The sequence below is a fragment of the Phascolarctos cinereus genome, unplaced genomic scaffold (genome assembly GCF_003287225.1).
Source record: "Phascolarctos cinereus isolate Bilbo 61053 unplaced genomic scaffold, phaCin_HiC Scaffold_5;HRSCAF=322, whole genome shotgun sequence".
Taxonomy (NCBI): domain Eukaryota; kingdom Metazoa; phylum Chordata; class Mammalia; order Diprotodontia; family Phascolarctidae; genus Phascolarctos; species Phascolarctos cinereus.
Genome location: NW_027555958.1, coordinates 78,528,574 through 78,589,325, shown reverse-complemented (window position 1 = coordinate 78,589,325; position 60,752 = coordinate 78,528,574). Strand labels below are relative to the sequence as shown.

Here is a 60,752-nt window from a genome sequence, read left to right as displayed (position 1 = left end):
TTGGAGGGAAATAATTATATGTGTGTATATAGATATATATATAGATAGATAGAGGGCACAGGGTGAGTTGAAGATGGAGTGATACCTGAAGAATAAAATTAAGGGGTGAAAGAGGCAGACAGAAGGAAAAAGGGAGAGGCAGAATGGGGTAAATTATCTCATGTAAAACAGAAAAGAAAAGGCTTTTACAATGGAGAGGAAATGGGGGAAGGTGAGAGGAAGCGAGTTAATCTTATTCTCATAGGATCTGGCTTACTACTCAGTAGGGTATGGAAATCTATCTTACCCTACAGGAAAATAAGGGGGGAAGGGGGCAGAGCAGGGGGATGATACAGGGGAGGGCAGACTTGGGGAGGGGGTAATCAGAAGCAAACACTTCTGAGGAGGGACAGGATCAAAGGAGAAAACAGAATAATGGAGGGCAGGACAGGATGAAGGGAAATATACTTAGTTTTTCACAACATGATTACTATGGAAGTGTTTTGCATGACTACACATATATAACCCGTATTGAGTTGCTTGCCTTTTCAATAGGGGTGGGTGGGGAGGTAGGCAGGGAGAAAATTTGGAACCCAAAGTTTTAAAAACACATGTTAAAAAAATTTTCACATACAACTGGGAAATAAGAAATACAGGAAATGGGGTGCAGAAATCTATCCTGCCATACAGGAAAACAGAAAGAAGGGGAAGGGGATAAGAGGAGGGGAGAGAGAGAAGGCAGGACAGATTAGAGGAAGGAGTATACAGAATGTATGCTATCTTGGGGTGGGGAGAGGGATGAGATGGGGAGAAAATATGGAACTCAAAATGTTATGAAAGTGAATGTTGAAAACTAAAAATAAATTTAAAAAAATGACTATGATGTATATATACAGAAAAGCATGGACTTACATGAGATGATGCAAAGCAGAGCTAAGAAAAAATAACAAAGTAATTTTAACAACATAAACGGAAAGAACTACAAAATAATAAATGTTGCAAAATAATAAGCTTGGCTCCAAAGAACAGTGCCTCGAGGTAGGGGTGGGGGAGAGTTCCATAGATTTAGAACACTGTATAATATCAGATTTCCAATATATTGGTAATGTTTTTCTCTTCCTTTTTCTTTCTAAAAATTCTTTTTATATGGAATGGTTCTGAAACGGGAGGAGAAAGGAACACAGGAGAAATTTTAGCCTATATAAAAATTAAAATTTGCAAAACAGTACAATTTGTAGTGGTCAAGCAGTCTTCCAAACTACAGCTTTGAGTAGTCTAAATTAAAATTCAACTTTAGCAATTACTTTGTAGCTTTCCATTATGGAGATTGTTAAACCTCTAATTATTTTGATAAAAGATATTCTTGAAGATGAAATATCAGTATTTTCCACAATGCTCCAATTAGTCAACAAGTATAATCTTGCCCAGAGTCACAGAGCTAGTAAATAATGTGTCTGAGGCCATATCTGAACTCAGGTCTTCCTGACTCCAGGGCCAGTGTTCTATCTACTGTGCCACCTAGCTGCCCCTCAAGGATAATCTTAAAATTGATACTACTCAGTTCCCTCAGAGTGTAGCTCAGGAGTTCTTTAAGGCTAGATCAGGTGACCTTTCCTAGAAAAATAAATGAAACATGCTTCCCTATTCTCAGGTGAAGAGGATGATGACCAATGTTACATACATTGTTAGACTTTGTTGCTTTTTGCTTAACTTTTTGTTACAAGGAAGGGTTCAACTGGAGGGAATTGGCATGGTAGGCAGTTAAAAAATAAAAGCATAGGGGCAGCTAGGTGGCACAGTGCACAGAGCTCCAGGCCTTGGAGTTAGGAAGACCTAAGTTCAAATCTGCCCTCGAACACTTAACACTAGCTGTGTTAAGCAAGTCACTTAACACCAATTGCCTCACCGAAAGAAATAAAAGCATCAATAATTTGGGGGAAGAGGGGAAAGGGGCTATCAAAGGAGTCTAGTTCTGGTGAAATCTCATGCCCACAATGGAACCATTCAGAGGTTTGGCAAGGCTAATATAGCAATCATTAGACCAAGCAACTCAAGTACCAGGGGGGCTCACCAACAGTTAATCAGTACTGACTTTGGCCACAGCAAATTATGAATATCTTTAAAAGTATGGAAGATGTATGATGTGTTACACTGGACAATGTACCCCCAATCTTTAAAATATTGAAACAATGTACTCCTAACTCTTCTACTATTGGGAATTGCAAATACAACTTTCCCCCAATAACTGCCTCCCTTTATGCCAAGTACAAAACTTTTCAACATGTTGAGACATTGTAATCTTGTACACATATAAGATGATGTACTGATGAACAATGAATTGGGGAACCCAGAAATGGAGTAGGTCAAGATGAACCGCACTTAGGAAACTCTTTACTTTTAAGGTTTTGAAAATCTCTGCTAGTGAAAAAGTTTATTTCTTTAAAACAACATTTTGGTGATGCTATGTTGTTATTGTTCAGTCCTGATCTACTCTTCGTGACCCCATGGACTTGGAGTGGATTAAGGCAAACAAAAGTTGTCTGAGGCCTGATCTGAATGCAAGTCTTCTTCACTGCAAGACCAGTGCAATCTAGCTGCTGTATGGCTTGTGAATTATGGAACACCATGATGTTGGAAGAATTAAAATTACAAATAATCCACAGGGCAATAGAAGCATGGTAGACAAAGTCATACAGCATGTTTACCAATGACAATTTCTGCCCAAGTAGAGTGAGATACATCAAAATACATCATCTTATCTGTTTGATCATAAAAGGAAGTAGACTCTTCATATAGTGGGACATTAATCCTGACAGCAAAAATTAGAGCTCCTTTTAGTACTCAGCATAATGTGCTTTGTTCTTTTTGCCTCCAGCAACAGTGAGTTCCTCTGGAATTATGAGAAACAAGGTTAAAATCAACCAGGATAAGAAGGTGTAGGGGAATGGAGAGAGGGTTTGATCCTTATTGGAGGTAAAACCCATACTGTTAAAATTGCTATTCCAAAAACACACAAGAAAACCCATTTTTGTGAACAGTGACAAAAGAAGCAAGATATAGCTGAAACTTGCCACTATGCAAAATGTGGGGCCATAATCTCAGTTTGTGAGTAATTTATTATTCAAGGGAAAAGAAATCTAGATCTAGATATATGTTAATTTTGCACAATGGCCCTGATCATAGGATTAGACCCTTAGGGGCTCCACGATTCAATCAATTCATTTTACAGAGGAGAAAAACGAAGCCTGGAGAGGTTAAGCAATTTGCTCAGTCAGGGAACTTACCTAGGGTAGAGCCAGAGTTTAAACCCAAGTCCCTCTGACTCCAAATCCGGCACTTTCTCCCCTGTACAATGCTCATGACTGAGGTTGGAAGGGGAAAAAAGCTAAGTTAGGATATTTTAAAATTTATGATTATAGCCCTGCTACTTTCAGAAACAGTTTGAGACAATGTATACAGTTAACCAAAAGACAGGAAATTTTTATTTTTTAAGCAATCAAAAGGAGCAAATATGATAAGTTTGTTATTCCAGATGAGCACTGAACCTAGCTCTTAACTTCCTGGCAGTTAAGGCAAAAAAGAATGGTTTAAGGAGGTGTTAGTGTCTAAGAGGTATACAGATCAGGAGGAGATAAGACAAAAAGGAAGAGACAGGAAAAAAAAGATTGATAGAAGGCAAAGGGGAACATAAAACAAAACATCCAACCTTAAACTTAAGGAATAAAGTGATTAGCAGCCTCATATGCAAAAGGCAGCTCAACTATTCCTGTCATGCCCCACCAGAAATAGGCTGGGCTAACAGCTGAGGAGTTCTAGTCATTAGAAAGATAAAGGTATGGCTCTGTATTATCATATCATGTCAGCATACTGAGTGTGTAAAAAGTAGTACTTCAAGGCTCTGGGTGAAAGATTCTGTTAATTATGAAAACAAGAAACTACCATCAATAAACTGATACTTGATTATGTGATTACGAACTGAACTTAAGTCCTTTGATATCTGACTTTGCAGTTCACTAAAATAAAATCCTTCCTCCCATGGTGTAGCAGGCACAGCAGCATGTGCATTAAACTAAATGTCCATCACAATCAGCCCGTCAGCAGACACTGGGGCTGTTGTGATGAGTTTTCTCTAGATTACTATAACATTAGCTTTTCTCCTCATTACACTAATACATACAAGGCCTGAAGACTGCTTAGGTATTAAAATGTTAAGAGTATAAAATAACCAGACCAGAGATTTGTTTTTCATGATTTTAAGTTGCATCTGTAAAGTCTTGTTTCCAAATGAACTCCTCTTTATACTCGGTGCCCAAGTTGCAGCTCTCCACACAGGTAAAGACAGCCAGAGTCCCCCAGTCAATACTTCTGCCCAGTCTGTCAGCCTTCAGGTAATTTAGAAGCTGTGGCATAACCTGAGAAAAGACAGCATGGAATTACAGAGCAGCACACCCCTGTTCTTGTTTAGATTAAGGATAATTATAAGCTCGGCTTTCATACTTTTGTCTTAAATTATTAAACTCTTTAAGACAGATCAGAATTATTGCGTAACTGACATTTCCAGCAAATTCCCTGGCCCCCTCTATGGCTCCAGTTGCATGTGGCCTTCAGTTTAACATATGCCTGTTTGTTGGGAAAGAGCAGCCAAGTTAAGTAAATAGGCACAAGTGTCACTTCACAATCTACAGGTCCCCTATTCTGGTTGGTTTTTTAATTAAAATAGCTCTAACAGTTATGGTGACTAAAAATGTTAGAATACTAATGTTACCCCAATTTATAATTGGTCAAAGGACAAAAACAGGCAGTTTTCTAAAGAAGAAATCCAAACTACCAAAAGCCATATGAAAAAATGCTCCAAATTATTGAGAAATGCAAATTAAAACAACTCTTGAGATTCCAACTCACATCTATCAGACTGGCAAGGCTGACAAAAAAGGATAATGATAAAATATTGGAGGGGCTATAGGAAAATAGGTAAATTGATGCACTGTTGGTGAAGTTGTGAATTAGCCCAGTCATTGTGTAAAAAAATTTGGAACTATAACCTAAAAGTTACTGAACCACACATTCTCTTTTATTCAGTGATACCACTATTAGGACTAAAACCTAAAGAGATCAGAGCAAGAGGAAAAGGACCCATATGTACAAAAATATTTATAGGAGCTTTCTGTGGAAGCCAAGAACTGGAAACTAAAAGAGATCATTTGGGGAACAGCTAAAGAAATAATAATAGATAAATGTAAGAAATTAAAGGTAAAAACCAGAGAAAGTTGTAAAAACATATATGAACTGATAAAAGTTAAGTAAGCAGAACCTAGAGGACTATGTACACAATAACAACAAAACTAAAGAAAAACTACTTTGAAAGATTTAGGAACTCTGAACAACACAATGACCAACTATGATTAAAGAGGACCCATGAGGAAACATGTCACCCACCTCCTGACTCAGGGTACAGAATGAGACATTTTTAGACATGGCCAATGCAAAAATTAAGTTTTGAACGTGCATATTTGTTACAAAGGTTCTGATCCCTCCACCTCCCCTCCCTTGAAAAATATAAATTTTTGTTAATTTTATTAAAAATTTTTAAATTTAAAATATTCTAATGTTAACAAAGAGTACTATTAATAACAATGTATAAAGAAACCATAACCTATTGAGTTATTTTGAGAAAAGAGTAAAAGGGTAGAATTGGGCCAATATAGTTCTACTTGAAATTGTATTCTATAATACAGCACATACTGGTTAATCTAAAAATCACTGCAATTCCAAAATAACCAACTAGGGAGACACACTTCAACTTGATAAGATATCAAGTGCTTTAAAAATCAGTCTCAAGTTGATTTATGGGAAAAGTGAAATTCCTACTTAAAATCCTCTCACAAAATGTAACGTGACTAGTCCTTATTCACCACCAAATAATGAAACTATGTTTTCAGGGCATTTCTACTAATTATGTATTTATTGCAATATGCATATTAATTGCATAATTTCTATTAAATGCATATAGATTTCAATGTTAATTATTAATCCATATGACATAAAAATATCTACATTTTTTAAGCTCTAGTTCTCTCTCTCCCAATTCCCTCTACCCAGTGAAAAAAAAAACAAAACAAAATCCTTGTAACAACTATGCATAGCTGAACAAAACTAATTTCTGCATTGGCTATTTCTAAAAAAATATATATCATTCTGTACTTTGAGTCAAGAAGTGTAAGTCACGTTGCTTCGTGGGTCCTCTGGAATCCTGGCTGGGCACTGTGTTGCTCACAATTCTAAAGTCTAAGGGCAGCTAGGTGGTGCAGTGGGTAGAGCTCCGGCCTTGGAGTCAGGAAGATGTGAGTTCAAATCCGGCCTCAGACCAAACACTTGACACTTACTAGCTGTGTGACCCTGGCCAAGTCACTCAACCTCAACTGCCTCACCAAAAACAAAAAAGTAAGAGCTCTAAAGTCTACAAAAGATGTATTTTTATAATACTATTGTTACTGTGTAAGTTATTCTCTTACTTATGCTCACTTCACTCTCCATCAGTTCATACAAGTCTTTCCAAGTTTTTCTGAAATCTTCCCTTTCATCATTTCTTCCAGCACAAGAGCATTCCATTACATTCATATACTATAACTGGTTCTCAGTTTCCAGTTCTTTGCTCCCACAAAAAAAGAACTATTATAAATATTTTTGTACATATGGGTCCTTTTGCTTGAAAAGGGACCCTGTTTACAGATAACTACTACAGAGTAAACACTCCTTATAGTCTGATCCATCTTCATCACTGAGAACTTCCCCTGATGCAGATCACCTTTCCCCAATGTTTTTTCATCCCATGTGATTCCAATTTATGACTTTTCACAAATGTTCCACAGAGGATGCATTTCTTTTATGTGTCAAGGGCAGATACACATATAAAAAAAATAATTCAGAAAATAGTATAATTTTTAACCATGATCATCCCTTATTTCAGAACTCATACCTGGAATTCAAATATCCTCCTGGCACCACATGGACAATTTGGAATATCTTGTTCTTGAGGAATATTTTCACCAGAAATCCAGATGGGGTCGATTCTTCTGCCATATCTAAGAATCTAAAATCAAACAGGAAAGTTCTTAACACATTATCACTCACAAATCTTACAAAAATAGTTATAGGGAAAAGATTTTTCTTCAATAATGTGGTTTTACAGATAGCTTTAGAAAGTTTACAGAGTGGGGCAGCTAAGTGGCGCAGTGGATGAGCACCATTCCTGGATTCAGGAGGACCTGAGTTCAAATCCAGCCTCAGACACATAACACCACTTACTAGCTGTGTGACCCTGGGCAAGTCCCTTAACCCCATTGCCTAGCCCGAAAGAAAGGAAAGTTCACAGAGCTTTGGAAAGTTCCCCTAAATATGGCAGAAATATTTATCTAAAATAGTCTGATATATAACATACATAACATGTCCCAGAAAATGCCTGTGTTATTATGCACTAGTAATACTTTCTCAAAACACACACTGATATTAAAACTGATAAATCAACTCAGCTCATCAGTAATGAAGGCACTATGACTCAAGAGAAAGATCTCAAAACTATTCTACGCTTATTCCATTTAACACAATCCTTGCATTCCACTTAGTGCAGCTGGCAGCAGAGTAATCAGGCAAAGTGTCCAGTTTAAATCTAGCCTATGGTCCAGCAGAATACATCTCCAGTCTTTAGCATCCTATACTTAAGATACATGTTTAAGGTTGGCCAGATGAAACAAACTAAATTAGAAAAACTGAACAAATGCCAGAAGAAACACTCTCTGATCAAGGTAAAATCCATTAATGAATCAACTCTACCAAATATTAGTTCTGCTCTAACAGGATGCTGTGAAAATTAATACACAGCTAGAAACCATACACTTCACTCCCAGGATCCAAACACCAGAGATAACTGTTTGGCACCTTTCATATGAAGTAATACTCTGAACTTCTTTTCATTTATGCCCTTGATCTCCTCTGAGCTTACTGCTTGGATTTCATTATATTTTAGGGACAGGACTTACACAAACTTAAATGTGCTTTTTTCAGGTAGCTGGCATGTTTAAGGTGAAGAGAAATGAGGTAAATTGCAGAGTAGAGTCCCATGAATGACAAAGCAAAAAAGGAAAGCAAATCATCTTCTTTTCGAAAGGGCAAACTGCAGAGACCTCATCATACAATGATGCAAAGTCATCATAAAAAGAAAAAAATTTTTATAAAGATTATCAATCATAAAGAATTAATATAATCACATTATCAGGGCATTGTTTTTATAGGCTGCCCATCAAGGCACAGTCCTTTGTAAAAAATACTTGTTGTGGTGGATTTTACCTTCTATGATAATGACCCAAAAAATATTTTTCTAAGGTAAAAGATGTACAATTACTCTTCGTCTACTTTACCTGGTCTGGCTCAAGGGCTACGTGAGTTTTAAATTTCTGGAAGATTTTATCTTCCTCAGATTCATGTTTTGCTATGGAATCCAATTCTGCCTCAAGTGCTTCATCTGAAAGAAACAAACAAATGCTGTAAACAAACTCTAATGGCAGAAGATATGCAACAATATCAATAACTCACTTATTTAGCACTTCATAGCTCATAGAGAGCTTTCTTAACAACTATGAGGTAACTATTAACAATATTATCCCTATTTTACAGATCAGAGCACTGAGGATCACAGATGTCAGTAACTTGTCAGGGGGGCCTTCCTGTATACCATATCATGGTAAGTCTACTCAAAGTAGTTTTCATGCACTTACATCTTCTAAACATTTAAGTGAGGCATGTAGATAGTGCAGGCTCTGGAGTCAGGAAAATCTATCTGAGTTCAAATCAGATAATAACTGCGTGACCTTGGGCAAGTCACTTAACTTCTTCTGTCTTCCTCAGTTTCTTCATCTGCAAAATGAGGAATATAATAGTACCTACCTCCCAGGGTTGTTGTGAGGATCAAATATGATCTCTGCAAAGCTTTTAAGCGTGTCAGACACATAGGAAGCACTTAATAAATGTTTCCTTCCCTCCATCATAAATGCTTTTTCATTCAATCATTGATTCAAATATTCCTACCTCTCCTCTACCCAGCAAGCCATCCTTAGTAAACAAAGAATAAAAAAGAGAGAGTCTAACAGGACATAAAACATTCTATACCCATAATCTACCTCTCCAAAGAAGACAGAGAGGCGTCATGCATTTATTTTCCTTTTAGTATGTTACAAATTAAAGGCCAGCTATTTTTATTGGCTTCCTCAGGATCTGAATCATATCCACGCTTCAAATTCTATCTCCTTCTTTAAGCTATCCCTATTTCCTTCTTTGTATAGTAATGGCTGGATTGAAAACATAGTAGCAGTGCAATATAACAGTTAATTGTTCTGTTTCTTTGTGTTATGAGACAGTCTCTAGCCTCAAAGAGTTTATAGTCTCATGTGGGAAATTACAATACTATTTAACATTTATATAGCACTTTAAGGTTTACAGAGCACTGTACAGATATTACTTCATCTGAAACCCTATAAGGGACTGGCTATTATTATCTCCATTTTACAGAGGAGGAAACAAGAGAGGTAAAGTGGTTTCCTCAGACAAAACGATCACAACAGAAGACAAGGGCCAGAATCAATACCTTACAAAGGAGATAGCCTTCTCTTGGGGGGGGGGGGGCACACTACACGGAGGAAACATGTAAGCTGGGACTTGTGAAACAGAAAAATGATGACAAGCAGAGAAGACAATAAGGAGTCTAACAGGCACTTCAGGTAGAGGTGATGGCACAAGGAGAAGCTTAGACGAAGGCCAAGACAAAGATGAGTTCAGGAAAACTGAGAAGACGAGTCAGCTAAAGCATAAAGTTCACACAGGAGAGCAGTGATAAAGTTGAGGTCAGTTTAAGAGAAGACTTGAATGACAAAGCAAAGAAGTCAAGACTATTTGGCAGGCAATGGGATGTCACTAGAGGTTTTCAGACAAGAGGATAACAAGATTAGAGTTTGATACAACAACCTTGCAAAGAAGGTGCTGTTATTATCACCGTTTTACAGATGAGGAAACAGAGACAGAGAGAAATTAAGTGACTTGCCCAGGATCACACAGCTAGAAAATGTCTGAGACTGGATCAGAACTCAGCTTTTCCTGACTTCCAGCCCAGCACTCTATCCACTGAACCACCAAGGTGCCAAAGAAACTGGCAAAGGAAAACGATCTAACAAGCTATTGTAATAACCCAACCAGGAGCTACTGCAGTGCAATGAGAAAGTAGAGGTAACAGATATATACTAATTTGTTCAAAAAATCTGACTATAAACAGAAGAATTACAGAGCGAGAGCAAGGAGAAATAAAATTTTCCTTCCAAGACAGGAGAGATTTGGACACAGCTGTATACTCAGGGCAAGAAGTTAATGATTTACCAATACATAAAGTTGTTAAAGGACATGATATTTTAAATGAAAAAAAATGGAAACTATCAATAGTCATATGAAAGAATACTCCAAAATACAAATAAGATAACTAAAACAAAGTGAGGTGTCTTCTCACATCTATCACATTAGCAAAAATGACAAAAAATTAAAATGATTAATACTGGAAGGCCTTTAGGAAGACAAGCACACTAATCCTCCTATTGTAGCTGCAAGTTAGTCCAACTACTCTGGAAAACAATTTGGAAGTATGCTAGAAAAGCTGATACACTGTATATACCCTATGATCCTGTGATACTACTACTGAACATATACCCCTAGGAGGACAAAGACAAATGGAAGGACTTACACAAAAGCATTCAGAGGCCCACTTTTTTGTGGTAGCAAAAAAATAAGGGATAAAAGAGATTGGTGAGGGGAGGAATATTAAGCTAAAGAAGATAGAAGATGAGTAAACTCATGCCCAATGACTTTCATTTTCTTAGTAAAGGAATGGGAGGGAAAACTCTTAAAAATTCAAAATTCACAAGTCCAACAGAACTTAAATGCAATCTGATATTATGAGAGGTAAAAATCAAAACCAAATCAGCTTTCTAGTTTGCGTATTTATAATTCAAATTACACGTAGTTAAAAACTTTTCATATCATACTAGCTTAAAAATACTTATAAAAATGTACTTTCTATGTAATTTTCAAATACTTTATACATAATTTTGTTGAATATGTTATTCTATTGTATAGCTAGAAACCAGACTTTTTCTCAACTTTCACATAACCCTAGAATTGGATTTAAAACTGAACTCTCAACACAAACTTGATACTATTCAAACTGCCCTGAAATGGCTTATTCTTTCAAATTATTAGGAAATATATACAAGGTATTAACTTAGGTGGTATGAATGTGCTAAATTAGGGTACATTACTTAAGACAAAACATCTAATTTCTCTGGGTGAGCATAACTCTCTAACCACTTCAGTGGCCTCTATTAATTAGAAAATGCCTCCCATGACAGAGGGATTAAAATTTTCTTGATGAATTAATAAACTTTCTCCTAACACTTCTCTGCCTGATGTTAACAACTACATTTATGTAGAGTATCATGGATTACATTCTTTTGCTTTGATGAAGCTACAAAAGACTACAGCTGAACTACAGCTAAGTAAGCTAAGAGGGAGAAGATAGATATTTTCCATCTGCAACATTATTTGTTATTTAAAGGCTAGTAAAAGCTAGCTGGTAAAGTGACTAGATTAGTGACATTTGGCTTGGACCAGAGTCAACTGGAATAACTGTATCTGGAATACTAGCATTTTCCTTACTAGGGAGGAATGGAATCCTAGATGTTTAATGAGAAGGGCTTATTGATATCTAGTGGTGAAAAGCATTACTGAGAGCCAGGAATCCAAATAATTTATTGCAAATTATTGTCTAAAAAACGAAGTCATTTCTGATATTTTGTGGATCTGTGCTTTTATCCTGTTTTTTATTTTTATTTTGACTGTGATTTCAATGATGCTCTGGGTGAAGAATTTCCCTCTAAAAAATGCAAGCTGGCTAGGTCATTGAGAAGTTAAATGACGTTCTCAGGATCACATCTCCAGTATATGCCAGAAACAGGCCTAGAACCCAAGGGCAGTTCTCTATCCACTATTCCACAATGTCTCTGTTTTCATCCTATTACATAATTAAATCAGAATGGAAAAGCACAGGTTAGCCTTCTTTTCCCTTCACTTACAGTTTGCACACCTGTCTAGCTAATAATAATGAGGTTATCTTTGCAATAATGGTCTATTTATCTGTGAATGAACTGTCCTCTTAAAATTTACTTCTTACCCATACTGCCTTTGAGCTCTGAGTTTTCACACTTTTCCAGGTCTTCAGGAATGCAGTCAGGAACAGGAACACTGTCAGGCTCCATCTCTTCTGTTTCTATTACAATTTCATATTCCGGAAAAAGGAACTCGTGGCCTAGGATTGCACTATTCAAATTATCTAAAAGAATATGTTTGTATCAGTTACCATGTAAGGTAATAATCAACTCAAGGACAACAGAAAAATGACTCTGTGGGCCTCTTAAGAAGTTCACAATCTATATACTGCAGCCCTTCAAATACAACTATTTGTGGGGTTCAGCAATGATGGATGCTGAGGAAAGGCTTACTTGGAGGGAAGGCATATGGCAGAACTGTACCTGACTCCCTCTTCAATCCTCTGATCTATATCAGATTCTCATGATTTTGAAGAGACCCACATATTTTTAAACATCAAGATTCTTAGGGAATATTATCCGAAGTTTTAACACATGCTTTTTGATAATTCCATTCATGATTGTTGTTTTTTTTTTAATTTTTAATTTTTTTATTTTTAGGCAATTAGGGTTAAGTGACTTGCCCGGGGTCACACAGCTAGTAAGTGTCATGTGTTTGGTCTGAGGTCACATTTGAACTCAGGTCCTTCTGACTCCAGGGCTGGTACTCTATCCACTGCGCCACCTAGTTGCCCCGCCATTCATGTTTTAATATTGCAATTAATGACATCCATCCATAAAATACTTAATTTCCAGGAAGATACCAAACCACATCATATGATGTAATATAACAAACTTCACAGAAAGCAATCACCTCTCCCAGCTTTAGCAGTCAAAGTGTTACTGTACAGGGAAGTGTGTCCTCTTCCCTCTTCTTTGCAAAAGAAAGGGGACCATAGATGTGGAATACTGAGCACAACGTCAGACTTTTCAATATTTTGGCTAGTTTTATATAACTTTTTTTCCTTCTTTCCTCTTAAATTCTTTATCAGAAGAGGTCTGACTCTCTGGGAGGGAGATGGGAAGGGCACAGTGAGAAAGGAAGGTGATGTAAACAAAACATAGCAATAAAATTTTATTTTAAAAATTAAGTACACCCCAGTGGCTTGTCTTTTTAAAACAAAATCATTTTTGACATCACTATTAAGAACTCAGAACCACAAAACAGAAGGATAGGGAGCTGAAGGAAAATTACTTGGAAAATGATTTTTTTAAGTATTTAACTAACCTGATGTTGTACAAGACTGCTTATGTCCCAACTTCCAATCAAGAGTCTGATGATCCTTACTACAATAATGGGCCTTATGACATTTGGAACAAACTTTGGGACCCAAACAGCCACAAACCCTACAGAGATGAACACCAGATCGAAGCTGTATACTTAGAGAATCATCTTCTTCATCCGGTGGCTCTTCAGATGGTGGTTCATAAGAATAATGGTCATTTTTCCTGGGTAGTTGATTCCTAAAAACTAGAAAAGTAGAATGGAAATAATCAAAATATATCCATAAAAATATTATGCCACTAAAGGAGTTCTCTAAATTATATAAAAGGAAAAATTATGGTATTCATAGGAAGCTGATGTTAGGGTGAAAACACTGATGCTCCTTCAATGCTTCTGGAGTTGCTCATAATGCCAAAGAATCTGCTACTTGCTGAGTGGTCACCAGCAGAGTTGGGCTGAACATTTCATAAATTGTTTGGACTGTTCCTAAAATACAGGCTAAACGAGTTTAGCATAAAGATAATAGAGAATGTTACATTGTTGTGCATATTCTTTTTTAGATAAGTTTTCCTTTTCATTTGTTTCTTTATCAGGTATAATTTTATTTTTTACTCTATTTGATCTGAAATTTTTTCATAGAAATGATGCTTACTAGGCAACATTTTAGAAATATGTTGGTGGGGAATTCCTGCTTAAGCACAGACTGGATAAGATAATCTTTGAGGGCCCTTTCCAACTCCTAGATTCTGTGATTCCATAATACACCACGTAAAGGAACAAGTGGCAATTTTTTTAGGGGAGGCAAATTTCAACTTAACGTAATGAATAACTTATTTATCAGTTTGAACTATTAAAAATGCAAGAAAATAACTTCTATTTTCTAGCAGAAGCATGATATACCAAAAACAGCATTAGACTTGAGAGTCAGAAGGTATCTGGATCTGAATCCCACCTCTTATACTTTCTGGCTTTGTGAACATGAACATGGCACAAAAATCACAAAGTAAGCCCTATAAAAATCCTTTTCTTGGTCCTCATCCTCCCTGACCTCTCTACAGTATCTAAAGTTGCTGACACATCCACCTTCCGGCTCTCTCCTCCCTGATTTTCTTCCCATCTATCTGATGATAATAAAAAAAATAGATTTCTGTAGTGTTTTAAGGTTTACAAAACACTTTGGAAATATTATTTCACTTGAACCTCACATCAAGCCTTTCGGGTAGGTACTATTAATACCCCCAGTTTTGCAGATGAGAAGCTAAACCGAAAGAGATTAAGTGACTTGCCCAGGGTGAAACGGTTATTAAATGTCTTGAGGAAGAATTTAAACCTACATGTGCCTGTTTCAAGTCCATGGCTTTTATCCACCAGTTTGGATTAACTCCTCAAGAGTGTAGACCTACAAACAGTGGGTGCAGTATGCAGTGCAGAAGCAGATTTAGGATTAGATACAAAATATCTACAAAAGTAAACATATGGTAAGAGTAGTGGCACCAACTGCTGGGGCAGGGAGGTGGGCAGGAGGTTTAGGACATCTGATTCTTTTCAACCTCCTCTGAAACATCATCATCCACATCCCAGTCTTGATGTGGGTGTACCCTCAGGCTCTGTCCTGGCCCATCATCCACAGCCTACTGGATATCTCCACCTCTATGTTCCACAGAAATCTGAAACTTTGCAAGTCTAAAATACAACTTTCACCCTAAACTCAACCTCCTAACTTCCTGATTTACATCAGTGACATCACCATCCTTCAAGGGCTGCACTCTTTCCATGTACTCACCCCTCCATACGAACTCAATGGCCAAGTCTTGTGAATTTTACCTCCACAACATCCGTCTCATCTGTCTCATTCTCTCCATTCATACTAGTTCAGGCCCTTGTCAACTCTTACCTGGACTACCACAACAGACTTCTAATTGGTCTCCCTGCCTCCAGTCTTTCCCCTCTGCAAACCATCTTCCATATAACTGCCAAGTTGATATTCCTAAAGCACAGGTCTAACTATGCCATTCCCTGGTTCTAGAAGCTTCAGCAGGTCTCCTTTGCCTGTAAGATAAATATAAATGTCTCTGTTTGGGATTTAAAATCCTTCACAACCTCACATCAGCCTCTTCCCAAGTTTATCACACATCACCCCAACGTGACTTTTACTTTTCAGTCAAACAGACTTACTTGCTGCTCCCCAAACAAAACACCCCAACCCCCAAAGTCTCCGTGACTTTGCCCAGGCTGTCCCCTACCCCTGGTGTGTTCTCCCTCCTGTCCTTCAGCTCTTGGAAGCCCTGACTACATTAAAGGGTAAAGTTAAGTGCCCTTTCTTCAGATTTCCTAAACCTCCTGCCTACCTCCCTGCCCCAGCTGCTGGTGCCACTACTATTACCATATATTTACTTTCATAGATATTTTGTATCTAATCCTAAATCCCGCTTCTTCACTGCATACTACGCCCAGTATTTGCAGGTCTACACTCTTGAGGAGTTAATCCAAACTGGTGGATAAAAGCCATGGACTTGAAACAGGCACATGTAGGTTTAAATTCTTCCTCAAGACATTTAATAACCGTTTCACCCTGGGCAAGTCACTTAATCTCTTTCGGTTTAGCTTCTCATCTGCAAAACTGGGGGTATTAATAGTACCTACCCGAAAGGCTTGATGTGAGGTTCAAGTGAAATAATATTTCTGAAGTGTTTTGTAAACCTTAAAGCACTACAGAAATCTAATTTTTCTTATTATCATCATTACTATTGTTATCTAAGCCCAAACAGAACAAACATAATCCCTCTTTCATGTCAGCCTTTCAAATACTTGAAAAAAGGTCATATGCCCTACACAAACACAGCACATACTAATAACGGAGATCTAATAATAATAATAATATAGCACTCACTATGTGCAACAGGCTTTACAACTATTATTTCATTTAATCCTCACAACAACCTTGGGATGTAAGTATTATTATCCCCATTTTGCAGATGATGAAACAGCCATGAGTTAACTAACTTCTCCAGGTTCAAGCCGCTAGTAAGTGTGTGAGGTCACATTTGAACTCAGGTCTTCTGTCTCCAGGCCCAGCACTACTATATTTTCTAGCTGCCCCCATCTTCCTTGTAATCCTGCCTCTGCCAGTTATTGTGTGACTATGTAACAATTCACCTAATTTTTCTGGGCCTCTATGTTTTCACTTATAAAATGGGGCTAATAATTGTAGATCGTACTTCTGAGCTCTGAGTACACAGGAGACTAATTTTTTTTTAAATGAGCCAAAATCCAAAAAAGGAGGGGAGAAAAGACTCAGAGGGAAATTTTTAAAGGAACAAAACAATAATTAAGGAAGAGGGTGGGAAAGCAAGCATGCAGGAACTACCGGGAAATAGCTGAAAACTTGCACTCTACAGCACTTCCCTCCCAATACCCCCTCCCATACACACACACCACAGGACTTCCGCCCAGTCCCCTATTTTTCCACGTCTCCCTTCCCTCTGGGAAAGCTGGTGGCTCGCTCGTGGCATCAGGAAGACCGAGTTCAAATCTGGCTGCAGACACTTCCAGCTGTGTGACCCTGGGCAAGTCACTTAACCCTGTTTGCCTCAGTTTCCTCACCTGGAAAATGCGAATAATAACGGCACCTACCTCCTAGAGTTGTTTGGAGAATAGAATAAGATAACAATCCAATCGTAAAAAGTGGGCTTGGCACTGCTTTCCCTTTCCTCACTCCTCGGACTCCCTCCCGGGCAAGGCCAAGGAGAACGGGCCACGGCTCTCAGCAGACACTAATACAGGTCGGCCGGACTGCGCTGGGGCTAGCCTGCCTCGCTAGGATGGAGGAGACGGCGGAGGCGGAGAGGGGCAGGCCGCGGGCGGCGGGGCACGGAGGGCGAGCGGGCCCTGACCTCGGAAGGCGGCGCAGCACGGCGGCTCCCGGCAGCAGAAGACGAAGAGGCTGCGGTGGAAGGCGTCGGCGCGGTCCGGGAGCGGCGCGTATAGCTGCAGCAGGAAGGCGAGCGGCCGGCGGCACAGCGGGCACGCGAGCTCCGCGGGGCCCGGAAGGCCGCATTCGGCAAGCCACGCCGGCCGCCCGCCCACCTTGCTGGGGAACTGCTCGCTCCGCAGGCGCCAGCCCGGCGCTTCCACGGCGAAGCCCAGCTCCACTGCGGGGGCCGGGGCCGGGACTGCGGCCGACGCCATGACAACACGCCCGGCACCAACACTAGCTGAACACCAGAGAGACCAACTCACACGTCCTACAGAGCGCAGCTTGCCGGAAACAGCCCGGCCACAACCGGAAATGCGCCCTGGGGAAATGGGTCCGTCCCACGCCGGACACCCGGGATGTTGGACGACAGGTTCCCTGTCAGAGTCATTTTGCTCAGCTCTTTCTGAGCGTCTTAGCTACGAGAGCGGGTCCCGTGGGGGTGGGATGGGGGAGGAGATTGAAATAATTGAGAAATAATAGCTGGTATTTATGTAACATTTTAAAGTTTGCAAAGGGCAAATACTAGTAGCTAGCAATCATATGCTGCTTTAAGGTTTACAGCATGCTTTACATGTTTCTCATTTTAACCTGACCAACAACCCTTCAAGATATTCCCTTTTTACAGATGAGGACATTGAGACAGACAGAGGTTAAGTGACTTGTCTAGGATCATACAGTCTAATGTAATGTCTAGGCTACATTTAAACTCAGGTCTTCCTGACTCCAGGTCCGCTACTCTATGCATTTCACCACCTTTGTTATTCAGTCATTTCAGTCGTGTCGCTTTGTGACCCCATTTTGGGGTTTTCTTGGCAAAGATACTGGAGTGGTTTGTCTTTTCCTTCTCCAGCTCATTTTACAGATGAGGAAATGGGACAAAAAGAGTTAAGTGACTTGCCCAGGGTCATACGCTTAGCAAATATCTGAGGTCACACTTGAACTAAGGAAGAGGAATGAATCTTTCTGACTCTATGCACTATGGCGCCACCTAGCAGCCTAGAAAGAGGACGAAGAGGATGTCTTTTTTGATGGAACTGTTTCAACTTTTAACTTGAGTCTCATCTGTAAAGAATGAAGAAAACTCTTATAAAAGGACCTTATTTGTTATCCTGAGCTTTTTAACATTGTGGGACTGTATCGTTACAAGTGAAGTCATTTTTCAGTTGCAATGAAGAATTTAGGTGACCCTGGCTGTCATCTGTGATCAATCCGACACCTAGAATATTATAAATAATAATCTATATCTTTATTTTATGATTGAACTTGCCCCTAGGACACAGGATGCCTCCATACTTTTGTTTCCAACCACTCATCTGCATGAGACCTAACAGGAATCTGGGAAATGTAATAGATATGATCACCATAAGCAAGGGTGGGCTCCCTCACTTAGGGAACCCTGATCTGAGATAGAAGGTTCATCAAGGAGAAAAAGCAAACTGCTCCTGTATTCTACTTGGTGATATGTCAGACCAGAGTGTGGGAAGTCAAAAAGAATAAAGCTTCTATCAATCCTAGGTTAACACCTAGACCAATGAGAGATTGGAGATGGCAAAGAAAGAAGAAAAAAAACTGTAGCTAACCAAAGAGTTCTGGGGCTGCATTTAAATTTAGGCCTTCTTGATTCTAGACCTAATGCGCTATTTGCTGTGCCACCTAGCTGCTTAAAGTGTACTTGTCATACAAAGCATAATTATGACCTTATAGCTTTGCCTGCCAGGCCTTAAGTTCTACCTGGCCTTTTCATCTTCCAGAAGCTGTCTTATTTTTTTGTGTTCCATAATTGAAATTTAAGTTTCTTGAGAGACTTAGTACAGTGCTTAGTAAGTGCTTAATAAATGTTTTTCCTTTCTGTTTCATAATAGCAAAACAAAACCAGCAATAGTGATATGAATAGGCCTAAAAAGGAACAAAACATGCATAAGCATTAGCATACCTGTAAACAGGTAGCAAAACAGTGAACAACTAACAGACAGGAGTTGCTGTATTATATTAGCACAAAAACAAATGTTAACAGCCAAATAATAAAGTAGGAGCACAACTCAGACATGTATATGCAATTATATCCAAGGCATCCTTTGTGTGGACAGTCTCTAGTATTGTCACTCAGTTTCATGTGTAACCACTTCTCCAGTCCTACCTAGAACATCAGTTGTGACCTTTCTGTCCCTAAACCTCACTCATTAGGCTGATTATCATCCCCTTTACAACCATAGTCCTTCCATCTTTACACTGAACTCGTTGAAAGGCCAACATTTCCATGCTCTATGGGTTGTCTCTCTATTCTATAACTGGTCCTCTCCCCTTGTCTGAATTAGGATTTTCCTTAATTTGAAGCAAGGTTGGGTAACAGTACACAATGTTGTTATTGTTTTTTTTCCAATAGGAATGTTATTTTATGAATTGTTATCTGGTTTAAACAGTCCTTATACAACTGGTGAATGGTCTCTTTTGCTTAGAATCCACTGAGGTAAATGTCTATCACTTCTCTCTACCTGTTCATCAGAGAGTCCATGTAACTCCCCTATCTCATTGCCACTGTTAGTAGCAATTCCGCAAACAGACAAATTATCCAATCTTTCAACAGCTTGGTATGGAATAGCTCCCCACAGCTCTGCTAATTTGTGTGTCCCTTGAACATCACTGTTTCTTAGTAAAACTCTGTCTCCTTGTTGGAGATCTTGATGACAAACTCAGGTATCATACTGTTACTCACTTCTGCCAGAGCTCTTATGATCAGAAGTTACTGCTAGTTGGCAGGCTTGTTTTGCCCTCTCCCTTAGCTGAAAAATGTTGTCAGTATTTGCATCTTTTCCATTGTTTGAGATTCCAAAGTATCTCATTAGGTAGGTGTGGCCCTCTTCCAAACATGAACAAATATGGTATAAAGCTTATGACGTTATTCCTGGTGGAATGTATATATGTACTAGAAATGCCACATGCTGACTCCACTGAACTTTCTTTTTTTTGTTACCTAACAGCTTCTAACATGTTTAGCACCACATTAAAATAAGACCTAGAAAGTAAGAAAATAATTACAGTTGGCTTTAACATTCCTCTTTCTGACAAATCTCATAGAAACATAAATGAGAAAGAAGTTAAGGATCTAAACAAAATGTTAGAAAATGTAGCTATGATGGATCTTTATGATTGTTGAATGGAAATTTTAAGGAGTCTACTTAGTATCAACAATGTCTTTACATAAAAAAATCAATCACATTATAGAACATTATTTTGGTCTCAATAAAACTATGACAGCTGCAATACATTCCATAAAAATCTGGTTTGTGGTTCTATACCCCTTTCCATAATTGTATGTGAGGATAGTTACTCTAAGATTTTCATGCCCACAAAATGCTTTCCACTATGAATGTAAACAAATTGATATTGTTTGCTAGTGAATGTATATAAGCATACACATATGTAATATGTAGCTATTTGTGTAAAGGGACTTCTTTTCTCCTTAACATTAGAATCCGTAAGAAGTTTTCCCCTTATCTAAGTCAACCTTCACAAATAGAATACTAAGGGAAAGTTACAAACTATTTCTGGCAAAGACTCTATTATTTTCTCCTCAGCCCCTCCCCCCTCCCCAGCATATGCCTCAAGGTCATTTCCCTTGCTTGGCAAAGGAAAAATCTATTTTAAAGATAAAGAATGCTCCCTAAAATACTTCCTTTGTTTTCCTGCTTACTTAGGAAATTTATTGCAATTTTACTATTTTGCCTTATATTTCTGACCTGTTGGGAAGATTTTTCTCTACTTCCAAATTTATAACAATGCTTACCTCTCAGGACATAAAGTAAGCCCATATAAATCATCAGTATCCATATATGTCACCCACAAAACCATGCAAGAAGAGATAGTAAGAGATACTCTATTTAAAATAAACGCATGAGGCAGCTAAATGGTGCAGTGGATATAGCACCGGCCCTGGATTCAGGAGAACCTGAGTTCAAATCTGGCCTAAGACACATAACACTAACTAGCTGTGTGACCCTGAGCAAGTCATTTAACCCCATTGCCTAGCCACCCCCCCCAAAAAAAATAATAAAATAACCACAGACAGTCTAAAATGCCTGGGAGTACAGCTGCCAGAACAAATCCAGGAACTATATAAACAAAATTATATTTAAAAAACTTTATTTAAATACAGCCAGATTTAAATAATTGGAGAAATATTAATTGTCCATGGGTAGGCAGGGCTAATATAATTAAAATGACAATTTTGCCTAAATTATATATTCAATGCCATCCTAATTAAATTATAAAAAATTATTTTACTGAGTTAGAAAATTAAAAAAGAAGCATAGGAAGCAAAATAGCTTTGAAAAGGAGTAATACTTATTCTATACTTTTTCAAAAAAAGGAAATGGTATAAAATGTCAATTTTGTCAATGTCAATGTGGTTTTATAATGAATCCTCTTTTTAGGTTGTGCTGTGTGTGTGAAAATGTTCTTTTTTTGTCTTTATGTATTTAAGTTCAAAATAACTAAAAATTTAAAAAATAATGCTCAGCTCAGCACAAATGAAGTAGTTTCTTTTCGCACCTCAATTCCTATAGATTACAAGTTTCTGAATTCTGCAGATATTAAAGATGAGCTTTCTGATCCTGTGTATTTACAATCTCATCTAGTTAATCACTGACCTAGAATCCTTCTTGATTTATATCAAACATGGGAAAAGCTGGTGTGCCATCTTTGAAGTCTGTACTCCCTCTCCTCCAATCACTGTTCCTCGATGGAACTGGTACCTCACATATGCAATCCTATCATCCCATCTTTGGTACTGAAATCTCCATAAGCCATCACCCCATCATAGCTAACTTGAAACCTCAGGCGTCTATAATGCTATTCAGATAACTGGTAGAGAGCCAATGTAGATTAGGCAATGTCTCAACTCATTTCCAGTCCTCCAGTCCTCCTACTGGCTATGAAGTATATCCTTCAATAAACTTCATCAGAACATGTAAATTCAGTGCATATGGCCAGTTTCCTTCCTCTGTGTAGATGGCTGTTAGTTTATCATGAAATTAGTCATTAGAGGCCAATTTCCAATAAATATTGGAGGGAATATAGATATAGGGCAGCTAGGTGGCACAGTGGATAGAATGCCAGGCCAGGAGTCAGGAAGAGTCATCTTTATGAGTTCAAATCTGGCCTCAGACACTTATTGGCTGTGTGATCCTGGGCAAGGCACTTAACCCCATTTGCCTCAGTTCTTCATCTGTAGAATGAGCTGGAGAAAACATAGCAAATCACTCCAGTATCTTTGCCAAGAAAATCCTAAACGAAGTCACAGAGTCAGACGTGACCGAAAAATGACTAAAAAATATATATACATGGGAATCTTCTCAATTTCATTTTCAGTTGTTTCCTGTGGATCCCAAAAGAAATTCTAACTCATTTGGTAAAAGAAGTAGTGTACTAAATCAGAAATAAATATATATTATAGATAGGAATATATTATATATTAATATATAATATTAATATAATATAGATACATTATAATAGGAATAAATATATATTATAAATTCAGAAAGGCTGAAATGTTATGTAGCACTTCTATGACTATTTCCCGAACTCACACTCACAATCAAGGTTTGGGGTACCCAGAAGGTTGCTGCTATTTGCTCTTGGGGTTCTAATCTAGAGGTGAGCTTGATGGGCTGAGGTTTTAGTACATTCGCTCACAAATGCCCACTGATTTATTCCCCATTAGTAATTAGCCAACCAGACAATCAGTTCTTACAAAAGATATTTACTAAGCAGGTATAGTAAGAACAATTGGTACAAAATAGCCCTTCACCCAAAAACCAGGGAAACATTCCTCCGCTGCACACACGAGGCCCCCAGGGAAGAATAAGCTCAACCTCATAATACAATTGTAGTGAAGTGCATATGGTAAGGATACCTCCAGCTCCTGGCTCTGGAAGTCCTTTTCTTCCTTTGTGGGCTACTCATGAAGTTCTCTGTAGGTGTAGCTGTCTGCTGAGGCTCAAGATCTTTCTAGAACCCACTGTCAGCCCTGCTCTGGCTATGCCTTACAGGTTCATGGTCCTGAGATTGTAACATCTCTGGGTGACTGTCTATCCATATCCAAATGCAGCTGGTTTTGCTGATGATTACTACTATTGCTATGGTAGTTACTTCTACTGCTAATATTCATCTCCAACCATTAATAAGACCTCTGTTCAGACCTCTAGAACTTACAGAGTCACCTGGACACCTCCATTTCATAATATTACATTTGCCTATGATCAGGAAAGAAGAAACTCAAAGAGATGGAGGCAGCCATGTGCTCCCAGTTGCCATGGCCATGTGGTAGACAGGCCTGCTACCTCTCTCCACTAGACTCTTGTGAGTAATTAAAAGTAGTCCTGCTTTTTTTTTTCATCTGCAAAGAAAAGAGCAATGGAATGGGGTATGTCACCTCTTTTGCATACCCACCACTCAGTTCCACCTCAGCAACTGAGTTATCAATTCTTCTGGCTCCACATTTAGAAGACTTTTCATCACCACACAGCATAAATCCCTTGGTCCCAAGTGACCAGATACCCGCTCCCCACCCCCAAGTTTCCACATGGTTGTTTGGACTGAAACCAGGCATTTTGACTGAACCAAAGTTTCCACAAGGTTATTTGGACTGAAATGAGAAAATCTGTACATGCTTCAAGGACTGAACCTCCACAGGGCAGTCCACCCCATTACAATAAAATGTATCCTTTGCAAACCTTAACAAAAGTTATAATCACTAAGGGAAATATTAACAACAAACATGCTTTTTTATATATTTAAAATTATAACAAAGATACAACCTACCAAAATTTGTGGGATGCAAATAAAGCAATCCTCAGAGAAAAATGTATATCCCTGGGCACTTATATTAACAAAGAGAAAAGACTGATGAATTAAGCATACAACCAAAAAAAAAAACTAGACTAGAAAATAATAATAATCCCAAACTAAGCACAGAAGTAGAAGCTTTGAAAATCAAAGAAAGAGAGCAGAGGAGCATCTCAGAAAGACTCAGTAGGAGATTCTGACATCAGTAGGCACTCACCTAAATATCTCAGGAGCTAACCCATTTTGGAACATAGACTCCCCATGGAATGAACCAAGGAAAAGGCATTACCACAGCCACTAGAAGCCACTTTTGTATAAAAGGCAGAGATTTGGCATCTGAGTGTAAAACAAATTCAGATAGGCTGGATACACTCTTTATCCTAGAAAGAGCTATAATAACTGCCAACAAAAGCTTCCAATGTAATCATTCCACTGGCAAGCTACTCATGAGTTGCTCCTCAGAGCCCTATTTGTGGAGGGCCTTAAATGCCAAACTAAGGACTTTCTATTTTGTTTTAGATTCAGGAGGGAGGCCAATGAAGGCTTCCAAGCTGGATCGTGTCCTGGTTAAACTTGGAGTTTAGGAAGATTGTTTTGGAAGCTTTGTGGAAGATAGTTTAGAGAAGGGAGAATGGAAATGAGGAGCAGAAATAGGAAGCCATTAAAATAATCCAGGCTAGTAGTGATGAGGGACTGAACTAGGGAGGTGGTTTTATAAGTAGAGAGGAGATGGGTGTGGTTGGTGTTGTGCGGGTAGAAATAAAGCATATGAAAATCATTGTGCTGGGGAGACAATAATAACAATAAAACAGAGTCCAAGACTTGGAGAGCTGATTGAGTGGAGTAGAAGAGGAAGAGTCTGAAATGACTGAGGTCTCAAACCTTGTTGACTAGGAGTAAGGTAGTGCAAGAATAAGGAAATAATTAAAATAATGGGGAAAGCTGGAAGAGAGGCTGGTTTCTGGAGGAAATGAGCTTTATTTAAACATGTTGAATGAGTGTGATATGCTAATGGATTATCTAGGTAGAGGTGTCCAGCAGGCCTTTAGATACAGGAGCCTGGAGTTCAGACAAGAGATTAGAGTAGCAGCATATATTTTTTTTTTGTGGTAGCAAATAGTAGAAGCAAAATATATGTGTAACAATTGAGTAATGGCTGAACAAATTATAGCAGAGGAGTGTAATAAAATTTTGTGTGGTAAGAAACAATGAATATGAAGACTCCAAAAAGACTTGGCTAAACTTCAATGACCTAATGAATGTACAACAAAGTAAATAGAAACAGAAAAAACTTACACAATAACCAAAATAATGTAAAAAAAAACCCAGCATTGAAAGACATCAGAATTCTTCTGGTCAACGTAGTCACTAGTCTTGATTTCAGAAGATTGACAGTGAATCATGTCTCATTTCTTTCAGCAGAGTTAACATTAGGTAATGTGCATGTTATTAGCTCTTTAAGATGTGCAAAATGATGTACATGCATATCATTTGAGATAATTTAATTAGGTAATTAACTATATTGGCATGGAATGGCACATCTATTTTCAGCATGGCTAAGATTGGTTTGTTTTACTTAACTTTATTTAGTACCATAGATCATAGGATAAAACAATAGGAGCATAGAGCCAGACCTAGAGAGCTCTCAGAGGATATTAAATCCAACCTCCACATTTTGTAGATGAGGAAACCGAGGCCCATGAGGGAAAATGACTTGCCTAAGGTCACAGTTAGTATCAGAGGCAAGGCTTGAACCTAGGCCTTCTGACTTCAGAGTCACGGCTCTTTCCACAAGGGAGGGCTCTATTGTGGGAGTGTCAGGTTATTGGAAAATAATAGCAATGTCTTAAAACAAGCATAAGAACATTTTTTAAATTAGGTCTGGCTCTATGTATGTGGGAATCATTTGCATGCAGATAATTGAATCTGTGGAAGCAGAAGAGTTCAGTAAGACAAGGTATAGGGAGAAAAGAAAGGCCAGGACGCTAGGGAACATCTATACTAGGGAGTCAAGACAGATGATGAACCAACGATGGAAACTGAGGGCAGGTAGAAGAACCAGGAGGGAATAATCACAAAAGCCTCAGAAGGAAAGAGTATTTGGGAGAAAAGCGTGTCAAAAGCTGCAGAGAGATATGAGATTTGGAAGTAAAGAAATTATTGGAATTATTTCAAAGGATCAGTAAAGCTGCATGAACACCAAGCTGTATGGAACTGGGAAGCCAGAGCTTTGATTGGACATCTCCCAGTTATCTCACTCCACATTCCAGACCTATTCCCCACTGAATTGATTCCTACCTCTCATATTTCTTCCTCTGACATCAAGTATTGTTATTTTATTATTACATATTTTCCTAATCAACCTGTTCTAATAGCACAATTGCCAAATTATTGAGGTCTGTGAAAATTTCATATTAAAACAAGTCCCACACTGATGAAAATTTTATTGTAGTATTCTTCATAATAGCAAGAACTGGAAACAGTAGATACTTATCAATTGGAGAACAGCTAAACAAAATATATGAATATAATGATAAAATATGACTGCCATGAGTAACAATATAAAGAATATAGAGCAGAGGAAGGCTTACATGAATAGTCAAGTAAGCAGAACCAGGAAATTAATATACACAACAATGCAAATGGAAAAACTCTCCCCGTCTCTAAATTTGAACGCTAAATATTTATAATGACCAAGTTTGACTCTGAAGATTAATTTTTAAAATGGATCTCTCTACCTTCTTTACAGAGGTGGAGAGCTATGAGTATGAAAGTATATGTATACTGTCAGCCTTAATTCATATGTTGGCTAGTTTTGCTGAACTGCTTATCTTTCTCATATACTTTATTAAAAGGAATGGCTCCCTAAATAGGGGAGAGGAAAGATTAAGGTGATATTTTTAAAAATATTTATTTTATATTATATATTATATGTTTTTTGGTGTGTGTGTTTTAAGGGATCTTCATACTCAGCAGGTTGGACTGGGAATCACTGCTAAATCAAGCCTATAAAGGAAGGGGAATAGAATAGCAGTAAAAGACTAAGAAAACATGGAGGGATATAGACAATTCAGGTTATACTGAGGAGAAAGATGTTTAGGAAAAGTGACAGAGTTGGAAGGACAGGAAGCTAGGAATTTCAGAATCCAAATTCAAAGATCCCACAATGGTGGGACCTCAGGTTTGACCTCCCACCTCTTTGGGTAGCTGGGCTGGAGGAGTAGAACTGTGGGTTATGGAAATTGAGGTTGATGTACTGGGAGGCCAGAGCTTTTGATTGGACATCTCCCAATGATCTCCCTCCAAATTCCAGACCTACCTCCTACTGACTTCACTCTTACCTCTCATAGTTCTTCCTCTGACATCAACAATTCTCGAATACCAATCTCATTGGTGTGGGTATTTACACCCCCTAGAGCAAATTGCAACTCCTCCATGCCACTTAATACTGTGTAATTTTTGTCTCTTCTTATAAATCCTACCCAATATGCTAGAGGCCTTCCCTTTTAATTCCATTACTGTTTCTTGGATAGCAATGCAATTCCCAAATTATCTATCTGCTATCCCTTGGTCTGTTTCATGACTAGCAATGCCTTTTTTTTTCTTTCAGTAATACATGTACTTAATGATGCTTTGAAGTTGTAGAATCACAGAATCTCAAGATTTTGGAGGGACCTCAAAGGCCATCTAGACTAATCCAGACACAAATTAGAATCCTCTTAGAACATCCCCAATAAAACTATGCCCAAAGGGCTATAAAAACGTCCATACCCTTTGACCCAGCAATAGCACTTCTAGGGCTATATCCCAAAGAGATCATACAAATGGGAAAAGTATCCACATGTACAAAAATATTTATAGCAGCTCTTTTTGTGGTGGCAAAGAATTGGAAATTGAGAGGATGCCCATCAACTGGGGAATAGCTGAACAAGTTGTAGTATATGAATGTAATGGAATACTATTGTGTTATAAGAAATGATGAGCAGGGAGTGAAAGGAGTGACTTGTTTGAGCTCTCCCCCAAATCCCTCCAAATACTCATAAAAAATGGCTCTAAACAAATTCTGAAGCAGCAGAACCCACAAAAAGACAGAGTGAAACAAATTTCCAGCCCAAGACAACCTGGATGATTGATCAGAAAGGTGTATCGCGCCGGGCTGGGAGCGCAGCGCGCAGCACAGCATGGGCGCACAGGCCGCAGCAAACCTGGAGCAGGCCTCAGAGGACTGAATCGCCGGCAGCTGTGGAGGTTTCCAGACTCCTCAATCCAAGAATGCCAAAGACAACTTAGAAGGTCAGTGGGAAAAGTCTGTTTCTGTTGGTGCTCAGAGAGGAAGGCGGGGTTTCAACTCCATTCCCCAAGAGCATGGCCCGGGAGGGGAGGGGGGCAGCTGCTTCCCGAGCTTCCGGCCCACAGACTGAGGGGGAATCCAGTGGCTGATCAGAGAGGGACTGCAGGGATCTCTTTGCCAGTGCTGACGCAGGAATCTCTTGCTTTGCCCGTGTGTGGATCTGGGTCACAGTTCTGGGCGGCAGTGCTGGGGTGAGGAGGAACGCTGGCATGGTGGAGCTTGTAGTGGCTGTGGAGAGGAACCCCTCCTCACAGTTATGGGACAGAAAGGAATACTTGTGGTCACAGGCCAGGAAAGGAGTAAACACCTCGCCCCTTATCATACCACCTTGGAAGAACTGAAAATTTACAGGTCCCTACAAGTATCTCTGAAAACAGCTACACAAACCCCTGAAGCTTGGGACAGTACACTCTCCACATTGGAAGCAGACTCTTACCTTAACAAAGAGTTTAAAACTCAAGTAATTGGCTGGGATCATGAGCAAGCAGCACAAAAAGAGTCAGACTATATTATCTTACTTTGGTGAAAAAGAAGATCAAAATATACAACCAGAAGAAGACAACAAAATCAAAGCTCCTACATCCAAAGCCTCCAAGAAAAATATGAATCAGTCCCAGGCCTTGGAAGAGCTCAAAAGGGATTTTGAGAAGCAAGTAAGGGAAGTAGAGGAAAAACTGGGAAGAGAAATGAGAGTGATGCAAGAAAATCATGAAAAACAAGTCAACAGCTTGCTAAAGGAGACCCAAAAAATACTGAAGAAAATAACACCTTAAAAAACAGCCTAACCCAAATGGCAAAAGAGGTCCAAAAAGCCAATGAGGAGAAAAATGCCCTAAAAAGAAAAATTGGCCAAATGGAAAAGGAAGTCCAAAAGATTACTGAAGAAAATACTTCCTTAAAAATTAGAATAGAGCAATTGGAAGACAGTGACTTTATGAGAAATCAAGACACTGTAAAACAAATCCAAAAGAATGAAAAATTAGAAAACAATGTGAAATATCTCATTGGAAAAACAACTGACCTGGAAAATAGATCCAGGAGAGAGAATTTAAAAATTATTGGACTATCTGAAAGCCATGATCAAAAAAAGAGCCTAGACATCATCTTTCAAGAAATTATTCAAGGAAAACTGCCCTGATATAGTAGAACCAGAGGGCAAAATAGAAATTGAAAGAATCCACAGATCTCCTCCTGAAAGAGATCCCCAAAGGAAAACTCCTAGGAATATTGTAGCCAAATTCCAGAGTTCCCAGGTCAAGGAGAAAATATTACAAGCTGCCAGAAGGAAACAATTCAAGTACTGTGGAAACACAATCAGGATAACACAAGATTTAGCAGCTTCTACATTAAAGGAACTCAGGGCATGGAATATAATATTCCAGAGGGCAAAGGAGATAGGATCACAACCAAGAATCACCTACCCAGCAAAACTGAGTATAATCCTTCAGGGGAAAAAATGGTCATTCAGTGAAATAGAGGACTTTCAAGCATTCCTGATGAAAAGACCAGAGCTAAACAGAAAATTTGACTTTCAAATACAGGACTCAAGTGGAACATGAAGAGGTAAACAGGAAAGAGAAATCATAAGAGACTTATTAAGATTGAACTGTTTACATTCCTGCATGGAAAGATGATATTTGTAACTCATGAGAACTTTGTCAGTATTAGGGTAGTTGAAGGAAAAAATTGTATGTATGTATATAGATAGATAGATAGAGGGCACAGGGTGAGTTGAAGATTAAGGGGTCATATCTGGAGAATAAAATTAAGGGATGAGAGAGGATGATACTCGGAGAAGAAAGGGAGAGGTAGAATGGGGTAAATTATCTCACAAAAAAAAACAAAAAGAAAAGTCTCTCACAGTGGAGGGGAAACAGGGGAAGGTGAGAGGGAATGAGGGAATCTTATTCTCATAGGATTTGGCTTAAGGAGAGAATAACATACACATTCAATTGGGTATGGAAATCTGTCTTACCCTACAGGAAAATAGGGGGAGAAGGGGACAAGAGAGCAGGGGGGGTGATAGAGAGGGCAGATTGGGAAAGAGAGTGATCAGAAGCAAATACTTCTGAAGAGGGACAGAGTCAAAAGAAAGAATAGAATAAATGGGAGGGCAGGATAGGATTAAGGGAAATAGAGTTAGTTTTTCACAACACTACTATGGAAGTGTTTTGCATAACTGCACATGTATACAACCTATATTGAGTTGCTTGCCTTTTCAATGAGGGTGCGTGGGGAGGGAGGAAGGGAGAAAATTTGGAACTCAAAGTTTTAAAAACACATGTTTTAAAAAAATGTTTTCACATGCACCTGGGAAATAAGAAATACAGGAAATGGGGTACAGAAGTCTATCCTGCTCTACAGGAAAATAGAAGGGGAAGGGGATAAGAGAAGGGAGGGAGAGAAGAGAAAAGGCAGACCAGGGGAAGGGGTATTCAGAATGCATGACATCTTGGGGTGGGGGCAGGGGTGAGAAATTTGGAACTCAAAAACTTATGGAAGTGAATATTAAAAACTAAAAATAAATAAATTTATACTAAAAAAAAAGAAATGATGAGCAGGCAGACTTCAGAAAAACCTGGAAAGACTTGTATGGTCTGATGCTAAGTGAGCAGAACCAAGACAACGTTGCACACAATAACAGCCACGTTGTGCGATGACTAATATTGATAAACTTAACCCTTCCCAGCAATACAAGGATCTAAGACATCTCCAAAGGCCTCATGATGGAAAATGCTATCCACATCCAAAGAAAGAACTATGGAGTTTGAACATAGATCAAAGCATACTATTTTCTATTTTTTTCTTTCTGTTTTGTTTCCTCTTTCTGGTGGTTCCTCCTAGTGGTTCTAATTCTTCCTTACAACATCACTAATGTGAAAATGTTTAATAGGAATGTATATGTATAGCCTATATCACATTGTGCGCCATCTTGGGGAGGGTGGTGGGAAGGGGGAGAAAAATTTTAAACTCAAAAGCATATGGAAGTGATTGTTGGTAAATCAAAATAAATTTTTAAAATTTAAAATTTAAAAAAAAACCATCCCCAATAAGCAGTCATCTGACTTGGATTAGACTTTCAGCAAGAAAAAAATATACATCTGCTGAGACAGTGCATTCCAGTTTGGGATAACTTCCAACCCTTGAGAAATTTTCCTTAAAGATAAAACATAACTTTCTGTAACTCTTACCTACCTATTGCTACAAGTATTGTCCTTTGAAGGCAGACAGAATGAATTGTATTCCCTTTCATGGTCCCCTTAAATTTTATCTTCTATAGACTAAAGTGCCCCATTTCCTTCTATATTATATTATAATGACTTCTCAAGCATTTCACCATCCTAGTCACTCTCCTTTGAATGTTCTTCAGTTTATCAATGCCCATTTTATAATGGACTCAGAATTTAACCATGTGCTCTCACCAGGAAAGAGTCCAGAAGGACCAGCATCTCTCATCTGACTGCTTCCTTTCAATGGAATCTAAGAGAGTCTTTTTTTTTTTGGCTAGGCAATGGAGTTAAGTGACTTGCCCAGGGTCACACAGGTAGTAAGTACTATGTGTCTGAGGCCACATTTGAACTCAGGTCCTCCTGAATCCAGGGTCAGTGCTCTATCCACTGCAACACCTAGCTGCCCCTTAAGATAGTCTTTATCATAGATAAAGTGACTGTAATAATAAAGCTGACTCAGAGCGAAAGCTGACATCAAGGGTTCAATCCATTAAACTCTTAGATCTTTTCCAGATGAACTGCTACCTAGTCATGCCTCTCCCCATCTTGTACTTAATGATGTTGCTTTTTTGAACCCAAGTGTAAGATTTTACATTTATTTTATTACATTTTATCTTACTAAAATTTGGACCACTGTTCCAGCCTGTTGAGATCATTTTGGATTGCCATCCTGTCAACCGACATCTTAACTAGTCTTCTCAAATTTACATTATTTATGAAATTGACAAGCATGCCATCTATGATTTTATCTGAATCACTGATTTAGAAAATTTTAAGTGACTCAAAATAAAATTTTTAAAAAGCAGGGGAAAAAAACTCTACATAAGAGTTCAGTTTTTTCTTCTTTGATAATTGTTAAATTCACAATAAAAAGAATTTTTTTAAAGACCAAAGATTTGCAAGATTATTTGCAATCCCAGTAATCTAGGGATATTTCATAGAGCCATGTGAAGCTTTAACATTTGTCCTCCAATTTCCAAAGCCTAGCATAAAGAAATATGTAATCAGATTCACTGTGCTCCTTCAATCATCACTGTGTTCCCATAGCACTAATGACAGCCCACTAGAGGGCAGTAGAGGCCTATCCTGTCCCCTGCAGTAAATACCTGAATTTAACTGGCTTATTCAACTTTGAGATCTCATGCCCCTAACATACACAAAACAAACTGCTTAGACAAAACAAAAATTTTTATTTAAAATGACATTCATACACAACATATACTACATCCTGTAATTCAGCAGGGAGCTGAGGCTTCCCTCACACACACCTTTCTGAAAAGGCAACCTATCAGTCACCATCAAAGAAAGGCTAATGCTTTGAGCCTCCAGCCCTAGATCTACTTTCTGTAGATCAGTGGGTCTTCAATCTTGTCACGGTGTTTTTTTTCTTGAGAGCTCTCACTGCCCTGAAGCCCCCTCCACAAAAAAGATCCAGCTGGTCTTGCAGAAGTGGTAAAACTGCCAAGTGCTCCAAAGCCCAGAAGATGCTAGAGGATCCTCTAGAAGCATCTGTCACAGAAGGAACTGAGAGGAGAGCCCAGAAAACCAGAGACGTTTCGCTCCCAATCGACCATTCAGAGTCCACAGCTCCAATCTCTTGAGCCTATTTGAGAAGCAACGTTCTGGCCTCAGGCCCCAGCTTCTCCCCATTCCTGGGGGAGTCCAAATGTCCTAAGACCCCAAGTGGGGGTTAAGTTCAGAACATATAAAGGAAGGTATTCACTCTTGGGAGCTTGGCCATGTCTGCTGGTAAAGAGTTAGTGATGGGGAACAGGCATCAATCTACCTGATTCTTAAGAAGAGATGGGGATTAGAAACCTTAAATATGGTCCAGGCAAGCCCATCAGTGATGGGAGAAGGGAAGGCAGGACAGGGTATTATTGCTCCACTTCATCCATAAACACACACAGAAGCCCTGGCTGGAGGCCATCGTTTAAAAAAAATCCTAGGAGGAGATGGACTAAGAAAATAAATAAGGTATCCTGTGAAATTTATAAATGTCAGGAAGTCAGAGTCCAGCAGAATCCAAAAAGGACAAACTCAGAAGACAGGAGAAGAGATAGGTTGGGGTCACACCAAAAATGATGACGTCTGTCGGAATTCTCCCTAGGAAAACAAAACTCCAAGTAAATTCCCTGTAATTCCCACTGACTAAAGTGCCACCACCACAAACTAGAAACACCATCCATTCTGGCAAGACAACCCTCCCCTCTTCTTTCCTAAAGGCGCACACCCTTCCTGTCCAAACCCAGCATACTCACGTCACTGCGGGCAGAAGGCTGGCTGTAGATTACTTTCTTACTGGTGCTCCTGAAAATAAATCAGCAAAGACAGATGGTCAGTCCTCTCACCCCTGATATGCAGTTTAAAAGCCAGATAATGCCCCACTTCCAACCTCACAGGGTACCAGGAATGGAATATTTCAAGACATATGGAAGCCCATGAACTCAGTAGTCCTCCCTCCCAGGCTGGGCTCTTCCCACCATCCCCATCCTCATCCCCAGCCCCATCACAGGTCTGGGTTGTAGCTCCCATCTCCTTGCTCTCAGCTTCGGAAACTCCTATTGGCTAAGGGCAACTCTAAGTGTCTGGTAAGAAAGGAGAGCCCAGCACTTCACTCACCCTTTACTTGTTCCTGAAAGAAAAGGAAAAACAGGGCCATAAACATCAGGCAATGCTCTGCTTGATGCTCTTCTAGGTCCACACGGTAGGATATCCCCCCCTCCCTAACCCTACCCTACCCCACCTCCACAGAGGACTAAATAATGTAACTGCTCCAGAACCCAGGCAAGGTCCATCATGTTGTGGGAAGTGGGGATGAGTGATAGGGAAAGAGGAGAAGGTGAAAAACAGGAATGGAGAATGGGGTAGACACTTACTGTTGAAATAGCCTCGAGAGTAGGCAAACCAGATGCCAAAAATCAGGAGCCCAAGGAGGATCAGCGTCACAATAACAGCTGCCACAATGCCCCCTACATTCAGTTCCACTGTAGAACAAAACTGGAGGCATCAGGAACCTGTTCCCCAAGGCCTTTTTCTAATTACCTAACCTAGCCACCAGCCCTGGCAACCCAAGCTGCCTTTGATGCCAAACAAACACAAAGCCGGGGAAAGATTGGGGGGGCAGGGAGAAGGATACTTGCCCATGAACCCCCCCAGCCCTGCTTTATAGAGACTTGGTATCCCATCCCTTCCCCACTCTTACTCACCAGCTTTCATTTGTACAACCTCTGAGGTCTTGGCACTCCCAACCCCATTGTATGCTTGGCAGGAATAGTCCCCTGTATCGAAAGCTGACAGGGTGTCAAACACCTGGTGGAGAGGACATAAGTCAGCCTCTTGCTCCAAGGAGAGTCCAGGCCTCTCCCAAAGTTCGAGGGATTCAGCTCAATTTCCTTTTCCTACTTTTGCACCCCCCCTAGCACCTATGACCCTCATACCAGCTCCCCTGTCTTGGAGTCGATGGTATAGGAAGAATTGATGAAGGCACGGCTGTTCTTGGGATCCAAAGGCATCAGAATACCATCCTTGAACCACTGGTACTCAGAAGGCGGAGAACCATCCTCCTCAGAGCAGGTCAGCACAACGCGACTCCCAATGGTGGCTGAAGATGGAATGCTGACTGTGGGCTTTGATGGGGACACTAGGAAAAGAAGGAGGGACACCGAGCTTACGTACAAGGTAGGGGTAAGGAGAGCTGGTCACTGACAAGCAACACCCCCCTAGAGGGCTCAGTAACAAAACCCCACAAATATCAAAGAACGAGAAATAGAAGGAAAGGGAGGAGTGATGAGAGCTTGCATTGGCATCATGTTTTATTCTTTTAAAATGTGTGTATAGGGGGCAGCTAGGTGGTGCAGAGGATAGAGCACCAGCCCTGGATTCAGGAGGACCTGAGTTCAAATCTGGCCTCAGACACATAACACTTACTAGCTGTGTGACCCTGGGCAAGTCACTTAACTCCACTGACTAGCCAAAAATCAAATAAAATGTGTATATACACACCTACATACATACACACAATAAAATCTTACTTGAATCCTGACAGTAGGCTACCCTTGACGGTAGGCATGTCAGGTTTAGCCATGATAGAAAGCTGGAATCCAGTTCTCCTGGATTCCAACCATTATACTCCATATGCCTTTGGCCTGATGCCCTCAATTTCTATATGATTTGAGGATTCCATCTCCCTTCCCGTCCCAAGCACCACAAGGTTCATTTCTGAGTCCTTCTTGCTTTGGCATTTCCAACAATCGCTTCCCTTCTAAGCCTTGGAATTTCCTTTAGAATTACAGGAAGAAGACAATGAATCTTGAAGGAGGAAGGTTAGGAGAGGTCATGATGTAGGTTTGTTTCTTTTTTGTGTGGTTCCATACCTAACACAAGGAGCTCCACGGTGATCTCTCCATATTCTGTTCCACCATTTTCAGTGACCATACACGTATACAATCCCGAGTCCTTTCGGGTCACAGAATGGAAAGAAATACCAGTCTGGGAGAACACGACCCGGCCTTGGTAGGAAGCTGTGGTTGCCAGGAGATAACAATGAAGTGAGAAAGATTAAGACTGAAAGTAGAAATGACACACCAAATTCGTAAGCACCCCTAAATCCAAAGGTCCCAGAAAGCCTTCTCTCACCACCCCCGTAACATCTAGCAGAAGAGCTAGAGGGGCTATCTTGACACTAAATCGGCTCCATGTTTTCCTCTGAGGTTATGGCACAATTGCTTCTACCACAGACTTGAGCACTTTGAGGACTAGGGAGGCTGTCAAGAGGACCCCAGTGTGGGGCAACTAGATAGCGCAGTGGTTAGAGCGCCGGCCCTGGAGTCAGGAGGAGCTGAGTTCAAATCCAACCTCAGACACATAACACTCACTAGCTGTGTGACTCTGGGCAAGTCATTTAACCTCAACTGCCTCACTAAAAAAAAAAATGATAATAAATAAATAAAATAAAAAATAAAAGAGGACCCTGGTGACTCACCAGTGATCTTGCTGTCATAGCAAACCAGGCTGGTTGTGCTTCCCTGAACAAACTTCCACTCCACTCGGGGTGAGGAGAAACCCGCGTAGGAACAGGACAGTGTGGCAGCTACAGGAAGATGACAAGTGAAACTAGGGCACAAAGTGAAAAGGGAACCCCTAATGCCCACATGAGGCCTGTTTCCTTCACCCCTACTCCTAAAGCCATTCCATCCCCTTCAATCCCCCCCATCCCACCACCTCCCACTTCATCCCACTCACGTTGATTCTCGTCTACTTTAACTTGCTGTTGAGAAGTATAGACTGTGACACCGCCCAATGCTGAACAATCTGGAGGGGAGAAAGATGAGCTAGGTCAGGTAAAAAAAAAAAGAAAAAAACATGACAAAAGAAGAGAAACACCTGGCTAAGAAGGCAAATAGGACAGATGAATGATAAATATTAAGAACCACTTACACTACTCAACCTAGCCTCTAACCTCCAATTATAGTTTTGTAATTCATATTTACATAAAACTTTGAGGTCTGCAAAGTGTTTTTCGCACAACAAACCTGTGAAACAGGTAATTTAGTTATTTACTATTGAGCAGCCAGGTAGCCCAAAAGGCTAGGCCTAGAGTCATGAAGACCTGAATTCAAATCTGGCCTCAGACACTTACTGAAGTTATGTGACCCTGGGCAAGTTACTTAAACTGTTGGTCTCAGTTTCCTCATCTGTAAAATGGAGATTGTAATAGCACCTACCCCCCAAGGCTGCTGTAAGGATCAAGGAGATCCTATCTATACAGCACTTAGCAGGGCGTTTGGCATGTTATAGGTGCTCTATAAATGGTTGTTGTCGTCATCATTTCCCAGAGGAAACACGGCCAGGGCAGTTAGCTGAGTGATGTGTCCATGGACACAAATGCCAGGATTTGAATTCAGGTGTCTCGATTCTAAATCCAACATTCTTGCCACTATAACCCTCTGGAGGAGTCTCTCTTGTGCTGAAATTTCCGGGGAAGAAGATTCCATCACTCTCCTCCTTCATCACTTCCTAAGTTTTGCAACCCATTTTCATTAAGAAGTTATCCTGGGGACAGCTAGGTGGTGCAGTGCATAGAGGACTGGACCTGGAGTCAGGGGGACCTGAGTTCAAATCCAGCCTCAAAACAGACACTTGACACTTACCAGTTGTGTGACCCTGGGCAAGTCACTTAACCCCAACTGCCCCCCCCAAAGTTATCCCTAATATCTGGCTTAAATATTTCCTACAATTTCAGTTCAATTAGTCTTCTCTCAGTGAAGATGGAAAAACAGCTTTTCACAAAACTTCTTTCATTTCTAATCTATCTCCCTGAGACAACAAAAATCCCAATTGGATGATTACCCAGGAACCATCTCTAACATGACATTTGATTGGCTCAATCACTTGCTTAACAAATAATAATTACTACTCAATACATGCTATTGAAGTAAACTGTGGTCAAATTCAAGATAGCTAGAAGAAGAGGAAGTAAAGCCTAGCTCTTCCATTAAACCTCCTCCACAAAGACCTAGAAAATATACCAAGATTGAATTCCACTTGGGAAAGGTAAGAAAAAGTTACAGTGAGTCATTTTTCCAGTCCAGAGTGACTTGGGGAGATAGAGAGGTCTGTGGACACTAGGGTCTGGGTCTGGGTAGGGGAGAGCCAGGTACACCAGCACCCAGGGAATGAAAGAGAGCTGAGACTAGGCACCACAGGTCAAGAAGCTCTTAAGGAAGAGATTCCAGGGGTCCCAATCTAGGGTGCAGGAAAGGATGCCAGCTGGCAACTTGGTCATCCATCACCCAATCCCCAAGAGAACAGAAGGGGAGCCCTGCCAATAGAGGTGGTGGAGCAGAGCAATCATATCACTTTTGGAGCTCCAAAAGTTTGCAGGCCCCAGCCTGAGCTGTGAAAATAGTAGGACACAAGAGGATAGAAATTCAGAGCATATGTTCCCCCCAAAAGTGCTCAGAGCTCAGCTTGAACATCAAGTCCTAAATCAGGAAATAGGCTGGAAGAATGAGCAAACAAAAAAGGAACCCCACCATAAAGTTATCATGGTAACAAGAGAAGCTCAAGACACAAACCCAGAATAAACAAACTATCTACAAGCAAGGCTTCAAAGAAAAATACAACTTGAACACAAATCTAACCAGAATTCCTGGGAGAATTAAAATAAGGATTTTTTTAAAGTGTTAAAATAGGATTTTAAAAACCAAAAGAGAAGAGTAAAGGAAAAAAACAGGAAAAGAAATGAGAGCTATGGAAGAAGGCTAAAAAAGAGAATAGCCTGGAACAAGAGTCACAAAATCTTACCCAAAAAAATAACTCTCAGAAAATCATAATAGACCAAATTGAAGCAAACGATTTCATGGAACAGTAATTACTACTGGAAGCAGGGAAAAGGTGGAAGGAAAGAATAATGTCTTGGCAACTGTACAGCATTTTATGTTTTTCAAAGTATTTTAATAGGCATCCCATTTGATCCTCAAAATAAACTTGAGAAACACAATGACCAATTATAATTCCAAAGGACTCATAATAAAACATGCTGTCCATCTCTAGACAGAGAGCTGATGGACTCAGAGTGCAAATTGATGTTTATTTTTCTTTTCCTTCTTTCTCTTTCTTCCTTTTTGACATAGCTAATGCAGAGATTTGTTTTGCTTAATTATACATATTTGCAATGATTTGGGGTTGGTTTTTTTTCAAATTTTCTAATAGGTAAGAAAAGAGGGTAAATTCAAAACTGAAAAGAAAACAAAATTGAATTTTAGGAAGCAGAGCCAAGACAGTAGAATGGTAGGAAGCAGTATACGGCGAAGCTCCCCTCCATAAAATTCCTCCAAATAGATGTAGAAAATGTATCAGACTAAATCCTGATAGGGAAATCCAGAAAAAGTCACAGCCATTTTCCCAGCCCAGCTCCAAATAGGGAAATAGAGAGAGGGGTCTGCTGACAATGGGGACAGGATCTGGCCAAGAGGACATGCCCAGGTAGGGGCTGTGCACCAGACCAAGAAGAGGTCTCAGACCCTCACCAGAGCATCATCAGATCCATACTGGAGCACCTCAACAGGGAGAGGTGCAAACTGGTAGCTTCTTTACCTACTACCCAGTTCTGGATCACACATCCAAGGCAGACTGAAAAGGGGGGTGGCATTTCCAGACAGGGAGCCCTCGGGTAGTGTACAAAGAAAGAAAGAAGTTCAGAAGCAACAGTGTGGCTCAGATTTCAGGAGCAGAGGCTCAGTTTCAGAATCTATCACAATCTGCAGGAGAATAATCAGGGCAAGAATCTCCAACCAAAGGGGATTCTACAATTCTGCCACTCTGAACCAACAGAGCTTTAGTTTCAGTTGTTCCTCTGACCCAAACCTAGGTCAGGTATTTACAGAGCTCGGACCAAAGGAAGAGCAATCAGACTTTACCTGGATCAGACTGCTAAGGGAGCACAGAGAGCTTTCAGGTGCCCAGCCTACCCCTGAGATTCTGGATAATTCAACACTCAAAACCCCTAAGAAAGCAGCAACAAGATGAGGCCAAACCTTCCCTCCAGAAGTGCAGCAGAATCCAGAACTAACATTAAGTATGAAGTTAGGAAATAGGCTGAAGAATGAACAAAAGAAAAAAGAATCCAACCATGAAGTTCTATTATGGTGACAGACACAAAACCAACAGAAGAAGGTGACTCCAAAACATCTGTAAGCAAAGCTTTAGAGAAAAATACAGCTTAGGCAAAAGTTCAACTAGAATTCCTGGAAGAAATGAAGCAAGTATTTAAAAAAAAGTTTAAAATGTTTGTTTGTTTTTTAAATAAATGAAATGAGAACACTAGAAGAAAAAATTGGGTAAGAAATGAAAGCTATGGAAGAAAGAACTGGAAAGGGAATCAACATCTTGGCACAAAAGGTACAAAACCTTGCCCAAGCAACATACTTCCTGAAAATTAGAATGGATCAAATAGAATCCAATGACTCCATGAAATAACAAGAAATATTAAAAGTCAAAAGACTGAACATAGAGAAGAAAATGTAAGTTATCTCCTAGCAAAAACAACTGGAAAATTGATCAAGGAGAAAAAAATTTCAGAATCAATAGACTATCTAAATACCATGACGAAAAAAGGAATTTAAACATCCTATTTCAAGATATCTTAAAAGAATCCAACCAAAAGAGTACGACTATCTCAATATATGCAGAAAAGGCTTTTGACAAATTAAACACCCATTCCTACTTAAAAACACTTAAAGCCAAGAGCAAGCATTAAGCTTCAAGCCTTTCCTATAAGATCAGGGGTAAAACAAAAATGCCCATTATCACCACTATTATTGAATATTGTTCTAGAAATGTTAGCTATAGCAATAAGACAAGAAAAAGAAATTAAAGGAATTAGAATAGACAATGAAGAAGCAACACTATCACTTTTTGCAGATGATATGATGGTATACCTAGAAAATTCTAGACAATCAACTAAAAAACTACTTGAAATAATTAACAACTTCAGCAAAGCTGAAAGATTTAATAGAATTCCACATAAATCATCAGCATTTCTCTATATTACCAACAAAATCCAGCAGCAAGAGAAAGAGAAATTCCATTTAAAAAAACTGCAGACAATATAAAATACTTGGGAGTTTACCTGCCAAGACAAACCCAGGAAGTATATGAACATAATTACAAAATGCTTTTCACACAACTGAGATCTAAACAACTGGAGAAATAGTAATTGCTCATAGGTAGGCAAAGCCAGTATAATAAAAATGACAATTCTACCAAAATATTCAGTGCTATACCAAATTACCAAAAAAGCATTTTTCTACAGCTTGAGAAAACCAACATAATTCATCTGGAAAAATAAAATAAATCACAGTAGTAAATGACCACAGTAATCTAATGCTTGACAAACCCAAAGATCCAAGATTTTAGGGCAAAAAGAATCACTATTTGACAAAAACTGATGGGAAAACTGCAAAGCAGTTTGGCAGAAACTACATATAAGCCAACATTTCCTACCATATGCCAAGATACAGTCAAAATGGGTATGTGATTTAGACATAAAGGGTGATATTATAAGCAAATTTGGGGAGCATGGGGGCAGTGGATAGAGCACAGACCCTGAATTCAAATCCAGCCTCAGACCAAACACTTGACACTTACTAGCTGTGTGATCCTGGGCAAGTCACTTAACCCCAAGTGCCTTTAAAAAAAAAGAAGCAGAAAAAATTTGGGGAGCAAGGAACATTTTATTCAGATTTATGGATAAGGGAAGAATTTATGACCAACAAAGAGACAGAAAGTATTATAGGATATAAAATGGATGATTTTGATGACATCAAATTAAAAAGGTTTTGCAAAAACAAAACCAATGCAGCCAAGATTAGAAGGGAAGCAGGAAACTGGGGAAAACAACTTATAGCAAGTTTCTCTGATAAAGGCCTCATGTCTCAAATGTATCGAGAACGGAGTCAATTTTGTAAGAATGAGTCCTTCCCCAATTGACAGATGGTCAAAAGGATATTTAGGCAGTTTTCAGGTGAAGACATGAAAGCTATCTATAGTCACATGAAAAAATGCTCTAAATCACTATTGATTAGAGAATGAAAATTAAAACAACTCTGTGGTACCACCTCACCTTTATCACAGATTGGCTAGTATGACAGAAAAGAAAAATGACAAAACATTGGATAGGGTATGGAAAAAATGGGACTCTAATACACTGTTGGTGGAGTTATAAATTGATCCAACTATTCTGGAGAGCAATTTGGAACTATGCCTTAAGGCTAAAAAATCGTGCATACCCTTTGACCTAGCAATATCACTACTAGGTCTATAAGATTTAAAAAAAAAAAAAGGAAAAGGACCCATATGTCCAAAAATATTTACAGCAGCTCTTGATGTGGTGGCAAAGAATTGGCAATTGAGAGGATGCCATCAATTGGGGAATGACTGAACAAGGTGTGATATGATTGTGATAGAATACTACTGTGCTATAAGAAATGATGAGCAAGATGCTTTCAGAAAAACCTGGGAAGATTTACATGAACTGATACAAAGTGAAATACACAGAACCAGGAGAACATTGTATACAGTAACAGATTCTATGATGATCAACTGTGAATGACTTAGTTATTCTCAGCAATACAATGATCCAAAACAATTCTGAAGGACTTAGGATGAAAAATGCTATCCACCTCCAGAGGAAGAACTGATGGTGTTTGAATGCAGATTGAAGCATACTTTTAAAAACATTCTTTATTCTTTTTGTTTTTTTGGTCTGTTTTCTTTTGCAACATAGCTAATATGAAAATGTTTTGTATGATTAAATATGTACAATCTATATCAAATTGTTTAACTTCCCAAGGAGGGGGGAGGGGAGGGACAGAATCTGGAATTCAGAATTTTTAAATATGAATGTTCAAATGTTTTGTAATTGAAAAAAAAGTTGAAATCAAATAAAAGAATCTACCATTTATGTCATGAAAGAAATCCCAAAATGAAAATTCCCAGGAACATCATAGTCAAAATTCAGATTTTCTAGGTCAAAGAAAAATGACTTCAAGAAGCCAGAGGAAAAACTAAAAAGAATTTAAGTACCGAGGAGCCAGTCGGGCTCACCCATGATTTAACAGCCACCACTACATAAAAAAGAAGCAAACTTGGAAGATAATATTCTAGGAGGCAAAGGAGAACTTCTTCTAAAAATTCCTGATGAAAAGATCAGAACTGTGAAGACATTTTGAAGTTCAAACACAGAAGTGAAGAGCAACTCAAGAAGACAGACATTAATGAACAATGACAAAGGACTAAACAAGGATAAAATTCTTACATTAAAACATGAAGAAATGATACGTTGTGTCACCTCTAAACCCTATTATCACCAGGGCAATTAGACAAGGCCTTAGGAGTGGTTTGGGTATCTCTTGATGATCTTAGGAGAATAGAAAGGGGAAGAGGCACATACTGGAGAGGAGGTGGAATAGAGAAAAGGTGGTTAGGGAAAATTATCTCACACAATCAAGTTACACAAGTAAACATCTATGCAAATAAGGAAGAAGGCGTTGGAGAAAACAGCTGACACTTGAACCTCACTCTCATCCAAACTGGTCACAAAAATATTTCACTCAACTGGGAGACAGGCAAAGAGGAAAAGAGAAAAGGTGGGAATCAGAGACAGGACATATTAAGGGAGGGTCAGTCCTAAACAAAACAAACTCTAAGGATGTAAAAAAATATATCTTTATAGCTCTTTTTGAAGTGGCAAAGAATGAGAATCTAAGAGAGTGCCCATAAATTGGAGAATGGATAAAGAAAAAAGTTGAGGAATGTAAGTGTGATAGAATACTATTTTGCTATAGAAATAATGATTTCTATATTTCTAGTTTTCAAAGAAACTTAGGAATATTTGTATGAACTGATGCAGAATGAAGTAAACAGAACCAGAACAATTTATACAATAACAACAATATGATAAAAGCAAACAACTGAAAGAATTAGGAACTCTTATCAACATAATGACCACCTATGATTCCAGAGGACTAATGATGAAATATGCCACCTACCTCACAGAGAAGTGAAGGGGCTAAGAATGAAGAATGAGATAAATATCTTTTTGGACAGGGCCAACATGGAAATTTGTTTTGACTATATATACTTGTAATGGGTTTTGTTTTTCTTTTGTTCTCAATTAAGACAGGGTGAGAACGTAGATTTTTGCTGATTGAAACAAACTATTCTTAAAAATAAAATTGAATTAAAAATAACACTGAGAAGTAGGAAGACTATTATCTTCATTTTTTTATGAATTAAAACAACTATCACTTATGTGGCACTTAAAGATTTACAAAGCACTTTATATATATATTATCTCATTTTGTCCTCACAGCCACCATGGAAGAAACAGAAATAAAGTGACTTGCCTAAGGTGGTACAACTAGTTAATTAAACTAGTTAGAACTGGAACACAAGTCTTGACTCTTGATATAGAACCGATTCCACTAAATGAAGTAGCTAAAGAGAAGGGAAGGCAACCAGAGGACTGCAGATCTACATGCAGAAGGGACTTTTGTGGTCATCTAGTCCTAGCCCCTCATTATGGACGTGAGGACACTGAGGCTCAGGACTTGCCCAAGACATCAGAATCAGGATTTAAACCTAGAACTGTACCACTTTGAAGGGGCGGGGGAGGGGTAGAAACAGGTCTAAATACAAAACATCTACTATCAGAGTCTAGGAATGAGCCAAGAAAATAGATGGGAAAAAGGAAAAAGGGGTCTATTTGAGAAGGAGTAATACACCAACTTCTCTTTTCCTACTTACTTTCACTCATTTTTAAAGATGAAGCTCACGTTTATGTTCTTAACAAAGGAAGAATTTATCAAATTCATGAAGTATGTTTTTATTTAGTGGTCTCTCCCCAAGATTAAATAAGAACTTCTGTCTTCACTGAGGCTATTAGCACATGAAATTGTCTTTGATGGGCCTGGATACCAGATATGAAACTTACCGCTTAGAAATTTAAGTGCCTATGTGAAATACAAAAACACTTTCTTCTTCTATGGAACCTAATTAAAGCATATCCCTTACTTAAAATAGCAGCTAGCCTTGGGAATAGAAACTTAAACAAAATCACAGTTCATAAATTTGATAGTCATTCTTCTAGCATATCTAACATCAATAACTATAGTTCTAATTTTAGTGTAACAGATACACATAGATGACATATATATACCTAGATATTACACCCACAATTATAATCATAAACAGAGTTTATACATTCTTCTTTCCTATCACTATTGCCCTTGTGTAGACCTTTTTATTTCTTACCTCAACTATAGCAATCTTTTTAAAAATTATCTTCTTTACTCACCTCCCCCTCCCTATTGAAAAAATAAAAATAATATTCTTGTGATAAAATATACATAGTCAAGCAAAACAAATTCCTATATTGGCTAAATCCAAAAATGTGTTTCTTATTCTACATATTTAATTTATCACATCTCTGTTAGGAAATGTGTAGCAGCATGCTCCATTACTGGTCCTCTGGAATCATGGTTGATCACTGCATTGAACAGAGCTCCTAAGTCTGGCAAAATTGATAATTTTTACAATGTTGTTATAGTAAAAATTCTTCTCCTGGTTCTATTTATTTCATTCTGCATCTCTCAAATATACCTTCTTCTCTCCTCTGACACTGCCATCACTCTAGTGAAGGCCCTTATCACCTTGCACTTTGATTACTGTAACAGCCTAATGGTTGGCTAGCCTGCCCCAAGTCTATCCCCACTCCAATCCATCCTCTAATTCAGCTGCCAAAGTGGTTTCCCTAAATGCAGAGTCTCAAAAATGTCACCTCTGCTCACCTCAGTAAACTCCAGTGACTACCTATCACCTTCATGACTAAATATAAAATCTTCTGGCATTTAAAGCCCTTCATAACCTGCTTCCTATCTTTCCAGTCTTCTTACACTTTATACCCTGCCCCACTACATAGTCTATGATCTAGTGACGTTGGCCTCCTTGCTTACCACTCGGCACCTCCCAACTCTGACTTTTTACTCTCTCCCTTCCTTGTCTCTACCTCCTGACTTCCGGGGCTTTCTTTAAGTCTCAGCTAAAATTCCACCTTCTACAAGAAGCCTTTCGTAGTCCCCGTTATTGTTAGTGCCATCCCTCCAAGACTATTTCCAATTTATTCTGTACGTAACTTCTTTGTACATGGTTGTTTGCATGTTGTCTCCCCACTAGACTGTGAGCTCCTTGAGGGCAGGACCTGTTTTTGCCTTTCTCTATATTCCTGCACTTAGTATAGTCCTAGCATATGGTAAAACGCTTAACAAATGCTTCTTGACTTGATTAGGAGTCACCTAGAGTACAAAGTAGTTAAGTGACTTGCCCAGGCTCCCAAAGCCACTATCTACCACAGACAGGACTTGTACTGAAGTTCTCCAGGTTTAAAGGCTGCCTTTCTTTCCAATATGCCAAGCTGCCTCTAATACAAAATAACCACAAAGTATTTTTAGGAGGCAGGGCACCAGTAGCAAGGGTAATGACAATACCAAACAATGCTGTTTTCATTTCCTACCATATGATAAATAATGACAAGAAAATGAAGTGACTTGCCTGAGGTCACCACCTGACAGGACTGGAACTCAGGTCTTCTGACTTAATCTAGAGTCCATTAGTAGAGGAAATCACTGAAATGAACTCTTTTCATTGTATTAAAGATCAAGGGTAAGCTTCTCACTGATAAAGTGCTTTACAGTCTCTGCCAAGATTGCTCCATTCACCTTCCTTTCTCAGCCATCATAACATACCCCTCCTCTCATGTATGTATTCAAAATAGTAACCATGACCTCATTTCCTTCCTACTCCAATGCCTTCAATTACTGCAGAATCTATTAGGAAGACTGTAGATGAAAAGCTAGCCTAGGCTAGGTTTTACAAGCTACAGAAGCAACCAAAGTATCTTCCAGTCAGAAGCTTTCATGCACTTTGATTCCTGGTACCAGTTTGTAATATTTCTGAATATACTCTTCCCTTGTAAATAAGCCCTGAAAATATACACACTTGGATTCAGTAACGTGTTGACAAAGGAACGGTGGATGCTTAAAGTATTTCATGATAGTAGAAGTGACAGTTAAAGTGGACAAGTTTGTAAAGATCAAATATTGGGCTTCAGTCACTCAGAGACATAAGTCAAAACATTTAAAGAGTAGAAATGAAGTCAGTACTCAGTTCACTTTCCCTTTTGGGCAAGTCTATAGAGTAACACCAGTTTCCAGGAAGTTGATTGGGTCAATCAACTAAGCCAGCATTCATTAAGTGGACAGAGCACTAGGACTGGAGTCACAAAGACCCGAGTTCATATCCAGCCTCAGCCACTTACTAGCCATGTGACCCTGGGCAAGTTACTTAAATCTGTTTGCTTGTCTCAGTTTCCTCATTTGTAAAATGAGCTGGAGAAGGAAAAGGCAAACTACTCCAGTATCTTTGTCAAGAAAAAACCCTAAATGAGGTCATGAAGACATGACTGTCAATGAGACATGACTGAAACAACCGAACAACAAAATAAGCTAGGCACTGGAAGGAGGGAAGAGAAAAATAAAGAGTTCCTGCCCTCAAGCAGTTTACATTCAAAGGTAGGAAGCAACATATAAATAAATAGGTATATACATAACACTTGTAAAGCTATACAGATACAAGATACAAGGTTAACAATAGAGAGGAAGACAGTAGTTGGGAGAAGCAGAAAGATCTACAATCCAGGGCACTTTGGCAGAGGTGAGATGTTTCATGGAGATCACAGATCCAGAGCTAGAAGAAACCACAGAAGCCATCTGGTCTAACTCTAAGTGAGGAGGGAAGCATTCTAAACTTACTGGAAAGACAGCACAAAGGCAGTAAGTTAACAGGAGGCAGGCCAGTACAGCAGGCCAATAAAGTGTGTGGAAAGGTTAGTGTGTATGAAGGGTAGAAAAGGAGGGCAGGGCCAAGCTGTCAAGAACTTTAAACGATAAAGAGAAGAGCTCGTATTTGATCCTAAGGGGAGCCACTGGAATTCACTGAGCTCAGGAAGGGAAAGGTGACATGGTTAGACCTACACTTTAGGAAAATTACTTTGGTAGCCATATAGAAGATAAAATACAGTGGGGAAAGACTTGAAGTAGGGACATCAATTAGGAGGCTCTTATAATATAAGAACAATTGCTATGTGAGGGGAGAGGAGAAGGTATATACATAACATGTGAAGGAAGAATCTTTTTTGACAACTATTTGGATACGTGGGATGAGCCAGAGTGAGGAGCTGAGGATTGACACCAAGGTTGTGAATCTGCATTACTGAAAGGAAGGTAGTATCTTCAACAGGAATAGGAAAGTTCAGAAGAGATGCAAGTTTGGAAGAGATAGTGAGTTCTGCATTGGCCATTCAGTTTGAGATGCCTATGGGATTTCGAATTCAAACTGTCCAAATGGCAGTCAGTGATGCAGAACTGAAGTTTAGCAGAGAGAGACTAGTGGTAGATACATGGATTGCGGAATTTCAGCCTGGTTCTCTCACAAGACCATTTCTGCATATGGGTCTTAATGAAAATACCTCTCAGAGTAGGGCACGGGCACACGCGCGCGCACACACACACACACACACACACATACACACATTTCACGTACATGCACACTCACACAGAGTGGCACAAAAACATTTCTAGCAGCCAGTTCAAAGACATAAAATCACCGGTGTGGAAGGTAAGAAGGGTATCACTCACTCCAAAGTGTCAGGAACAGCAACAGAATGGAAGGAGGGATGGACCAAGCCAATCAAAGCTCTTTCATTCTCATCACAGCAGTGGAAACATCTGTCAACAGTCCTTAGGTTATAAACCATTTTACCTTAATTGTCTGTGTATGTACATTAGCTTTTCTATTAGCCCATAAGCTCCATGAGGGTAGAAACAATCTTATTCTTCTATATTGTCTTCACAGTGCCTAGCACTGTTGAATAGACACTATTTCCTAGGTAAAACATTGCTATTTTTATAGAATCAATGTTAGAAAACAGACTACAATGACAGGGAAACTACAGGGTGGGGGAGATGCTTTAGGGTAATTCCCAAAGACCCCCTCCAAGTTCAGTAAGCATTTATGACGATGAAATTAAGGTACAATGGAAAAGTCTGGACACTATCCCACTCCCTTGAAGTTTATCATAATAGAATTCTGTTTGCATTTTCACTTCCTCTTATTATTCAAATTTCTTCCTCTTATGAAATTCCACTCCTCATAGGCATTATGTATTCATGTTACTGGGCCTAACAACAACAAATAGTATAAAGCAATATATCAAATGTTGGCTCTCTGCTTCTAAAATTATTAAACGGAGCACTGTATCCAATTCTGGGCTGAATCTTTACAAATTAACCCCATTAACCTCATCCTAGTCTTACTCCTAGACACAGTATGGTTGGAAAGTTCTAGGCTATTAAATTAATGAATTATAATTTTGTTCAGCTTCCTATTCTCAAGGAGGGAGAGAGGATGGGCCCAAAGAAGGAGGGTATAAAGAAGGGTAACATGGGTATCTGTGAATTGAGAAACAGAGGAGGGAGACGTACAACTGATGACTGAGAAGCAGTGCTACAAAGTGGCTAAAGAGCCAGTCTCAGAGTAAGGAAAACCAAGGTTCAAGTCCTGCCTCAGATACATTAGCTGTGTGACCCTGGACAAGGCAACTAGTACTCAAGCAAACTCCCTAGGATGAAGAGATACGAGTCCGCACTAGCAGTTTTCTGGGCTAATGAATCACAAGTACATTTTAAGAAAGAAAGAAAAAATCAATGATGAAATATATTAATTTACATTACTTTGATTTTATGTAACTGTAGAGATAGGCAGATATAATTATTTTGTCTCAGGATCTGCAGAGTAGTAGGTCACCTTGTTGATATGGGATAGCAATTATAAATCCTGTGAACAACATCCTAGAAAAAAAACCACACCTTTTAGAAGGAATCTTAATACATATGGCAGATTGGGGGGTCCACGCTAAAAGATAGCTTAGGCATCGGGCTGGATTACCTGAAACCAGTATAGAGTTGAAAAACAGGAGGGACAAATTTTTAGTTCTATGATTTCTCACAACCCATTTCTATAAATTATAAACCGTTCCTCTTCCATTATAAGAAAACCTTCCCATATTCATTCATTCATGGAGTCAGGAGGACCTGAGTTCAAATCCAGCCTCAGACACTTGACATTTACTAGCTGTGTGACCCTGGGTTAAGTCATTTAACCACATTTCCTAACCAAAAAAAGAAGAAGAAGAAATACAGGTAATTGAATGCATATGGACCTAAATTTCTAAAGAACCCTGGTCGTTTAGACTGGTCAACATTCTTGACCTGTAAGGTAGAAGAGTGATGAACTAACTGCCATGACAAAATTGGTCAAGAACCAGATTTAGTGTCAGTAAAAAGTAGGCCCTCCTTTGTGGTTGATGGCAAAAGTAGTCTCATTTGAAAGTTCTGTTCTTAGAAAAGTTCAGAAAATCAATGAAAATAGGGAACAGGAGAAGAATGCTAAAGAACGATGCATACACAAGTGAGATGGGGGAGACTGGGAAGAGTGAAATAAAAAAGGGAAGGCAAAAACAAAGACTGGGGAGGGGGGGAGGACAACAAAAAGTATACAAGAAAAGGAACTACAGTAAAGGGATCAAGGGATACAAGTAAAAAAGAAAAAAAAACAGAAAGAATAGTGGATAAAGAATGAGACCAAATAATTAAGATTTGAGTGTATACGAGTCTAGTAAATGGAACAGAGGGAAAGTAAGGGCCAGAGAATAAGATGTATGTGCTTGAGAAGTTTCTGGGAAGTAGAAATTTCAAGAAGACCAAGCAATATTGCTGGAACCTGGGCCTGGGGTTTTCACCTTCTCTCATCTCTTTCTGTTCCACTCCTACCTCCCTAGAACTAGATGTCTTAACTACACTGCAAAAATATTGCTCTTGAAAACCAGGCTTAGCCCTTCCAACTGAGCCAGAAGGGTCTGAGGCTAATAGGTACTTCCAAAAGACAAGGTAGGGCTAGGGCAGGGCAGGGCAGGGCAGGGCAGGAATAAGTAGCGTGAGAAGACCCAATGAGCCTGCCAACAGGCTGGGCTAAGCCCGAAGCTGTCCATCCTTGGCTGCACACTAAGTGACATAGGACCTAGCATGGCCCAAGGAGGATGGCAAAGAGGGGTAGTAGCAGCAAAATTAGAGTTTTCACTCTCACTCTCCATCCCACCCTCTCAGTAGAATTTCCAGTTCTACCTGCTTAGCTCCTCCTCCCTGCATCCCTGCCAGGGGGTTTGGGCCAGACCTGTCCAGGCATCATTACAAGAGAACCCGCCCAACTCTCAGTCCTGGGCCTGGCGCCAAGCTTCCTGTTTGTCCCGGCCCTTCCCCAACCTACAGCATCATCCCACCCCCACTTTAGAGAGCTGATTACCTGAACTGGACTTTAGACAGAAACCTCACTTAGCAGAGAGTCACAGGCAGAATTCCCAGGGAAGGGCTAGTTTTAGTTCATGACTGTTCCTGAGGCTGGCCACTCAGCTGTCATGTGGTTCCTGACCAAGACCAGAGCCAGACATTGAATCAGAGTTAGAAAAGGCCTTTTGGTTATCTAGTCCAACCTCCTACTCAATGCAAGAATTCCCCTATGTGAAAGGTGACCATTTAAGTTCTGTTCAAACTGTTGGAAAGTAAACAGACTCCAGGGTCAGATCTAAATCCTTACAGTAACTCCCTAATTCTTCTGTATATGAGGAAACTGATTTTTCTCTTTAACTTATGACAAGTCGTCTTATTTCCTCAACCCACCACCGCAAGGTTGTGGGGGGGGGGGGAGAAGAGGTATCAGACTTATTATCATATCCGCAAACATGGGAAAGGATATACACTGTTACCACTACTATCCCTTAGATTCAGGGGCCTCCTGTTAAGGAAAAGGAGGACATTTCCATCATCTAAGGTCTCAGCCCAAAACACAACCTTTAGCTACAAACCAAATGCCTACATCAGATTGTCAAAGCTGAAAACTCCTAACAGGACTGGGTTTTTAAAAAAAACCACCTCCAACTTGGTACCAATTGGACTAGTCCCTGAGCATGAGGAATATTGGAAATAGAAACAAAAAAGCAGAATGAAGGTACCAGGTAAAAGAAAAGAAAAAGGAGAGAAAAAATGTTTCCTAGTTCTCCTAATTGAGGCAACTAGGTGGCACAGTGGAGAGAGTGCTGGGCTAGAGCTGGGAACAGGTCAAAACTGGCCTTGGACAGGTGTGCCAGCTGTGTGACCCTGGTAAGGCCACTCAACCTGTTTGTCTCAGTTTCCTCAGTTGTAAAATGAGGATAATAATAGCACCAGCTTCCCAGGATTGTCATGAGGAACAAGCGAAATAACATTTGTAAAGCTCCCGGCATGGAGTAGGTGATTGGTAAATGTTTGTTTCCCTACTTTTTTATTGCCTGCCGCAGGATTTAAGGCAAAGTTTGTTCAAGGATAGCCAAAGGTGAATGGGAAAATGAAGAAGGGAGGGAGGGAGAGAACTGACTCACCTTCCCAACCCCTCATTCCTGTTGGCATCTGTGTCCTGTCTCCTCCCACTCAATGAAACAAGTTCAGAGCAGGACAGGCCCCCACATCTCCAGCTACAGGAGGGCAATGAAGTTAATGAACCGTTAACCACATCTCTTATCTTACAGCCAGCCAGTAATAATCCCCAGAGGAACCCATCTGTAGCCTGAAAACAAGCATTTCCATAACAATTACATGGAATTCAGGAAATAAGACCAAAAAAATTGAATACAGCACAGGAAACATGGGGACACAGCTAACAGATAGACAGAACCAGGAGCCGGGCAACAAGCTCTTCTTCCTCCACCTGAAATGCCTGGCAACAGAAAACCAGGACCTACACAAAATGGAACAGATAAGAGTTTCAATCCAAGTTCTTTCAAGCCCCATGTTCTCTACTATCCCTTAAATGCCACAAAACATTCTCCCATGTAGAATTATATCAGAACTCCAGCCTGACAAAGTCTGTCCTATGCTTGGAGAACTCCTGGGAAGGAGATTCTAACCACCTCACTTAGTCACTGGTTCTGCTAGTTCATAGCTCTCACTTCCCCAATATCTAGCCCCTAAATCTCTAGCCTTTCCTTCTAATTTGGTCCTCAGAGGAAATGAGAATAGCAGGTTCCCTTCCTCCATAAAATAGCTATGAAGAAACTTCCCAGATTGAGAGTGAGCTTTTAATTCAGCAAACATTAAGCACCTGCTATGTGCTATGGCCACAAATATAAATAACATCACAATCCCTACACTCCAAAGAGCTCACACAATCTAAGAGACTTAGGCACGCCTATTTATCTTCTCCACTTGCCCCTGAGGACTATTACATTTTGGTGGTTGTATTCCCAGTGCCTAGTACAGTATCTTATACATAATAGGCAATTAACAAACATTGGTTGAATTAGCCTGTACTTTCAACTCCCTTCCTTACCCTGTGAGGTATCCTTCTAAGAGAACTCTGCTCTTTTCAAAACATTAGGTTCAGCTAGCATAGCCCATTGTGGAACCCCCCAAGAACTCATCTTTGCCCATTAAAGCAGAAGAGATGGGTTGGAGAATGGGGAAACACAGGCCAACACAGGCCTGAGGAGTGGCTCTCAGATGCTTTAAGCAGCCAAATGAGAGAATGTCAAACACAGGAGCAGCCCTACTTTCCAAATCTTACCAGTGGGGAGTTAGAAAAATACACTTCCCCTCTGCTTCATCTTCACCCACTAAATATCCCATGATGCTCTCCCCAGACTGATCTCAGTCATAGCATTCTCCACCCTAGTCCATTTCAGGAACCCAAGTAAAAGGTCTCAATTCTGAGGCAGTGATCACCTGATAATGCTATCTTACATTCAAACCTATTATCTTATTTCATCCCCACCAAAAATTTGTGAGGTAGGGCAGGATAGGAAATTTTTTTTAAACAAATAATTAGGAAATCCAGAAGTTAAAAGTGATTTATTTACTCAAGGACCCTGGTCTCCTGACTCTAAGCCTTATTCAATTTCACCATTCTCTGAACCTACTGTGTCTTGTACTCAACTATACTCCTAAGTCAACTCTACTAAATCAATCTTCACTTTCTTTTACTTCACCCATTACTCTGAAGATCCCCATTCTGCAGCAGCTGTTCCTCTATCCTCAGCTCTCCTCACTTCACCTTACATCGACTGACGTCAGACTTCCCAGGTTTCTCTAAAACTGTCCTTTTCATAATTTCTAATGGCTCAATAATATTCAGTATATTCATATATCTTAAGTGAGGGGCACTCCTTTAATTTCCAGTTCTTTGCAATAATAACAAGAGCTGCTATAAATATTTTTTGACCATATGAGTCCTTTCCTCTTTCTTTCATCTCTCTAGGTTATCTTTTCCTCCATTCTCTAACCAGACTACAAAGCCATCTAATAAAAAGTACTACCCAACCTGGGTCACAATGCCTGGGAATTCCCATGAGATGCAAAAGAAACTAGGGGAAGAGGACAGAAAAGAAGAGTCCATGATTCATTAACTTTTGACCCCTTAAAGCAACTGGCTAGAGAAAAAGGCTACTGTCAGATTGTCTCTGGCAATTCAAAGAAGACATTTTGTCTAAAAGGGATCAACTTCTTGAATCTTAGCTATGGCACGAGGGACTTAAGCAAAACCAGTACATTTCTAAGGTATAAAGAGAGGACAAGGAAAAAGGAAAAGGAAGGAAAAAAAGAAAGAGAAACGAAAAAGAAACCAAGGGGAAAGAGGAAAAACGAGAAAAGAAACAAGGCAAGCACAGATACTCAGATAAGCCAGATAAACATTCATATAACTCATTTCCATATATACAGGTGCAAATAGGCTGTGACACAGACTAACCAACACACAAACGGGACAGCTAACCTAAACGGACGTATCTAAAGGCACAGGCCCCACCAAAAGTGTTTCCCATTGTTCCAGAGGAAAGGGAGTTTATGAAAGAAACAAAAACTCAGACCCTGGGGAGGAGGAAGGGCAGTGTCTTTCTGGGCTGGGAAAAAAGTCCATCCAATCAACAAACACTTCCCCCTCCCCAAGGGGAATGGTCAGTTAGTCAACAACAAAGATAAAGTTCTCTAGAGGTAGAACAGTAGGAGAGGAGTCTAGGGAAGTTCCTCCTGTTTGTGGAATTCCAAATTTCAACTTTAGTCCAATTTAGAAATAAATGGGTCCCTGAAGCAACAACCATGACTTTCAAATGGTAAGGAATTAAGACTAAAAGGGAGAGGGGGAGGGACGGCGCATTCCCATGAAATCAGGCAACTAGCTAAAGAAAAGGTCTCCTCGGCAACAGGATAGAAATCTTCAGCCCCTTCGCTTCTCAACCCACAGTCGACCATAAGCTGTGACCCCAGCCAGGTGGTGGGAAAACACAAAAGGCAATTTTACGAGCTATTTCTCATATATGTGGGTCTGCCACAGAGCCCCCTCACTGGGTTGTATAAGTATATGGGAGAAATAAGCGGGTGGACACAATTGTGTATGTAGGTTATGTATAGAGGAAGGGAAGAGAATAAGAATGTGTATAGCGCCTACTATGTGCCTAACACTGTGTTAAGCACGCTTTACAAATATTATCTCATTTGTATATATGTATGTGTGTGTTAGGAGAGAGAGAGACAGAAAGGAGAGAGAGAACACACAAAGGCAGAAAGCCCTTAGTAGGGCTTCAGATTGGGGGGGGACGGAGAAGCACGTTGTGTATGCCTACGGGGAGGGGCCAAAACAATTTCCCAGGTGGGGGCCGAGCCTGGAAGGGGGTGGAGGACCCAACCCCCATCCTGCTCCAACGACCCTCCTCAAAGCCCAGAGCACTCACATAGGGTCGCCACCGTGAAAAAAAAGAGAAGATGCCTCCGCCCGTCCCGCTCCGCCATCCTGATCCCGATCCCGATCGGATCTCCAGATCCCAGCCGCTGGCCAAGCTGCCCAGAGCCTAAGAGTAGCCTCTTCCCCAACCGCCGCGCCCAGACTGAACCACAGCCACCAGGTGGGATCCCGCCCCCCCACTTCCCGCCACTCCCGATTGGTTGGTGCTCCGCCCCAGTGTGGTTTGATTGGTAGAGAGAGCTGCCTGGGATCCTGAGTGACTCACCGTAGCCAGGTGCAACCCCACCCAGCACCTAACTCCCAGTAGGATTGGCACAGTTCCAAGACCGAAACTTTTCTGATTGGCTTAGGCAAACGTCACTCCCTCTGATCAACTCGGAGCTTTCCCCAGGTGAGGGCCACTGCAATTGGACAGTATTTCTGTTGACGGTGAACCACAGAAGGAACGGCGGGGTCTGGGAAGGGGCGGAGTAGGTGGGGTTTCAGGTAAGAAGGCAGGGGAGGAGCCCCATGTCCGGGAACTCTATAGCTGATGTTCCTTGAACACCAGGAACATCCTAGGTACTGCCGAAGAAAATTGTTAGACCGTGCAGATCTGTTCTGTATAACCTCTACTAGGTCGTTCTTGCTACATTCAAGGCAGTTATTTTATTCATGGCTTATTAATTTTATCACATTCTTCACAGGGCTTCTTCCAAACCTCTCTACTCAAGCCCCCAAATCCACCTTTGTCCCCATTGTTCTCAGCAGTTAACCTCACCTGCCATCTTGGCCATCCAATTCTAGCTCTCTCTACCCCCTTTCTATCCTCTTCTACAATTGTCTGTGACTCATCTTACATACTTGAGGTATGAGCTTAGGCAATCCCTTCAACTTTCTGAGCCTCACTTTCCTCATCTATAAAATAAGGAAGTTCATCTAGATGATTTCTAAAGCCCGCTTTCAGTTCTAATGCTATGTTACTTAATGTGAGTTTCTTCCTTCTATTTCAAAAGAAAAAGTGACATTCCTTCTTGCTAATCCCCAACCCAAATCATTACATTCTCTCCTGTTTCATGACCTTCCAATCTGGTGCTTCATAGGCTCATAGAATTGTAAATTTAGAGCTGGAAGGGACCTTGAAGTCGTTCAGCCCAACCTCATTTTATAAATGAGGAATCTGAGACTCGGAGAGATTCAGTGACTTTCCCTTTGAAGTAGGGTTTGTTTCATTCTTATTTGTACCCCTCCATCCCAACATAATGCCTGGCACAGTATTTAAGAAAATGCTTGATTCACTGATTTTCCAGAGTCACAAAAGTAATGGCAGAACTGGGATTTGAATCCAGGTCCTCTAAATACAAATTCAGCACTCTTTACAGTACACCACTTTGCTTTTGAAAATGGGGACATTTGCCCTACTCCAATCTTGTGATACCTCTCACACAAGATTGGAGAAGGGAAATTGTCTCCATTTAAGAAAAAAAAATAGGGGAAGACGGTAGAGTATGCAAACTATGGGCTACTGGGCTTGACTTTGATTCCTTGGAAAAAATCTAGATCCACTGTCAAAAGAGATAGTTGGCAAACAATTAGAAAGGAAAGTAGTGATTACAAAAAGTTAACATGGCTTCCTAAAGAACAGGTCATGCCATATTAATCCCATTTCCTTTTTTGTCAAGATTACCAAAATGGTAGATAAATGGAATGCTATAAATATAGTTTACTTAGATTTTAGCAAATCTTTTGATAAAGTATATACTATTCTTTTTTTCTAAATATTTTTAATTGACTTTTTTGGTTTTTGCATCATCAGTATTCTGCAGCATCCCTTCCTGTCTCTCCCCTCTCCCTCCTAGAGAGCCATCCCATTTAACAAATAGTATTTTTTTCAAGACAAGAAAAAGAGGGGGGAAAATCAGTACAATTGATCAATACATTGAAAAAGTTCAAAAACATGTGCAAAGCAGAGCACTTATGGACCTCCCACATCTACCAAAGTGAGCTGGGATCATCCTCTTCTATCTCTTCTTTCAAGTCATGTTTGATCTTTATATTTGTGTGTGTGTGCATGCATAATATGTATATGAATATTCATTTTTTATTGTTTTGTGTGTGGTTATTTGTTTACTTTGTTGCAGTCATTGTATAGATTATATTCTTGATTCTGCTTACTTCTCTGCATTAGTACATGTAGATCTGTCTGTGGTTCTCTGTATTTGTCACATTTATAATTTCTTACAGGATACATTCATATTTCACAATTTGTTTAGCCATTCCTCAATTGATGCGCATTTACTTTGCAATTCTTTGCTGTCACAAAAAGTACTGCTTTAATATTTTAGTGCATATGAGGGCATTTTTCTTATCAATGACCTTTTTTTTTTAATCAATAGCTTCCTTGGGTTAAAAGGTATGGACATTTTAGTCATTTTATTTACATAATTCTAATTTGCTTTCCAAAGTGGTTGTACTGATTCAGAGCTCTAGCAACAATGAATCAGTGTGCTATCATACTATAATTCCTCTAATGTTAACTCTTGCCATTTTTTGTTATTTTTGCCAATTTGCAGGGTGCAAGGTAAAAACTTAGGGTTGTTTTGATTTTCTCTTATTATTAATGACTTAGAAAATTCTTTCATGTGATTGTAAATACTTTGCAATTTTTCTTTTAAGAACTGTTCACTTACCTATTGGGGAATGGCTATTAGTCTTATGTATTTGTTAATTGTGTATGTATTTTGGATACTAGATTCTTATCAGTGAAATTTGACACAAAAATGTTTTCCCATTTGAAAGTTTCCCTGATTATCCTAGATTCATTAGTTTTGTCTGTGCAGAAGATTTTCAGTTTCATGTAATCAAAGTTTTCTATTTTGTCTTTTCTAATTGCCTGTGTCCTTTGTTTAAGAATATATCACCTTGGGGCAGCTAGGTGGTGCAGTGGATAGAGCAATGGCCTTGGATTCAAGAGGACCTGAGTTCAAATTCGGCCTCAGACATATAACACTTATTAGCTGTATGACCCTGGGCAAGTCACTTAACCCCACTGCCTAACCAAAAAAAAGAATATATCACCTACCAATAGCTGTGAGAGGTATGCAGTCTTCTATTCTAATTTTTTTTATTGTAGGATATTTAATATTAAGGTTGTATATTTAGAATGTATTGTGAAATATGGTATAAGGTGTTGGTCTATGCCTAATTTCTGCCAATCTTCTTTCAAGTTATATATTGTTACAATGGAGGATATAGAGAGAGATGGATTAGGTATTAATAGAGAGATTCAGAACTAGTTTGAAGGTCAGACACAAAATGTAGTTAATGATTCAACATCAAGGATATCTTCAGTGGAATACTCCAAAGATGTGTCCTTGGCCATATGGTGTTTAACATTTTTTTTCATTAATGATTTGGATAAAAGCATAGATGATGTATGCTTATCAAATTTGCAGGTGACCAGAATCTGGGACAGATAGAAAACACACTGGGTGATAGAGTTCAGGATCCAAAGGGATCTTCACAGGAGGAAAAGAAAGAGAATTTCTGGTATGGGGGAAGTGAGTAGAGGAAGAATAGTTGAGCTTTACCCTAGGGCAAGAATCCTAGAAGAGAAGAGAACTTAAAGTGTTATCACTCTGAACCAGCAGTTTTCCAGATGGTTTGTAGTAACTAAGTCCTGCAGCAATCTACTGGAACTTCAATGTCGGCCAAGTATGTTGGTTACAAGTATGTTTATCTAATCCAACTTAGGTTAAGAACTTGAAATGCTGAAATTTGATGACTTTGCCCAGGATGAGACCTTCTTGAGAGCACTGAAAGCTTGCAGGTCCCCAGCATGAGCTATCCCAGAGATCCTGGAATAACACAATACTCAATACCCCAAAAAGGTATCAGCAGAAATCTAGAAGACAAAAAGTCAATGCAGACATTGCCTATAGAAGTCCTCAGAGCCCATCCCTAACATAAAGTCCAAAATCTATATAGACTGTAATGATAGTCTAATTATATATACAGAACTAATAGACTATACAAATGAGCAAACCAAATTAAGAGTCCCACCATAAAGCTATTGGGTTGCTCAAGACACAAATCCAGAGAGAAAAACTCCAAAACCTCTACAAGCAAAGCCTTAAAAAAAAACATAGCTTGGGCACAAGTTCAACTAGAATTCATGGAAGAGATGAAGCAACGTTTTTTTAAAAGAGTTTTAAAAGATTTGTATAAATGAAATGAGAGTACTAATGGGGGGGGGACTGGAAAAGAAATGAGTGCAATGCAAGAAAGAATCAGAAAAGAAATTAACAACTTGGCAAAAGAGGTATAAAGCCATATCCAAACAACAAACTCCCTGAAAATCAGGATGGACCAAATAGAAGTTAATGGCTCCATAGGGTGACAGGAAATTTTAAAACAAAGTCAGAAGACTGAAAAAGTAGAAGAAAATATAAGGTTTTTCATAGTAAAAACAACTGACATGGAAAACAGATCA

General features: G+C 39.5%; 2 protein-coding genes across 3 annotated transcripts; both read right to left on the bottom strand.

Annotated features, from left to right (window-relative positions):
- Window positions 1-4,216: 4,216 nt before the first annotated feature.
- Window positions 4,217-17,673, bottom strand: PDCD2 (programmed cell death 2). The gene is made up of 6 exons (XM_020972070.2): window positions 17,334-17,673; window positions 13,444-13,686; window positions 12,242-12,400; window positions 8,394-8,497; window positions 6,956-7,069; window positions 4,217-4,391 (listed from the first exon to the last, which is right to left on the bottom strand). The coding sequence occupies exons 1-6, from the start codon at window positions 17,626-17,628 to the stop codon at window positions 4,233-4,235; spliced, it is 1,074 nt and encodes a 357-aa protein (XP_020827729.1). The 5' UTR covers window positions 17,629-17,673; the 3' UTR covers window positions 4,217-4,232.
- Window positions 17,674-33,010: 15,337 nt separating this feature from the next.
- On the bottom strand, window positions 33,011-56,444 carry F11R (F11 receptor). Of its 2 annotated transcripts, XM_020972088.2 has the most exons (10): window positions 56,271-56,444; window positions 37,085-37,153; window positions 36,825-36,932; window positions 36,217-36,363; window positions 35,281-35,483; window positions 35,050-35,152; window positions 34,720-34,827; window positions 34,463-34,475; window positions 34,102-34,150; window positions 33,011-33,946 (listed from the first exon to the last, which is right to left on the bottom strand). In XM_020972088.2, exons 1-10 carry the CDS (start codon window positions 56,326-56,328, stop codon window positions 33,911-33,913), a joined length of 894 nt encoding a protein of 297 aa, XP_020827747.1. In that variant the 5' UTR covers window positions 56,329-56,444; the 3' UTR covers window positions 33,011-33,910. The 2 variants fall into 2 exon arrangements, with proteins under 2 accessions (XP_020827747.1, XP_078011153.1); XM_078155027.1 differs by lacking the exon at window positions 34,463-34,475.
- Between the last annotated feature and the right edge of the window lie 4,308 nt (window positions 56,445-60,752).

Bases quoted from the DNA above. Each gene is read 5' to 3' on its own strand.
- PDCD2 (XM_020972070.2), bottom strand. From the start codon at position 17,628: ATGGCGTCGGCCGCAGTCCCGGCCCCGGCCCCCGCAGTGGAGCTGGGC. The intron at 7,070-8,393 runs GTAAAGTAGACG...GTTTGATTTTAG, and splicing joins TAGCCCTTGAGCCAGACCAG to ATTCTTAGATATGGCAGAAG. The intron at 4,392-6,955 runs GTATGAGTTCTG...GTCTTTTCTCAG, and splicing joins GGAGGATATTTGAATTCCAG to GTTATGCCACAGCTTCTAAA.
- F11R (XM_020972088.2), bottom strand. From the start codon at position 56,328: ATGGCGGAGCGGGACGGGCGGAGGCATCTTCTCTTTTTTTTCACGGTG. The intron at 37,154-56,270 runs GTGAGTGCTCTG...TCTCCCCTCCAG, and splicing joins TTTCACGGTGGCGACCCTAT to ATTGTTCAGCATTGGGCGGT. The intron at 35,484-36,216 runs GTATGGAACCAC...TTCTTTTCCTAG, and splicing joins CGTGGAGCTCCTTGTGTTAG to TGTCCCCATCAAAGCCCACA.